Consider the following 60,948-nt stretch of genomic DNA (forward strand, 5'->3'; position numbering starts at 1 on the left):
TGGGACATTTTCAGCTTCCAGGAATTGTATACAGATCCTTGCGACATGGATCATGTTGTCATGATGAAACATGAGGTGATGGCGGCGGATGAATGGCACGACAATGGGCCTCAGGATCTTGTCACGGTATCTCTGTGCATTCAAATTGCCATCGACAAAATGAAATTGTGTTTGTTGTCCGTAGCTTATGTCTACCCATACCATAGCCCCACCGCCACCATGAGGCACTCTGTTCACAACGTTCACATCAGCAAACCACTTGCCCACACGACGCCATACACGTGGTCTGTGGTTGTGAGGCCAGTTGGATATACAGCCAAATTCTCTAAAACAACGTTGGAGGTGGCTTATGGTAGAGAAAGGAACATTCAATTCTCTGGCAACAGCTCTGGTGGACATTCCTGCTGTCAGCATGCCAATTGTACGCTCCCTCAAAACTTGAGACATCTGTGGCATTGTAATGTGCAACAAAACTTCACATTTTACAGTGGCCGTTTTACTGTCCCCAGCACAAGGTCCACCTGTGTAATGATCATGCTGTTTAATGAGCTTCTTGAAATGCCACACCCATCAGGTGGATGGATTATCTTGGTCAAGGAGAAATGCTCATTAACAGGGATGTAAACAAATATGTGCACAACATTTGAGAGAAATAAGCTTTTTGTGCATATGGAAAATTTCTGGGATCTTTTATTTCAGCTCATGAAACATGGGACCAACACTTTACATGTTGCGTTTATATTTTTGTTCAGTGTACATCACTGAAATATAACAAAACCGTTTGACATAGAAACATCAGATTTTCTGAGGTTTAAAAAAAAATTATGTTTATTAATTATACAATCATGAGAATGTTAATAACATTCCACCCATGAGGTCACTAGATGGGGATTTGGTCATTCTGCGACAGGAACTACCCCTCTCTGCCTCTGCTGCTTGAGGGGGATTTGGTCATTCTGCGACAGGAACTACCCCTCTCTGCCTCTGCTGCTTGAGGGCGATTTGGTCATTCTGCGACAGGAACTACCCCTCTCTGCCTCTGCTGCTTGAGGGCGATTTGGTCATTCTGCGACAGGAACTACCCCTCTCTGCCTCTGCTGCTTGAGCACATATCCATATATCCATAAGGCATGTCTATCCTTCTCTACATGAGAGTATGAGAAGAAGAGAACCTTGGGCATTTTTACAGATGATTGATCGAGACAGTCCTAAACTAAACTGCCCAGCCAACCAGTGTTTTCTCTAGCCATCTATGCGGTACATACAATACTTTATCGTCCAAATGCATGGAAATTCAAATGATACCCCCGGTAAGAACAGTGTAGCTAAACCACAAGCACTGAGCACATCTGTGCTATAATCTGGCCGCCACTATGTCATCAGTATGGTGTGTGGTGACAGAGTGACGAGGAGGGTACAGCATTCATCTCCTAGGAATTACATGTGTCTGATTGCCACACCAGTGATTGGAGCCCTACCTTCCTTCAGGCCTCTAGGGAGAAGGGCATCTGTGAGCTGATACTCAATTATGCTGTAGTGCTCTTTCTCTCTCTCTCTCTCTCTCTCCCTCACACACACACACACACACACACACACACACACACACACACACACACACACTACCCCTTTCTCTCTCACACACACACACACACACACACACACACACACACACACACACACACACACACACACACACACACACACACACACACACACACACACACACACACAGACACACAACAACGCTGTGTCCGTCTGTCTGTCTCTCTCGCTCTCTCTAGAACCTACATGTAACCAAAAAGAGTTCTACCTGGAATCAAAAAGTGTTCTCCAATGGGGACAGCCACAGAACCCTTTTGGAATACTTTTTTCTAAGAATGTACCAGTCATCCAATCCAAAGCAGCTGACGCTACTAAAACGTAGAATGAATGTAAAACCTTTAGAACTGTAATAACCATGGACCTACTTAATTCTCTGCATACTATTCTTCAATCGATGTTCAACCATTAGTGGGATGACACAATCAAAGAAACCTTGGCCTCCATCTCTGGGTTATAATGTCTTAATTACAAATCCATTCTAATCAACAGAGATCACATCTTCCTATAGACCTTGGTTGTTCCAATTTTACTTCAAACAGCTGACTGGAGCATGTTACTAACAGCTTCATTTTTCAGAGCCAAACTAAAATCCACTTACCCATGTGGCATCCCCCTAAATCTCAAAGTGGGCACAGGGAGCACATTATATTGTGGAAGCCTCCAAGCCTTACCGCTGTATGGGGTGCCTGGGCTTGCTATCAGGGAACACATTATATTGTGGAAGCCTTGCCACTGTATGGGATGCCTGGGCTTGCTATCAGGGAGCACATTATATTGTGGAAGCCTCCAAGCCTTGCCGCTGTATGGGGTGCCTGGGCTTGCTATCAGGGAGCACATTATATTGTGGAAGCCTTGCCACTGTATGGGATGCCTGGGCTTGCTATCTTGCACAAAAAGCACAACCCAAATGGGATTCATGGTCACAGAGTTAATGTAATTTGTGTCATTCTGTTATCCAGAGCTACAGTAGGCTCTAACTTGTTTGTGTTACAGTATGTTTGGCTGGATAGAGAACAGAGAGGGAGAGAGCCTCAGACTAAATTAAGAAGGGTTGATTCTATTGCATGTGGAAGAGCAGACTCATATTTTATGTTCTCTTATAATGAGCCTACCTGGCAGAAGAACATTGTTTCCTTGTTATAACAACTTACTTTTTGAACAAAATCGTAATCTTTCTCATTTTAACCCAGATAAGGTTTGGTTTAATGTTTGTTGACAACTCAATCAAATATGTATTTGCCTGAAGGGAAGCCATCTACAGTAAACCAGGGATTCCATTTTACCACCAGTACACAGGCGGCAGCCCTGGAAGCTGTATAGGTTGCTTCTGGTTATTTCTGTTTAAAGACAGGACTTGCAAAACCCCATCTGATACATTAACAGAGCCAAGCAACATTTGGTTATGGACAGCTAACCACAAAGAAAGGTAGAGGGGCAAAGGACAGACAGTTATGGATAGCCATTGGCCAAAATGTAACATTTTGCTTCAATTACTTGATTTTCTCCTGGTCATTTAGGTGCAGCATGGAATTCACTATTTTCCCTCCACCCTTGATAAAAGCATTGGATCAATGATGACTTTCCTTTATAGATTACTGGGATGTATTATAGATGGTCCTCCACCATCCCAGGGTTCCTCAGTGTGTGGAGAAAGAGAGAGAGTCCGTCTCCATCTCCATCCCGCTCCCCGACCATTTCCATCTCCAGCTGAGGCTGTATGTGCCGACAGGGCACTCCAGACAGATGAATGAACGCTCTACACCTCGCTGTAAAGCTATTCTATACTCTACTACACTCCATTCAGTTTAGTTGGGCTCTAATCTTGACCCCTGCCTGCTGTATGCTAGCCTGCTCCTCCTGAGTTCTACTTTTGCCCCCCCCCCCCCATAATCTGTACAGATTTCTGGTCATATCTGTTCCAGCTCTGTTCACTCCTGCTCTGCTCAGCTCTCCACTGTTCAGCTCTTCACAGACTCTGGATTGGATTCAATCGATTGCAGATAGAAGGAAAACTGTAGTGTGGGGTCACTCAGAATGTTTTGGTCTATGCTCTCTGTTCCGTTTAGCTCCACATCCTCACACACACTACTCACTTCTTTTTCAACACTCTCTTCAAGACTCTTCCTCTTCAACACTCTCTTCAAGACTCTACCTCTTCAACACTCTCTTCAAGACTACCTCTTCAACACTCTCTTCAAGACTACCTCTTCAACACTCTCTTCAAGACTCTACCTCTTCAACACTCTCTTCAAGACTCTACCTCTTCAACACTCTCTTCAAGACTCTACCTCTTCAACACTCTCTTCAGACTCTACCTCTTCAACACTCTCTTCAAGACTCTACCTCTTCAACACTCTCTTCAAGACTCTACCTCTTCAACACTCTCTTCAAGACTCTACCTCTTCAACACTCTCTTCAAGACTCTCCCTCTTCAACACTCTCTTCAAGACATCCTCTTCAACACTCTCTTCAAGACTACCTCTTCAACACTCTCTTCAAGACTCTACCTCTTCAACACTCTCTTCAAGACTCTACCTTTTCAACACTCTCTTCAAGACTCTACCTCTTCAACACTCTCTTCAAGACTCTACCTCTTCAACACTCTCTTCAATACTCTACCTCTTCAACACTCTCTTCAAGACTCTACCTCTTCAACACTCTCTTCAAACTCTACCTCTTCAACACTCTCTTCAAGACTCTACCGCTCCAACACTCTCTTCAAACTCTACCGCTCCAACACTCTCTTCAAGACTCTACCTCTTCAACACTCTCTTCAAGACTACCTCTTCAACACTCTCTTCAAGACTCTACCTCTTCAACACTCTCTTCAGACTCTACCTTTTCAACACTCTCTTCAAGACTACCTCTTCAACACTCTCTTCAAGACTACCTCTTCAACACTCTCTTCAAGACTCTACCTCTTCAACACTCTCTTCAAGACTCTACCTCTTCAACACTCTCTTCAAGACTCTACCTCTTCAACACTCTCTTCAAGACTCTACCTCTTCAACACTCTCTTCAAGACTCTACCTCTTCAACACTCTCTTCAGACTCTACCTCTTCAACACTCTCTTCAAGACTCTACCTCTTCAACACTCTCTTCAAGACTCTACCTCTTCAACACTCTCTTCAAGACTCTACCTCTTCAACACTCTCTTCAAGACATCCTCTTCAACACTCTCTTCAAGACTACCTCTTCAACACTCTCTTCAAGACTCTACCTCTTCAACACTCTCTTCAAGACTCTACCTTTTCAACACTCTCTTCAAGACTCTACCTCTTCAACACTCTCTTCAAGACTCTACCTCTTCAACACTCTCTTCAAGACTCTACCTCTTCAACACTCTCTTCAATACTCTACCTCTTCAACACTCTCTTCAAGACTCTACCTCTTCAACACTCTCTTCAAACTCTACCTCTTCAACACTCTCTTCAAGACTCTACCGCTCCAACACTCTCTTCAAACTCTACCGCTCCAACACTCTCTTCAAGACTCTACCTCTTCAACACTCTCTTCAAGACTACCTCTTCAACACTCTCTTCAAGACTCTACCTCTTCAACACTCTCTTCAGACTCTACCTTTTCAACACTCTCTTCAAGACTACCTCTTCAACACTCTCTTCAAGACTACCTCTTCAACACTCTCTTCAAGACTCTACCTCTTCAACACTCTCTTCAAGACTCTACCTCTTCAACACTCTCTTCAAGACTCTACCTCTTCAACACTCTCTTCAAGACTCTACCTCTTCAACACTCTCTTCAAGACTCTACCTCTTCAACACTCTCTTCAGACTCTACCTCTTCAACACTCTCTTCAAGACTCTACCTCTTCAACACTCTCTTCAAGACTCTACCTCTTCAACACTCTCTTCAAGACTCTACCTCTTCAACACTCTCTTCAAGACATCCTCTTCAACACTCTCTTCAAGACTACCTCTTCAACACTCTCTTCAAGACTCTACCTCTTCAACACTCTCTTCAAGACTCTACCTTTTCAACACTCTCTTCAAGACTCTACCTCTTCAACACTCTCTTCAAGACTCTACCTCTTCAACACTCTCTTCAAGACTCTACCTCTTCAACACTCTCTTCAAGACTCTACCTCTTCAACACTCTCTTCAAACTCTACCTCTTCAACACTCTCTTCAAGACTCTACCGCTCCAACACTCTCTTCAAACTCTACCGCTCCAACACTCTCTTCAAACTCTACCTCTTCAACACTCTCTTCAAGACTACCTTTTCAACACTCTCTTCAAGACTCTACCTCTTCAACACTCTCTTCAGACTCTACCTCTTCAACACTCTCTTCAAGACTACCTCTTCAACACTCTCTTCAAGACTACCTCTTCAACACTCTCTTCAAGACTCTACCTCTTCAACACTCTCTTCAAGACTTCCTCTTCAACACTCTCTTCAAGACTCTACCTCTTCAACACTCTCTTCAAGACTCTACCTCTTCAACACTCTCTTCAAGACTTCCTCTTCAACACTCTCTTCAAGACTCTACCTCTTCTTTTAACATTCTTCAAAACTCTTAAGTCAATGTCAAGACCATCAGATATTCAGGTCATACTATGCCGTTACATGTTTTCTGGGGGTCTACTGGTATTCAAATGGATTCTATTGTCACTGTAATAGTCAATGGAAATATTCTGTTGGTATTCTCAGACCATGTTATGGTAATGATGACAACCATAATATAATGGTTTCAACTGATTTCCTAGTAGGGCTCCTCTGTAGTTCTCTGGCCTGCAGGCTTTGACTTTTTTCTGCTCAGCCCACACGTCTGGTCTGTCTGTCTGTCTGTCTGTCTGTCTGTCTGTCTGTCTGTCTGTCTGTCTGTCTGTCTGTCTGTCTGTCTGTCTGTCTGTCTGTCTGTCTGTCTGTCTGTCTGTCTGTCTGTCTGTCTGTCTGTCTGTCTCACCCCAAGGACAGCCGACTGGCCGAGCAAACAGCTGCGGGTGTTTGGCCTAGCCCAGCCTAGGCAGTACAGCAGCGCTCAGACCTTATTCAGCACACGCCTGAGAGCATCCTCATTCACATTTGGTTACTCAAAGAGCCCCCAGAGGAGAACTGGTCTGTGGGTTTAACTCAAAGAGCCCCCAGAGGAGAACTGGTCTGCGGGTTAAACTCAAAGAGCCCCCAGTGGAGAACTGGTCTGTGGGTTTAACTCAAAGAGCCCCCAGAGGAGAACTGGTCTGCGGGTTAAACTCAAAGAGCCCCCAGTGGAGAACTGGTCTGCAGGTTTAACTCAAAGAGCCCCCAGAGAAGAACTGGTTCAAGGGTTTAACTCAAAGAGCCCCCAGAGAAGAACTGGTTCAAGGGTTTAACTCAAAGAGCCCCCAGAGGAGAACTGGTTCAAGGGTTTAACTCAAAGAGCCCCCAGAGGAGAACTGGTTCAAGGGTTTAACTCAAAGAGCCCCCAGAGGAGAACTGGTTCAAGGGTTTAACTCAAAGAGCCTCCATGAGATGGGAATGCTTATAGGGCACACCCTGGTTGGCAGAAATGTTCTCCACACAAAGTACTTTAGTTAGCTAAATCAGCGCCTAGCTAAATCGGCATGCACTTGAAGCTTGACTGTGTAAACAGCAGTACGAGTGAACTACGACTTAGCTAGCATGTTGCTGGTTTTGCTAAAATGAACAGATATTATTCATCGTGAATTCGGGGCCAGGACCGAGTTTGGGAAGCCCTGCTGTAGGGCATTTCAAAAGGCTGGTTTAGTACCTTTTTACTGAAGAATGTGTTTGATTTCTATGACTGTGTTTTGCTTTTCGTGTATTGACGTGTATACTGATGTGTATAGTGTATACTGATGTGTATAGTGTATATTGATGTGTATAGTGTATATTGATGTGTATAGTGTATATTGATGTGTATAGTGTATATTGATGTGTATACTGATGTGTATAGTGTATACTGATGTGTATAGTGTATATTGATGTGTATAGTGTATACTAATGTGTATAGTGTATATTGATGTGTATAGTGTATATTGATGTGTATACTGATGTGTATAGTGTATACTGATGTGTATAGTGTATATTGATGTGTATAGTGTATACTAATGTGTATAGTGTATATTGATGTGTATAGTGTATACTAATGTGTATAGTGTATATTGATGTGTATAGTGTATATCGATGTGTATACTGATGTGTATAGTGTATACTGATGTGTATATTGTATGCTGATGTGTATAGTGTATACTGATGTGTATAGTGTATACTGGTGTGTATATTGTATGCTGATGTGTATAGTGTATACTGGTGTGTATAGTGTATACTGGTGTGTATAGTGTATACTGATGTGTATAGTGTATACTGATGTGTATAGTGTATACTGATGTGTATAGTGTATATTGATGTGTATAGTGTATATTGATATGTATAGTGTATACTGATGTGTATAGTGTATACTGATGTGTATAGTGTATACTGATGTGTATAGTGTATACTGATGTGTATAGTGTATATTGATGTGTATATTGATGTGTATAGTGTATACTGATGTGTATAGTGTATACTGATGTGTATAGTGTATACTGATGTGTATAGTGTATATTGATGTGTATAGTGTATATTGATGTAAATGCAGGGCTCATCTGTGAAAGAGACCTTGGTCTCAGTATGACTCCCTGTTAAAATAAAGGTTAAATAAAAGTTAGTACATTACAACCATACTAAATGTCTGGACAGTTGGTACAGATGGATCATTCGGGGGATTGCATTGACACAGCTCTTTACGAGGCTTTCTCAAATCACTTTTAACAACACTAGGGTAACTCACCCCTACTCTTCTCCTACCAATGTATAGCCAAGCACCTACCTGGGTGAACACATGGCAGCTATTCTGCAGTCAAATTCTCAGAACACACCAGCTATGAGGAAAGCAGCGGGTTGCACGTTTGACATCAGCTAAGGACAACTGAACTGTGTTTCTGAGAAGGTTTCCTTGTTCTGGAGTAACAACAGCAACAACACCAGAGAGTGTAGCTGATGAGTCACCCTAGAAAAACTCCCTGCAAGAGGGATTTTAGCAGAAAATAACAATTCCCAAGTACAGTAGTAGTGTTCCAAGAGCGAGGCAGGTCCTGGTGAGGTGCTGTGCCAGGGATCTGCCCCCAGCTCTGCCTCCAACTCTGGCCTCACAGTCTTCATTCACCTTGGCAGTGTTTCAATGCTCTGCTGCTCTACTCATACTGCAGATCTCCCTGAGCACTCGGCAGAGCAGCATGGTGCTTTCACCAACCCGAAAAGCTGCTGTGCAAACATAAAAAGAAAAACCCACAAAGTCGTTTCACACGGATAAAATCTACATCCTTACCCCGAATGCGGAAGAACTACAACATCCATGTTTGATTGATCGTTAAATATTCTATATGCTTTACATCTTATAGAGACGGGTGCAAATCTTAAGTGCGCTTTGCATGTCGTGTCAATGTTTGGATGTTTGGATAGACAGAGCAGAACTGATCTCCAATTATACTCTATTTTCGTTCGCCTCTGGCCTTCAAGCAGCCGTCCAGCTAATACAGTGGATTGTTACTCTTTGTCCAATTACATTAAAACTGATGAAGAAACCCTGTGGTTTCATCATGGTCTTTGGGCTTTGAATGCTCCTACTCAGCCCGGGAGGTCTCGCACTCATTGTTAGTTAATGACATTCATCTTTTGATAGATCCATCTCTAACTTTGCACTTGGAAACACCAGGATCCTGTCACGTCCTGACCAGTAATAGGGGTTATTTGTTATTGTAGTTTGGTCAGGATGTGGCAGAGGGTATTTGTTTTATGTGGTTCGGGGTGGTGGTTTGTTTAGTAGGGTATTTGATTTATGTATTCCGGGGGTTTTTGGGCACTGTTCTATGTTAGTGTATTTCTATGTTCTGTCTAGTCTTTTGTATTTCTATGTTTTGTTAATTGGGGTTGGACTCTCAATTGGAGGCAGGTGTTTTCTAGTTGCCTCTGATTGAGAGTCCTATATATAGGTATGTGTTTGTTGAGTACTTTGTGGGAGATTGTTCTGTGTATAGCCTTACCAGCATGTGAGTAGTTGTTTTGGTTCTCCTGCTTGTCTGAATATAATAAAGAAGATGAGTGCACATTTCCCTGCTGCATTTTGGTCTAAATCTAACTACAACAGTTACAGATCCTGCAATTATAAAACCTTGGCTTTTCAATATTTGAAATATCAATCCAGCAATTATATATATTTTTTATCACGGAGTAGTTTTGGCGAGGTATTCAATCTCCCTTGAAAAGCATTCATCTCCGCCTGTTCTCCAAGGGAATACATCTATGGCAACCTCAGGTGGTTCGAAAGGTTGACCAAAAGGAAAGGCGAGAGAGTGCTTCCTTCTCTAGGGCGAGCTATGGGAGATACCAATCCTGAAGGGAATATCAAGTATATATTCTGTAACTTTTCTTGGGGAAAATATAGCTGAAAATAGTTCATAACATTTACAAACCAGAGGAGCAACTAATAGAGTATGTTCTACCGTTTGGTTTCATGTATGAAGGGGATTAGTTCAGCTAGCTACAGTAGCTACTTTAGTGGTCAATGAAGTCTTCTCCTGAGATCTTTGACTATCATCCTCTGGTAAATGAGACGTTTTAACCCGACTGCACTCTCACCTCACTTAAAGTGCTGAATGTAAGCAATAAGGCACAAGAGGAAGTGCAGTATCGTGAATACAGTCACAGGTAAATGGTGTTGTTCGGTCCGACGCGATAGCGGACGTTTCTCCTGTGTGTGCTAAAGAACTCGAAATTCAAAAGTGAAACATTGTTTCCGAGGTCGGACAGGCAAACAGCGAGGCTTATATTAACCCCTGCTGTACCAAACTAAATACTAGACTGGAAGCAAGGGGAAATAATAGGCAAATTGAGATAAATGCAGGAGATGATTCGGACAGCTTTATGAACATGACATTCTCATGGAGGCGCAGTAATACTTTTCAGATGGAACTGTTAGCAGGCATAGGTGTGTCTGTGACGGCCAATACAGCACGGCTTGGAACGCTGCTCGTCCAATCAGCATCCAGGATCATAACAACCAGTTGTATAAGTATTCTTAATCATCACTTGGATCTCAGAAGTTAAAATGCCAGAGAGAGATTTCAACATGAGATATATTGAACTTTTAGAACAAGGAATGCTTATGTAATGAAGGTGGAGAGGAAAGTAGTGCAGTGATTTAATTTAGTACAATAACCTTATTCTCAATTTCAAAAAATGATCGTAATTAAGATCTAATTACTCACTGCCTCACCACATTTCTAATGTCAGAGTTTCTACATGGATAAATACTGTATCAAGTTATTGCCTGCACTTCTAAACACTGGTTGGTACCTAGTGAAAAAGCTCAGTGATGCATTGTGCCGTAAAAGATGGTTAAAAAAATGAAAATAAACCTCAAGACATGGGCTATCAGCTCCGTCAACAGAAGCCTCTGGGATTGCACTGTAAGTAGCCTACAGTATGACATGGCATATCCTCTCTATGTTGTAGCTGTGATCTTCTGATCTCATATCCTGTTAGCCACATATGGACAACACTGCAGAGTCCCATGGGAAATCAGTCCATTGCAGCATTGCCTCTGCTGAAGGTGAAAGAATAAGGGGGAGATGGCGAGATAGTCAGAGAGAGGACAGGCGACCTTATCAATCCTTTCTTATTGAGTTGTCTTTTTCCTCTCTCTGTGTGCATGGGTCAGTGGGCTCAACATCCAGACCTGCAGCATAACCACTTCATTTCGTGTGTGTGTGTGTGTGTGTGTGTGTGTGTGTGTGTGTGTGTGTGTGTGTGTGTGTGTAACTGATATCCTCTTCAATATGACAGTCATGCAAGCAGCACTGTGTCCCCAAAGTACAAAACAATGTTTGGGATTTTTGGGGGGGAGAGAATACATGTCATAGCTGTTATTTAAGCATAACATAGTTCACAGTAATACTTAAGTCGAATGTGAGGTATAGGTTGAAATGGCAGCCTGCACCTTGAGTTTCATATTGTTCTCAGCTACATTCTACAATGAGTGGGTTTTAATCGCCTCGGGTCCATCGACCACTACTGATACCCATGACAGGTACACTTCACCTTCAAATACGTGCAGAAATAGACTCGAGAGCCACATTAGCCTATAATGTTTGATCCTGCCAGGTGGCACACTATAAAGTCACATTTCTCCACATCGCTGCATGAATCATTTTTATTATATTCTAGAGACAATAAACAAACGCTACCACAGATCTGTCCATAAACAATACGCTCATAACTGAATGGAACGTCTGGATTTATTTGACCAAGTATGTGAATGTTTAAGGTTTTCCAGAACGAATAGAATATGTCAAAATGTTGTAGGCTATTTTGCGTCGTCCGATAATTGAGCCCACATCACAAAACGAGGGTTATACTTACCTGTCGGGCACTGTGGGTGTTACATTGTTCGTTTCCTCAACTTGGGTTATTGCTCTTCAGTTTTACCACGGTTAAAGGCACCCCAAAACATTATTGCATTGCCGAAAATAAAAGAGGGCACTTGATAGGCTACGGATTGCGGCGGACTGTCATCCGATGAGTAGCCTGCACGGTGTGGTGTCTCTGGAAGAACGCAACAGTCTTGGTGATGGATAGTAGGCTCTGTTCAATAGAGGTCAGAGTATAGGAATAACCACTATCATCCGGTGAAAAATAGGTACCGTCACGATAATTTAGTTTACTCACGAAAAATATATGGAAGAAATACCCACACGCGAACTTGTGAAAAGCAAATAATCGATACGCATCAAATTATTGTTTGGAAAGAATGATGGAACTAACAATGTCACGCCCTTAAAGCTAATTTAATTCATGGAAACCTCATATTCTCTGCGCAAAGAAACTCAGTAATCCAGAAGGTGGAAATGCAGATATCCAATCCAACAAGTTAAGAGTGGGTGAGTGAATGGCTAGGTTGGTGAGAGAGATTGCATGCGCAAGGCCACTTCAACGACCCTAGCTAGAGGTGCAAATAACAGGACTCGTAACAAATTGCACGGGGCAAATATGAGGCGCCACTCTGGTGGCCATGAGGTTCTGCTGAAATGATGTCCCTGGAAATAGTACCACATCTGCTAGTATTGGTGCCATTGGAGACAAAATGCAGTTACGCATTGAAAGACAATTGCACTTTAACGCATAAATGCAGTTCTTGCAATGTATTTGAGAAATTCCGGTAATGTTAATTACAAAAAGAGAGAATTATCTTGAATGATTTTCTGTCAATCACCTGCACGAATTAGCCTGATCTACTCAGTCAAAAATAAAGCCACCGCAAACATTGACAGAGCTATCCCCTCTTTACTTGAAACCGGAGAATGTGGTGTGGTTAAGAGACTGCGGGGAAGCTGTCCAAGGTCCTGAACAACCCACCATTGAACGGTGCCTTGGACAGTAATAAGTGAAAGCAACATGCAGCCAAAGCACATAGGCCTCGATACAGTGTCATCGGAAAGTATTCAGATCCCTAGACGTTTTCCAAACTTTGTTAAGTTACAGCCTTATTCTAAAATGTATGACATATTTTTTCCCCCTCAGCAATCTACACACAATACCCCCATCATGACAAAGCAAACAGGTTTTGTAAATTGTTGGACATTTATTCAAAATAAAAATAAATCAAATCAAATGTATTTATATAGCCCTTCTTACATCAGCTGATATCTCAAAGTGCTGTACAGAAACCCACCCTAAAACCCCAAACAGCAAGCAATGCAGGTGAAGAAGCACGGTGGCTAGGAACAACTCCCTAGAAAGGCCGAAACCTAGGAAGAAACCTAGAGAGGAACCAGGCTATGAGGGGTGGCCAGTCCTCTTCTGGCTGTGCCGGGTGGAGATTATAACAGAACATGGCCAAGATGTTCAAATGTTCATAAATGACCAGCATGGTCAAATACAGAAATAACTTATTTACATAAGTATTCAGACCCTTTTATATGAGACTAGAAATTGAGCTCAGGTGCATCCTGTTTCCACTGATCATCCTTGAGATGTTTGTACAACTTGATTAGAGTCAACCTGTGGTAAATTCAATTGATTGGACATGATTTGGAAAGGCACACACCTTTCTATACAAGGTCCCACAGTTGACAGTGTATGTCAGAGCAAAAACCAAGCCATGAGGTCAAAGGAATTATCCATAGAGCTCTGAGATAGGATTGGGTCGAGGCACAGATCTGGGGAAGGGTACCAAAACATTTCTGCAGCATTAAAGGTCCCCAAGGACACAGTGGCCTCCACCATTCTTAAATGGAAGAAGTTTGGAACCACCAAGACTCTTCCTAGAGCTGGCCGTCCGGCCAAACTGAGCAATCCGGGAGAAGGGCCTTGGTCAGGTAGGTGGTCACTCTGACAGAGCTCTAGAGTTCCTCTGTGGAGATGGGAGAACCTTCCATAAGGACAACCATCTCTGTAGCACTACACCAATCAGGCCTTTATGGAGGAGTGGCCAGATGGAAGCCACTCCTCAGTAAAAGTTTGCAAAAAGGTACCTAAAGTTTGCCAAAAGGTACCTAAAGACTCTCAGATCATGAGAAACAAGAGTCTCTGGTCTGATGAATCCAATATTGAACTCTTTGGCCTGAATGCCAAGTGTCACGTCTGGAGGAAACCTGGCACCAACGCTACGGTGAAGCATGGTGGTGGCAGCATCATGCTGTGGGGATGTTTTTCAGTGGCAGGGACTGGGAGACTTGTCAGGATCAAGGGAAAGATGAACAGAGAGATCCTTGATGAAAACCTGCTCCAGAGCGCTCAGGACCTCAGACTGCTGCGAAGGTTCACCTTCCAACAGGACAACGACCCTAAGCACACAGCCAAGACAACACAGGAGTGGGACAAATCTCGGAATGTCCTTGAGTGGCCCAGCCAGAGCCCGGACTAAAACCCGATCGAACATCTCTGGAGAGACCTGAAAAAGCTGTGCAGCAACGCTCCCCATCCAACCTGACAGAGCTTGAGAGGATCTGCAGAGAAGAATGGGAGAAACTCCCCAAATACAGGTGTGCCAAGCTTGTAGAGTCATACCCAATAAGGCTGTAATCACTGCCAAAGGTGCTTCAACAAAGTACTGAGTAAAGAGTCTGAATACTTATGTAAATGTGATAGTATTTTTTTTAAATACACTACCGTTCGAAGGTTTGGAGTCACTTAGAAATGTCCTTGTTTTTGAAAGAAAAGCAATTTTTTTGTCCATGAAAATAACATCAAATTGATCAGAAATACAATGTAGACATTGTTAATGTTGTAAATGATGTTGATGTTGAGACTGGTATTTTGTGGGTGCTATTTAATGAAGCTGCCAGTTGAGGACTTGTGAGGCATCTGTTTCTCAAACTAGACACTCAAATGTACTTGTCCTCTTGCTCAGAACACTATTTCCAGTTCAATGTCTTTTCATTCCCATTATAATAACAACGTCTTACAGACCGCTGAACACGGCCCTAGAGATGGGATAAGGTCCTGATTAGGTTGGGAATGGATCCATCCAGGAGTTTATCACTTAGGCTTACAGGCTACATTCTCCTAATCTAAACCATAATAGGCCAAAAAATGTGCAGTGTAATGCCCATATTGAAAGAGGTCGGTATACATGAAAGACTTTATTTGGAGAGTCCCCTTACAAAGGGTCTATAGGTGTTCAGCAGAGTTGCAGTTAATAGTTTGATAACATCTATAGAGCCTCTTCAAACAGTGTGATCTGATATAGTATCCGATTACTCAAAAATAATGTATCACTTTTTTATTTATTTTGATCAGGTGCGCCGCCTTTTTGGAGGTGAGGGAAGAAAAAGTGACACATGAGAAGAAAGGAGAATGAAAGATTAGGCCATTTTGACAGAAATACCGTGGGAAGGAAGGGACGTTGTGGGGAGGGTATTCTGTTGAACCATTGTGACAGAGTGTTTTGATCAGTGGAGATTCTAGAACCAAGTGTGAAACAAGATCTGTGTTTAAAATGCTGGGTCAGTCCGTCCCACCCAGACATTCTGAGAGGAGTGACCTTTCAGGAACACAGAGTCTGCATCCCAAATGGCACCCTATTCCCTACATAGTACACTACCTTTCCCCTATCAGCCCTGGTCGAAAGTAGTGCATCTGTCTAATGGTTATTAATAGTGGCGATTTTGCCCATTGACAACAATAAGGCCCAACCAACTGTAAAGGCTAATCATTTGTTTCAATCAACCTTGCATAATGACAACCCATTACACTAATAATTACACACTAGTAGGCGGTTAGTGGAAGTTCTATCCAGACTCTCCAGCAGTTAGTGATTCAATGAAATGGAGGGGTAAAAATTGAGGAGGGTAAAATTATCATTCACTAAAGGACAACTCTTGTAACATTGATCTCCACCTAACACAATTGCTTATTGGATATTTGAGGAACCAGTTTAACCTTGTGTTCCTAACCCTATAATAAACAAACTTAGATCTACTACTAACAACTAACAGAATACAGCATCTCCCCTTGCTTTTGGCCTTTTACTGGGGGACAATTATTGCAAATGTCAACAGGCTACAGTAGTTGTTTGTTCCTCATTAATAGCCAATAAGCAAGTCCACCTCGAAGAAACCAATGACAACATGGGCCGGGGGAGCCATCCCGTATCCATGACGACCAGCGGCTTCCTGGTGAGCATGAGGTCTGTGGCTGTCAGATCAGAGCTAATATAATTTCCCGGGCTGCAGGGTGCTCTTACGTGATGCTTATCTGGCCTGCGTGCCCCTCCTGCTACTGTGCTGGGCTGAGCTCTCTCTGTCAAAGGGAGGGGCATAATGCTTCCCTCAGTTTAACAGCATCAATCACTGTGTCATACAGCTCATACAGTAGACCACTGGACAGCTGCTTTTCACTAGGTGAAAGGGTGTCACTTTGTCATTCCTGGCTGGCTGACAAATATCTATCTTTTTGGTGTTTGAAAGAGGGAGAGTAAAAGAGTAAGCTGGAGAGAGAGAGTGAGTGAGTCAGTGAGTGAGTTCATCTTTGCAACAAAATGGCACAAAATCTCCAATACAAATTACAGACCTATCCTGACTGAGGGATATTTAATGAGGGATTGTTGGGGTGTAACTGACAATATGAATAATGCATCATCCATTATTATTCCTCAGTCACTGACTGTACGGAGAGGAAAGGTGCTGCATATTTAACATGCAGACAGTGTTAGAGGACCAAATGACCTCTGGGACAGCGGAGGAGTGCGGGAGATGATTGATCATGACTAAGCATTGTGCCGGCTCTCTCTGTAAGTGTATCCATCCATCATGTGACCCACTAGCTGTGTCCCTAACAGCCCCCTATTTCTCGATGGGCTCTGGTCAAAAGTAGGTGTACTTGTCTCCACTATGCTAGTCCTCAGTCACCGGCACTGCAGCTCCACTATATCAGGCTTTTTTATGGATAACAAAAGAGGCTTAGGTGGTGGGCGTTTCAGGAAGTGTGGCAATGGGCACTGTCTGCCCGTCGGTGCCGCTGAATTTTAGAGACAACAAGCCCCCATCTTGGTGGTATAAAGAGATCTTTGAATGCCTATTTCCTCCAATCTCAACATTTCTCTATGGAGCTGAAAGAAATTGTTTCCGTTTTCAAGCTAATATCCTGCAATTCTGTGCATTTTGCCATGGCTAATGCTGTGTTCTTTTGCTCAAACATAGTAACAAAATCAATACTGGTTAAATAAAATACTGCTTAGTCTATGTTTTTGGAATTTTCAATTTTCCCTGACTGTCCATCTTTTATTTTGGTAATTGTCAGTTCTCAAAAATGATATAATTTAAGAATATATAGGTCCATTATCTTTTCTACATGCACTACATGACCAAAGGTATGTGGACACCTGCTCGTCCTTCATCTCATTCCAAAATCATGGGCATTAATATTGCGTTGTTCCCCTCATTGCTGCTATAACAGCCTCCATTCTTCTGGGAAGGCTTTACACTAGATGTTGGAGTATTGCTGCGGGAAACTGCTTCCATTCAGCCACAAGAGCATTAGTGCGGTCGGGCACAGATGTTGAAGGATTAGGCCTGGCTCGCAGTCGGCGTTCCAATTCATCCCAAAGGTGTTCGATGGGGTTGAGGTCAGGGCTCTGCACAGGCCAGTCAAGTTCTTCCACATCGATCTCGACAAACCATTTCTGTATGGACCTTGCTTTGTGCACGAGGGCATTGTCATGCTGAAACAGGAAAGGGCCTTCCCCAAACTGTTGCCACATAGTTGGAAGCACAGAATTGTCTATAATGTCAATGTATGCTGTATGCTTAAGATTTCCCTTCACTGGAATTAAGGGGCCTAGCCCAAACCATGAAAAACAGCCCCAGACCATTATTCCTCCTCCACCAAACTTTACAGTTGGCTTTATGCATTGGGGAGGTAGCGTTCTCCTGGTATCCACCAAACCCAGATTCGTCCGTCGGTTTGCTAGATGCTGAAGCATGATTCATCACTCCAGAGAACGTGTTTCCACTGCTCCATAGTCCAATGGCGGTGAGCTTTACACCACTCCAGCCAACACTTGGCATTGTGCATGGTGATCTTAGGCTTGTGTGCAGCTGCTTGGCCATGCGCTACGCGCTTCATCACTCTGTGGTCCCGTTCTGTGACTGAGCAGTTGTTGCTCCTAGACGTTTCCACTTCACAATAAAAGCACTTGGCTGTGTGCTCTATTTTATACACCTGTCAGCAATGGGCGTGGCTGAAATAGCCAAATCCACAAATTTAAAGGCGTGTCCACGTACTTTTGTATATATAGTGTACTTTATGTCTGGTTTTAAGTCGCTTAAGTTTACACTGAAAGCATTTTTACACTGTTTGGACCCAAGTATTTCAATGGCATAAAACTCCCTGTACACATACAACAGACAGCTCATGATAAGACAAGCAGTAAGGCATACTGCAGCTGATAGACTACATGGATAGTCAAAGTGTAAATGATCTATTCTAGATCACGAAACATTTGTGTGATGCTGACTAACGGAAGAAACAAATCAGAGTACACGTCTCTCGTTGCAATTAACGTTAGTTTCCACTGCTATTAACAATTCCGCTAAAAGGCCTTTCTATGGAATGACTAGAGTAGGTTAACAAGAATCTGTACACAAGTGTAAAACAGAAGAACTTAAATTCACCCGCCAGTGCGGCACATTTCCTCTCAAGTCCCTGCTTGCTATTACATTCAGCGTGGCAGCTTTGAAGCCCCACACCCCTCACACACTCCCAATCGAGACGATGCTTCTGCAACTGCTGACAGCGCTATGCTGTGGTATCTGCATATCTATTATACTTGGCCCTCATAAATAACCTGTAATGGAACTGTCATCTCACTAGTGCCATCACATATTAACTCTGCCTCAACGCCAACAGACTAGAACAGCACACAGGAGCTGCATTTGACTACAGTAAACTGTTGGACTACTGCAGATTGTGGCTGTCTTATCGAATTAACCGTGGATGCCATCAGTAACCGTGTGGTTAAGAGCCATTGTTGAGAATGTTTTTTTAGGTACTTACTGACTTATTGACAGTAGTACACATTTTTGGAAAAATGTGGATTGGAATTAAACACACACACACTGAATCTAACATCCTCTCAGGGGTTAACCCATAGAGTTGTAACTGATCTCCTCCACTTTGTTTTCAACAGGTAGCCAGCCTCCTGTGAGAAGAGAGGCAGGAAGTTACTAATTCAAATCCCAGAGCCGACAAAGTGTAAAAAAAAATCAGTCGATCTGCCCTTGAGCGAGACACTTAACCCTAAATGCTTCAGGGTCGCTGTCACTAATGGCTGATCCCTAGCCGTGACTCCTCTCTCCGACGGTGTCTCAGGGGGAGTTGGGATAAGCAAAAAACACCTTTCCATTTCACACCTCACACTCGTACATGCCGTGAAACATGACAAATATAATCACCCCCTATTTAACCTTTGATCAGTGCCCTGACCAAAACATTCCCAGCAGCCAATATTACCCAGACAGCCAACTACACTCCATCCATGTGGTCACACTGCTCCATTGAGCCGAGCTGAAGTACTGTGCCCCCAGGGACCCTTCAAGGCCTGCATTCATTCACACAGCCATAGATTCTCCCAGAGAGAGCACTGGACGTGCCTGCCTCACTCGCCGGCCAGCCCCATTCCCATCCTCTGACCAACCAGCCTACATGAATGATCCTCATTAACCACCAAGCCTCCATTGGTCAGTTATTGAGTGAAGCTATATAGGTGGAGTTGCCCGTTCCAGCACTTGTATACAATGGCGTTCCCCCTTTGACATAGTTGTTACCAGCTTGAAAAAGTGTGTGTGAAAGACCTAGCTATCACTGTAATGTCTATGGAACTTGGATTTTCAACCAAATGGTTAACCAGTGTTAGTTGGTCTGCGCACCCAAAGATGCCCGGGGGGGGGGGGGGGACATTATGGAAATGATAAGCTTCTCAATTTGCTTCCACTTAATTTGTTCCTAAAATGTAATATATAGGAGATAAGACTTTCAAAGGAGGATAAAAATAAGAATGCGCCTCATTTTACACACACACACACACTCTGCTCAGAGGCTCCTCTTGAATATGGAGTTTATTATTGGTACTGGCGGTGTTGGACTGAAGCCATCAGAATTCAGCAGCAGAGACAGAAGCAGTGCATAGGAGAAGAGGGGGGAGGGGAGCACAAAGACAGCTAATGACTCACTATGGGTGTGTGTGTGCAATTGCGTAGCGTATGTTTGACTATCGGTCTATATTGCCAAGCTAGGTTTCTTGGAGTAACATTGTGAACAAGAGGGGGTGGCATTGGCGACTAGATCATAGTTCAAAGGTTTGGACTTAGTAACACATACTCTAGATCAGAGACCTCTAACCCTGTTCCTGAAGAACTACCCTCCTGTAGGTTTACATCAGGGCTCTCCAACCCTGTTCCTGAAGAACTACCCTCCTGAAGGTTTACACCAGAGACCTCCAACCCTGTTCCTGAAGAACTACCCTCCTGTAGGTTTACACCAGGGCTCTCCAACCCTGTTCCTGAAGAGCTACCCTCCTGTAGGTTTACACCAGGGCCCTCCAACCCTGTTCCTGAAGAACTACCCTCCTGTAGGTTTACACCAGGGGCCTCCAACCCTGTTCCTGAAGAACTACCCTCCTGTAGGTTTACACCAGAGACCTCTAACCCTGTTCCTGAAGAACTACCCTCCTGTAGGTTTACACCAGGGCCCTCCAACCCTGTTCCTGAAGAACTACCCTCCTGTAGGTTTACACCAGGGCCCTCCAACCCTGTTCCTGAAGAGCTACCCTCATGTAGGTTTACACCAGGGCCCTCCAACCCTGTTCCTCAAGAGCTACCCTCCTGCAGGTTTACACCAGGGCTCTCCAACCCTGTTCCTGGACAGCAACCCTCCTGTAGGTTTTCATTTCAACAGGGTTGGAGTGCCCTGGAGTAAACCTACAGGAGGGTAGCTTTCCAGGAACAGGGTTGGAGAGCCCTGCTTTAGATGGTCTATCCTAAGGTTTCCCAAACCCAGTTCAAATCTACACAGGAGTTGCTTACCAAGAAGACTGTGAATGTTTCTGTGGCCAAGTTAAAGTTGACTTAAAATCTATGGCAAGACTTGAAAATCGTTCTCTACCAATGAAAACCAACCGATTTGACAGAGCTTGAACCATTTTGAAAAGAATAAATGGGAAATGTTGCACAATCCAGGTGTGGAAAGCTCTTGGAGACTTACCCAGAAAGACTAGCAGCTGTAAGTCAGGGTTGTGAACACATACAGTACCAGTCAAAAGTTTGGACACGCCTACTCATTCCAAAGGTTTTTATTTATTTTTACTATTTTCTACATGGTAGAATAATAGTGAAGACATCAAAACTATGAAATTACACATATGGAATCATGTGGTAACCACAAAAGTGTTAAACAAATCAAAATATATTTTATATTTCAGATTCTTCAAAGTAGCCACCCTTTGCCTTGATGACAGCTTTGCACACTCTTGGCGCTCTGTCAGCCAGCTTCATGAGGTAGTCAACTGGACAACATTTCAATTAACAGGTGTGCCTTCTTAAAAGTTAATTTGTGGAATGTATTTCCTTCTTAATGCGTTTGAGCCAATCAGCTGTGTTGTGACAAGTTAGGGGTGGTATACAGAACATAGCCCTACTTGGTAAAAGACCAAGTCCATATTATGGCAAGAACAGCTCAAATAAGCAAAGATAAATGAAAGTCCATCATTACTTTACGACATGAAGGTCAGTCAATACAGAAAATTCAATAACTTTGAAAGTTTCTTCAAGTGCAGTTGCAAAAACCATCAAGCGCTATGATGAAACTGGCTCTCATGAGGACCGCCACAGGAAAGGAAGACCCTGAGTTACCTCCCATTAAAGTTAACAGCCTCAGAAATTGCAGCCCAAATAAATGCTTCACACAATTCAAGTAACAGACACATCTCAACATCAACTGTTCAGAGGAGACTGCGTGAATCAGACCTTCAGTCGAATTGCTGCAAAGAAACCACTACTAAAGGACACCAATAAGAAGGAGACTTGCTTGGGCCAAGAAACACGAGCAATGGAAATTTGACAGGTGGAAATCTGTCCTTTGGTCTGATCAGTCCAAATTTGCGATTTTTTTTATCCAACCGCTGTGTCTTTGTGAGACGTAGAGTAGGTGAACAGATGATCTCCGCATGTGTAGTTCCCACTGTGAAGCATGGAGGAGGTGGTGTGATGGTGCTTTGCTGGTGACACAGTCAGTGATTTATTTAGAATTCAAGACACACTGAACCAGCATGGCTACCACAGCATTCTGCAGCGATACGCCATCCCATCTGGTTTGTGCTTAGTGGGACTATCATTTGTTTTTCAACAGGACAATGACCCAACACACCTCCAGGCTGTGTAAGGGCTATTTGACCAAGAAGGAGAATGATGGAGTGCTGCATCAGATTACCTGGCCTCCACAATCACCTGACCTCAACCCAATTGAGATGGTTTGGGATGAGTTGGACCGCAGAGTGAAGGAAAAGCAGCCATTATCTAAAATATATTTTGATTTGTTTAACACTTTTTTGGTCACTACATTATTCCATGTGTTATTTCATAGTTTTGATGTCTTCACTATAATTCTACAAACATAGAAAATATTCAAAATAAAGTAAAACTCTTGAATGAGTAGGTGTCCAAACATTTGACTGGTACTGTTTGTAAATTAGATATTTCTGTATATCATTTTCAAACATTTGCAAAAATGTATACAAATATTTTTTCACTTTGTCATAATGGAGCATTGTGTATATTATGGATCCCCATTAGCCTCTTCCTGGGGTAAAGCAAAATTAAGGCAGTTGTACAATTTTAACATTACAATAAATTCATAACAGATTTCACAACACACTAAGTGTGTGCCCTCAGGCCCCTACTCCACTACCACATATCTACAACACAAAATCGATGTGTTTAGTGCGCATGTCATCTTGTGTGTGTGTGTGCATGTGTCTATGTTTGTGTTGCTTCACAGTCCCTGCTGTTCCATAAGGTGTTTTATCTTTTCATTTTTTTTTTTTACAAATTTAAATTTTACTGCTTGCATCAAGTTACTTGATGTGGAAAATAGTTCCATGTAGTCATGGGTGAGAGAAATTATATATTTAATAAATTTTGAATTCAGGCTGTAACAAAATGTGGAGTAAGTCAAGGGGTGTGAATACTTTCTGAAGGTACTGTATATTCTAGGTTCTTTTTAATCAACCTGTGAAGTCAGATTGCGAATCTGAGTATAAAGCAGATATTAAATGGTTTCTTAACCAGCAAGATATGGCCCTCCCTCCTTGGAGGAAGACTTGCATTGAAGTTAACACTTAAGAACTGACTAAATTGGTGTCAGCTCACCATCTCAGGCCAGGGACTGGTACTGGTCCACAGAGGTTTAAGCCACTGCTATACAGTACCATAACTTATGCTTTCCGTTGCTAATTCTAGTTTCTGTGCTGCCCGCCCCCCTTTGAGCTGCAATGAGGCATTACCCTGAAGGCAGCATACATTCTCCCTGTTATGGCCTTCTAGATGTCCAGGCCTCCTCCAATACTGCTGGGGCAGGGCTCATTAAGGAACCATTTAATAGGCTAATTGACAGAGTTCAGTGCACAGGGGCCAGTGAGGATCCAAGGACACAACACAGGCACGTTCAGGCGCATCCGGACCCCTGGCTCGCCATGTCACCTGGATCCAAAATGAAGGACGGAGGTCTTGTCGTGTCACTGACAGCACCTCAATAGAAGACAACGTCCTGTGTCCTCTGACAGTGATCGTTTTGACAGGGGGAACATTTTTAGATACAGCAGTACACAGGGGTGAGTGGGTGGTGTTTCCTGATGAGGCAGAGAGTAGTTTAGTCATTGGGAAACATGCCGTCAACTCAGATCACTCATGGCCTGATGCAGACGAGTTATTTTATTTATTGTTTTTCCATCATCATGTCCCATGATTATTGGTCCTCTCTCTGAGTACACCTCAACACGCTGTAGGCCTGATGTAACGTCTTATTTGAAGTGACGTGCTGCAGAAAAAGCAGAGAGCATGAATAAAAAGACAGGAGCAAATGAGTAAAGGGATGAATCAGTGGATTGGTGGTTGGGGTGGGAGGGTTAGGTTCCGTCAGATGTGATGGATGCACAGGGAGGTGATGGGTGGGGGCTGCCTTGGCCGGCCGGAGGGCAGGAGAGCGAGGGGTGCGGGGCAGCCCTGGCAGCCCGAGGGCAGGAGAGCGAGGGGTGCGGGGCAGCCTTGGCCGGCCAGAGGGCAGGAGAGCGAGGGGTGCGTGGCAGCCCTGGCAGGCCGGAGGGCAGGAGAGCGAGGGGTGCGTGGCAGCCCTGGCAGGCCGGAGGGCAGGAGAGCGAGGGGTGCGGGGCAGCCCTGGCCGGCCAGAGGGCAGGAGAGCGAGGGGTGCGGGGCTGCCTTGGCCGGCCAGAGGGCAGGAGAGCGAGGGGTGCGGGGCAGCCCTGGCCGGCCGGAGGGCAGGAGAGCGAGGGTTGCGGAGCGATGGAGGATGACAGGCTGCTTTCTCCTCTTTTCTTAGATGCTGACCACCTCTTCACACTCATAACTACCTGTGGTCACCATTCATTTGGCACAAACAAATGAACAAGTTTTAAAATGGTAAACAAAAAAGACCGATCTTTTGCAACAGGTTTGTGTAGTGCTGTCCACAGTACCTCCTCCATTTCAAAAGCTTTTCTGTCATTTGTGTGCCACTTGACCCCGATGTGTGGGCGTATCTGATGGGACAAGATTTTAAGCATTTGCATTATCATTCTTACCTTTATTTGACCTTTTTGTTCTACTTTGGCCATTGTCACTGTACTGTTCCTATTCTGTGTGAACATGAAATCAAATTCAAGATCTCCACGGGTACACAAGTTTTCAATTTGGTTTATTTTCAAAAAATAAAATGACATTATTTCTGTTTCATAACAGTGTCATTTGAAAAGTCCCCTGTCCTCTAAGAAAACGAACCTGCTGAGCAGTTAAACAGGCAACAGGTAGAAAAGGAGGAAACTAACCTGGTCATTACAATATGAAATGCATAAAACGTATCAAAGCGTACCGAAAGGCAGAAAATAAAACTTAACCGGTAAAAACCCAACTCAAAGTTCTACAAAACAAGCTTTCCGATTATTTTCTATTTCGAAGAAGGAGCGATCGACTCTGCACACATTCCTTGTAGTGTTAGAGAAAACATGGGAGAAGTTTACATGACATCAATATCAAACCAAAAAAAGAGGACTGACTGTAGGTAGCTAACAGTCTAACAGGTAAGGATCATGGACTGACTGTAGGTAGCTAACATTCTAACAGGTAAGGGTCATGGACTGACTGTAGGTAGGTAGCTAACATTCTAACAGGTAAGGATCATGGACTGACTGTAGGTAGCTAACAGTCTAACAGGTAAGGATCATGGACTGACTGTAGGTAGCTAACAGGTAAGGATCATGGACTGACTGTAGGTAGCTAACAGTCTAACAGGTAAGGATCATGGACTGACTGTAGGTAGCTAACAGTCTAACAGGTAAGGATCATGGACTGACTGTAGGTAGCTAACAGTCTAACAGGTAAGGATCATGTCTGCACAAAGTAGGATCATGCTGGTTTGACCAGCTGTGCATTGAGGAAGTGTATGTGTGTGTGTGCGTGTGCGTGTGTGTTCAGGCCATTTTGTGAGGGTACCAGTTGAGGAGGTGGGAACCCGTGCCGGTAGCCAGACGGGCGGCCGGGCCCAGGGCAAAGGGCGAGGTGACACGCAGCATGTCCCCTGTCCCAAATAGAGGGAACATGGATGTACCTAGACAACACAGGAAATACCTCATTAATGTAGACATCTTCCATGGCAGTAGAGTCAGAATCCTAACTTAAGATAAAAACAGCATCTTTGCATTAGTCTCCAACAGACACCCTGTATATAGCCTCCACATTGCCTCTGTACCGTAACACCCTGTATATAGCCTCCACATTGCCTCTGTACCGTAACACCCTGTATATAGCCTCCACATTGCCTCTGTACCGTAACACCCTGTATATAGCCTCCACATTGCCTCTGTACCGTAACACCCTGTATATAGCCTCCACATTGCCTCTGTACCGGTACCCCCTGTATATCGCCTCCACATTGACTCTGTACCGTAACACCCTGTATATCGCCTCCACATTGACTCTGTACCGTAACACCCTGTATATAGCCTCCACATTGACTCTGTACCGTAACACCCTGTATATCGCCTCCACATTGACTCTGTACCGTAACACCCTGTATATCGCCTCCACATTGACTCTGTACCGTAACACCCTGTATATAGCCTCCACATTGACCCTGTACCGTAACACCCTGTATATAGCCTCCACATTGACTCTGTACCGTAACACCCTGTATATCGCCTCCACATTGACTCTGTACCGTAACACCCTGTATATCGCCTCCACATTGACTCTGTACCGTAACACCCTGTATATAGCCTCCACATTGACTCTGTACCGTAACACCCTGTATATAGCCTCCACATTGTTATTTTACTGCTGCTCTTTAATTATTTGTTACTCTTATCTTTTTTTTGTGGTATTTTTATTAAAACTGTATTGTTGGTTAAGGGCTTGTTAGTAAGTATTTCACTGTAAGGTTGCTGTTGTATTTGGCGCATGTGACAAATACAATTTGATTTGATTCATTTAGCTGCAACACTGCTGCCGAACAACATTAGATGAAGTGTAAAGCTCAGCCTGCTTGCTGTATTTCCATGGCCTGTTTGGGTCTTTTGTTCACAGCTTAACCAAAACCACTGCACTGTAACAGTGTATCAATATCAAGGCTTATGCAATTAGGTAACACAATTTGGTCAAATAGCTATGGTAACAGGTCTAATAGGATCAGTGTCAGTTTCTCTGTACAGGGCCATTCACTAGTGGGGAATTTCATTGTTTCTCTAGCATCATTAGTGCTCAGGCTAACCCCTGTGTGTGTAATGGTTTGTTTACCGTGTGTGTGTATTTGTTTACCGTACCGTATGGGGCACTCTGGGTCTGCGTCAATCCGGGGGTATGGAGGCTCAGGGTTTTCAGAGTGGAGGGCTGGGGGGGCACCACGGGTATGAGGGACACCGGGGGCACCGCGGGTATGAGGGACACCGGGGGCACAGCAGGTATGAGGGACACCGGGGGCACCGCGGGTATGAGGGACACCGGGGGCACCGCCCCTGCATTTACATAGCATGGTTGCTTCAGCTCACCGGCACTAGGCGAAGGAGGGGGGGGCTGAAACACCTGGGGGACAGAAAGGGTAGGGAAGATCATGCATTGACTGGGACTTTGGAAAGCACCAAATCATAAAAACCCAACCAGCTAAAACCAATGCATATTTAGGGCACCAGCAATGTATTCACACAGCATTCAGCATTAATAACACGTCATTTCGAAGAATGTGAAAACAAAACCCATTCAATGGAAATAAAACCCATCTCAAAGTAGAGCTGGGGGATACAGGCCAGAGCCGGGGGGGGAAATACAGGCTAGAGCCGTGTGATACAGGCTAGAGCCGGGGGGGGGGGGATACAGGCCAGAGCCCGGGGGGGATACAGGCCAGAGCCAGGGGGGGAATACAGGCCAGAGGCAGGGGGGGAATACAGGCCAGAGGCAGGGGGGGAATACAGGCCAGAGCCAGGGGGGGAATACAGGCCAGAGGCAGGGGGGGAATACAGGCCAGAGGCAGGGGGGGAATACAGGCCAGAGCCGGGGGGTGGGATACAGGCTAAAAGTAATATCACTTTTCTTCAAAGGTTTGGATGATATACATCTCCATTTCCTGTTTCTCTCTAAACAAATTAAAAAAGGCCAAGACACAATTCTTAACTGAATTTTCTTTATTTAAAAAAATACGAGGCCTCATTGCCTATTCCTGCAAAACAAATGAACACACCCACACGTCTATTCTATTGTTTAGGAATGTTTGACCACTAGCTATTTCAATATGTCATATATATAACCATTTTGATTGAAAATGTATGAATTTAGTTCATTTGTTGTTATAATTAAAACAGCCTGTGGTTATTTGCTATTGGATTGGCAGAATGACAACTACTAACACATTAACCTACAGCTGGCCTGAACATCACTTTTTTGAATGCACTTTAATTATCCAACATCACACTTACCGATGGCGAGGTGAAGCCTGTGCCCAAAGCACTGCAGGCGGGTCCAGTTGTTCAAGCACAAAGCTTTTATCATGTTGCTCCTGCTGTCAGTTGTCATGCACACCTGTCAGTCTTCACTCATTTTCCACCATGCCAGAGAGTCTCTGAGACCCTGGGCTATTACTTCACCCGTATGATCATCTTCCACCATGCCAGAGAGTCTCTGAGACCCTGGGCTATTACTTCACCTGTATGATCATCTTCCACCATGCCAGAGAGTCTGAGACCCTGGGCTATTACTTCACCTGTATGATCATCTTCCACCATGCCAGAGAGTCTGAGACCCTGGGCTATTACTTCACCTGTATGATCATCTTCCACCATGCCAGAGAGTCTGAGACCCTGGGCTATTACTTCACCTGTATGATCATCTTCCACCATGCCAGAGAGTCTCTGAGACCCTGGGCTATTACTTCACCTGTATGATCATCTTCCACCATGCCAGAGAGTCTTTGAGACCCTGGGCTATTACTTCACCTGTATGATCATCTTCCACCATGCCAGAGAGTCTCTGAGACCCTGGGCTATTACTTCACCTGTATGATCATCTTCCACCATGCCAGAGAGTCTGAGACCCTGGGCTATTACTTCACCTGTATGATCATCAGGGAAGTACGACGTCTGGAGGCAGACATTTTGCAATTTCCAATCTTGATTTATGTAGTGGACTGTCAAACTTAGGTATGGCTCTAACGTTCTGCTCGACCATAGATCGGCTGCGGTGGAAAAATAAGACACACTAGCCAGCTTCTCTGCCACTCTTTCGCAGTTAGCAGTGTATAATCACGGCAGGGCCTCTTCCGTAAAATACTTGCGGCTTAGCAGCTGATATTTGTGGTCAACTGTACCCAGCAGCTTTTAAAAGCCTGGCTTTTCTACTGTAAAGATTGGGACCATATCCTTCACTATGTAATAGGTCACTGCATCCATTATCAACTTCCACCTCAAACTTTTCTTGTCATAAGGGGTTACGTTTGAAAAGGATGCGGGTATGGTAGTTTGTCTTTTAGCTGACGTTTTGGGAATTGGGCGACTGGAATCGGCATTGTGTAGTCTCACGCTTTCCTCCCATTCCATCTCGTGTTTCAGTTACAGGTGATGGAGGTTGGTTGTGCTGCTGCTTTTCAGAGCAATTGTCTTTCCACACATTTTACACAGGACATTCGTTTGCTGAACATCAGACCTCTTAAACCTGAACCACTTCCATATTACTGAAAAACATTGTTACCCTTTTTGGGCATGATTTCATCCTCACGAGAGGCTGCGCTGGCTTCCTCACTCTCCATGTTGGTGGAACTCTTACCGCTGCTACACTTCTCCGGCGTGATTACAATTTGTGAAAGGCTGTCTAGGGTTGTGATTGGTGGATAACCTCTGTGCACGTGTTGGGCTGACAGAAGAGACAGTGAGATGCTGCATTTGTAAAAAGTTACAACATAACAGAACCTCCATTCTTGCGATACAGGCATTTTCCACATCGCGCTGAAACAAACTTGAATATATAAAAAAAACTCGATATCGCCTGGCCCTATCTCAAAGTTCTTAATTTGTGTTTTATTTTGTTCCTCATGCAGGAATTTGGCACAAACAGGCTTTTTATTTTGGTTAATGAATTCAGAAATGAGAACATCGGGGAGAGGAATTGTTCTCATTTTCTTCCAATTAACAAATAATAAAGCAGCAGTGCGTCCGGGGAGGATGTGCAGGGGCAGAGGTCTAATGCCTAACAAACACCACAACAGGAGGTCAGACTGCAGACTGCAATTGCTTTCCAATTAAATTAGTTCTTACCAGCTGCTTAGTGGTGTTAGGCAGGTTGCCAGATAACGACGCAAACAACTGGACCTCAGGTAGAATATAATACAGTCTGGTTGGGACTGCTCTTTTCAGTCTGACAACCCCAAAAAAAGTATGCAGTATTTTCTGAGGCCAAATGTCTGACCTCTGTCCTTACCTTAGCTTTGTCTCCATGGTTACCCAGGTCTGCCTTGGGCTGTACCACCTCTGGGGTGGGGGCAGGGGCGTTGGGTGTCCAGCCCTGGTCCCAGTCACTACAGCACAGCAGCAGCGGGTCCTTAGTCTGCAGAGCTGCAAACGGGTTGGCATTCAGGCCCCCCTGGAGAAACAAACACACAACTTTAGATCATTCCTTTTGTAATCCCAGTTCCATTGTACATTAGCCTCGTTCCAGGTCTGTTTGAGCGGTCTCATCACGATTGACCATAGGAGTTGGAGAGACAGCACACATATAGGACCAGTCCAATTACACACATTATAACAAGGTCTTACAACGTCACCATGTTCTAGAACCAAAGATAGTTCACTCAGGCCATTTCCATTGAGAAAGAAATGGTCAGTTCTGGTCTACTTAACTGAGTGGGTCTCCAATAGTCATCAATGAGATAGCAGCTGGGTCTGGTCTACTTAACTGAGTGGGTCTCCAATAGTCATCAATGAGATAGCAGCTGGGTCTGGTCTACTTAACTGAGTGGGTCTCCAATAGTCATCAATGAGATAGCAGCTGGGTCTGGTCTACTTAACTGAGTGGGTCTCCAATAGTCATCAATGAGATAGCAGCTGGGTCTGGTCTACTTAGTTCATTGAACCAGGAAAAAACAGAAGGAAAAAAACAGCGAGTGGGGTGTCTCGCTTCCTCTTTCGGCTATGCTAGAATTATGTTCTGATAATTGTGGGGTCAAAGGTCATACCTGGGCTGTGGAGTTGACCTCTGTGACCTCGATGAACTCCAGTGCCGGGAGGTCAGGCAGAACTTCCTCTTTGTTGGTTTTGTTCCCGCCCACAAGGTTAGGGGTCTAAAACACACATCCATTACTTAACAATGCATCCTTCTTCCCTCCTATCCTTGAAGAAGTCACTAATACAACACGATGGGATATATAACACAAAGAGATAACACAATGGGATATATACAGAGAGAGATATAACACGATGGGATATATACAGAGAGAGATATAACACGATGGGATATATACAGAGAGAGATAACACAATGGGATATATACAGAGAGAGATATAACACGATGGGATATATACAGAGAGAGATATAACACGATGGGATATATACAGAGAGAGATATAACACGATGGGATATATACAGAGAGAGATATAACACGATGGGATATATACAGAGAGAGATATAACACAGTGGGATATATACACAGAGAGATATAACACGATGGGATATATACAGAGAGAGATATAACACGATGGGATATATACAGAGAGAGATATAACACGATGGGATATATACAGAGAGATATAACACAGTGGGATATATACAGAGAGAGATATAACACAGTGTGATATATACAGAGAGAGATATAACACAGTGTGATATATACAGAGAGAGATATAACACAGTGTGATATAACACAGTGGGATATATACAGAGAGAGATATAACATTGGGATATATACAGAGAGAGATATAACATTGGGATATATACAGAGAGATAACACAGTGGGATATATACAGAGAGAGATATAACATTGGGATATATACAGAGAGAGATATAACACGATGGGATATATATAGAGAGAGATATAACACAGTGGGATATATACAGAGAGAGATATAACACAGTGGGATATATACAGAGAGAGATGTAACACAGTGGGATATAACACAATGGGATATATACAGAGAGAGAACACAGTGGGATATATACAGAGAGAGAACACAATGGGATATATACAGAGAGAGATATAACACAGTGGGATATATACAGAGAGAGATATAACACAGTGGGATATATACAGAGAGAGATATAACACAGTGGGATATATACAGAGAGAGATATAACACAGTGGGATATATACAGAGAGAGATAACACAATGGGATATATACAGAGAGAGAACACAGTGGGATATATACAGAGAGAGAACACAATGGGATATATACAGAGAGAGATATAACACAGTGGGATATATACAGAGAGAGATATAACACAGTGGGATATATACAGAGAGAGATATAACACGATGGGATATATATAGAGAGAGATATAACACAGTGGGATATATACAGAGAGAGATGTAACACAGTGGGATATAACACAATGGGATATATACAGAGAGAGATATAACACAGTGGGATATATACAGAGAGAGATATAACACAGTGGGATATATACAGAGAGAGATATAACACAGTGGGATATATACAGAGAGAGATATAACATTGGGATATATACAGAGAGAGATATAACATTGGGATATATACAGAGAGAGATATAACATTGGGATATATACAGAGAGATATAACATTGGGATATATACAGAGAGAGATATAACATTGGGATATATACAGAGAGAGATATAACATTGGGATATATACAGAGAGAGAGAACACAGTGGGATATATACAGAGAGAGATATAACATTGGGATATATACAGAGAGAGATATAACATTGGGATATATACAGAGAGAGATATAACATTGGGATATATACAGAGAGAGATATAACACAGTGGGATATAACACAGTGGGATATATACAGAGAGAGATAACACAGTGGGATATATACAGAGAGAGATAACACAGTGGGATATATACAGAGAGAGATATAACATTGGGATATATACAGAGAGAGATATAACACAGTGGGATATATACAGAGAGAGATATAACACAGTGGGATATATACAGAGAGAGATATAACATTGGGATATATACAGAGAGAGATATAACATTGGGATATATACAGAGAGAGATATAACATTGGGATATATACAGAGAGAGAGAACACAGTGGGATATATACAGAGAGAGATATAACACAGTGTGATATATACAGAGAGAGATATAACACAGTGTGATATAACACAGTGGGATATATACAGAGAGAGATAACATTGGGATATATACAGAGAGAGATATAACACAGTGGGATATAACACAGTGGGATATATACAGAGAGAGATAACACAGTGGGATATATACAGAGAGAGATAACACAGTGGGATATATACAGAGAGAGATATAACACAGTGGGATATATACAGAGAGAGATATAACACGATGGGATATATACAGAGAGAGATATAACACGATGGGATATATACAGAGAGAGATAACACAGTGGGATATATACAGAGAGAGATATAACACAGTGGGATATATACAGAGAGAGATATAACACGATGGGATATATACAGAGAGAGATATAACACGATGGGATATATACAGAGAGAGATATAACACAATGGGATATATACAGAGAGAGATATAACACAATGGGATATATACAGAGAGAGATATAACATTGGGATATATACAGAGAGAGATATAACACGATGGGATATATACAGAGAGAGATATAACACAGTGGGATATATACAGAGAGAGATATAACACAGTGGGATATATACAGAGAGAGATAACACAGTGGGATATATACAGAGAGAGATGTAACACAGTGGGATATATACAGAGAGAGAACACAGTGGGATATATACAGAGAGAGAACACAATGGGATATATACAGAGAGAGATATAACACAGTGGGATATAACACAGTGGGATATATACAGAGAGAGAACACAGTGGGATATATACAGAGAGAGATATAACACAGTGTGATATAACACAGTGGGATATAACACAGTGTGATATAACACAGTGGGATATATACAGAGAGAGAGATAACACAGTGGGATATATACAGAGAGAGATATAACACAGTGGGATATATACAGAGAGAGATATAACACAGTGGGATATATACAGAGAGAGATATAACACAGTGGGATATATACAGAGAGAGATATAACACAGTGGGATATATACAGAGAGAGATATAACACAGTGGGATATATACAGAGAGAGATATAACACAGTGGGATATATACAGAGAGAGATATAACACAGTGGGATATATACAGAGAGAGATATAACACAGTGGGATATATACAGAGAGCGATATAACACAGTGGGATATATACAGAGAGAGATATAACACAGTGGGATATATACAGAGAGAGATATAACACAGTGGGATATATACAGAGAGAGATATAACATTGGGATATATACAGAGAGAGATATAACATTGGGATATATACAGAGAGAGATAACACAGTGGGATATAACGCAGTGGGATATATACAGAGAGAGATAATACAGTGGGATATATACAGAGAGAGAACACAATGGGATATATACAGAGAGATATAACGCAGTGGGATATATACAGAGAGAGATATAACACAATGAGATATAACGCAGTGGAATATAGAGAGAGAGATATAACATTGGGATATATACAGAGAGATAACACGATGGGATATAGAGAGAGACACAGTGCACAAAACATTAAGAATACCTGCTCTTTCAACGACAGACTGACCAGGTGAATCCAGGTGAAAGCTATGATCCCTTATTGATATCACTTGTTAAATCCACTTCAATCAGTGTAGATGAAGGGGAGGAGACAGGTTAAAGAAGGATTTCTAAGCCTCGAGACAATTGAGAATGTGTGCCATAAAGCTGGTGAATGTGCAAGACAAAATATTTAAGTGCCTTTGAACTGAGTACGGTAGTAGGTGCCAGGTGCACCGGTTTGTGTCAAGAACTGCAACGCTGCTGGGTTTTTCACACTCAACAGTTTCCCGTGTGCATCAAGAATGGTCCATCATCCAAAGGTCATCAAGCCAACTTGACACAACTGTGGGAATCATTGTAGTCCACAAGGAACAGCATCCCTGTGGAATGCTTTTGACACCTTGTAGAGTCCATGCCCTGACGAACTGAGGCTGTTCTGAGGGCAAAAGGGGGGTGTGTAACTCAATAATAGGAAGGTATTCCTAATGTTTGGTATACTGAGTGTAAACAAGGATTCTATTAAAAGGCTTTTTCTGAACCCTGTTGTGTCAGATCAGTGATCTGTTCAAGGAAAGGAGGAAGGATGCATTCATTATATAGTATTTAAAAAGGGTTGCTTACTTCTACCACATCATTGTTCAATCATTCTCTCCTTGCATGTCGTGAGGCTGTGGACTCAACACTATCAACTCTTCTAAATGTACCAGGACAAGACGATCTCCATCAATGTGAAAAATCTAACAGGTCTGAAGCTGAAAACGCCTCCCTATGACTTGAATGGAAAACAGTAATGTGTGACAAAATCCATGGCTGTCTACCAGACTCCAGCCAGACCTCCACACAGTGCATGGGTGTTAACCAGCCAGGTCTCAGACCTCCACACAGTGCATGGGTGTTAACCAGCCAGGTCTCAGACCTCCACACAGTGCATGGGTGTTAACCAGCCAGGTCTCAGACCTCCACACAGTGCATGGGTGTTAACCAGCCAGGTCTCAGACCTCCACACAGTGCATGGGTGTTAACCAGCCAGGTCTCAGACCTCCACACAGCACATGGGTGTTAACCAGCCAGGCCTCAGACCTCCACACAGTGCATGGGTGTTAACCAGCCAGGTCTCAGACCTCCACACAGTGCATGGGTGTTAACCAGCCAGGTCTCAGACCTCCACACAGTGCATGGGTGTTAACCAGCCAGGTCTCAGACCTCCACACAGTGCATGGGTGTTAACCAGCCAGGTCTCAGACCTCCACACAGTGCATGGGTGTTAACCAGCCAGGTCTCAGACCTCCACACAGTGCATGGGTGTTAACCAGCCAGGTCTCAGACCTCCACACAGTGCATGGGTGTTAACCAGCCAGGTCTCAGACCTCCACACAGTGCATGGGTGTTAACCAGCCAGGTCTCAGACCTCCACACAGTGCATGGGTGTTAACCAGTCAGGTCTCAGACCTCCACACAGTGCATGGGTGTTAACCAGCCAGGTCTCAGACCTCCACACAGTGCATGGGTGTTAACCAGCCAGGTCTCAGACCTCCACACAGTGCATGGGTGTTAACCAGCCAGGTTTCAGACCTCCACACAGTACATGGGTGTTAACCAGCCAGGCCTCAGACCTCCACACAGTGCATGGGTGTTAACCAGCCAGGTTTCAGACCTCCACACAGTGCATGGGTGTTAACCAGCCAGGTCTCAGACCTCCACACAGTGCATGGGTGTTAACCAGCCAGGTCTCAGACCTCCACACAGTGCATGGGTGTTAACCAGCCAGGTCTCAGACCTCCACACAGTGCATGGGTGTTAACCAGCCAGGTCTCAGACCTCCACACAGTGCATGGGTGTTAACCAGCCAGGTCTCAGACCTCCACACAGTGCATGGGTGTTAACCAGCCAGGTCTCAGACCTCCACACAGTGCATGGGTGTTAACCAGCCAGGTTTCAGACCTCCACACAGTACATGGGTGTTAACCAGCCAGGCCTCAGACCTCCACACAGTGCATGGGTGTTAACCAGCCAGGTTTCAGACCTCCACAGTAGTGTCCATAACGGGTGGATGATACTCTCGCTCCCTCTTGCATCCCCACATAACACAGTCCTGACGGAACACTGTAATTAATCTCTTTCCCGTTTCAGCAGAACAACTTTAACTGCTTCTTCCCCTCGCTCCCTGCCCCACCCTCTCTCTCTCTCTCTCTCTCTCTCTCCCTCCTTCCCTGCCCCCCTCCCTCCCTCTCCCTGGTTCCCCCTCTCAATTCAATTCAAGGGGCTTTATTGGCATGGGAAACATATGTCAACATTGCCAAAGCAAGTGAAGTAGATAATAAACAGAAGTGAAATAAACAAAAATTAACAGTAAACATTACACTCACAGAAGTTCCAAAAGAATAAAGACATTTGAAAAGTCATGTGTATATATACAGTGTTGTAACGATGTGCAAATGGTTAAAGTACAAAAAGGAAAATAAATAAACAAATATGGGTTGTATTTACAATGGTGTTTGTTCTTCACTGGTTGACCTTTTCTTGTGGCAACAGGTCACAGATCTTGCTGCTGTGATGGCTCACTGTGGTATTTCACCCAGTAGATATGGGAGTTTATCAAAATTGGATTTGTTTTCTAATTCTTTGTGGGTCTGTGTAATCTGAGGGAAATGTGTCTCTAATATGGTCATACATTTGGCAGGAGGTTAGGAAGTGCAGCTCAGTTTCCATCTCATTTTGTGGCCAGTGTGTACACAGCCTGTCTTCTCAGAGCCATGTCTGCCTACGGTGGCCTTTCTCAATAGCAAGGCTATGCTCACTGAGTCTGTACATAGTCAAAGCTTTCTTTATGTTTGGGCCAGTCACAGTGGACAGGTATTCTGCCACTGTGTACTCTCTGTTTAGGGCCAAATAGCATTCTAGTTTGCTCTGTTTTTTGGTTAATTCTTTCCCATGTGTAAAGCAATTATCTTTTTGTACTCTCATGATTTGGTTGGGTCTAATTGTGTTGCTGTCCTGGGGCTCTGTGGGGTCTGTTTGTGTTTGTGAACAGAGCCCCAGGACCAGCTTGCTTAGGGGACTCTTCTCCAGTTTCATCTCTCTGTAGGTGATGGCTTTCTTATGGAAGGTTTGGGAATCGCTTCCTTTTAGGTGATTGTAGAATTTAACGGCTCTTTTCTGGATTTTGATAATTAGCGGGTATCGGCCTAATTCTGCTCTGCATGCATTATTTGGTGTTTTATGTTGTACACTGAGAATATTTTTGCAGAATCTCAATTTGGTGTTTGTCCCATTTTGTGAATTCTTGGTTGGTGACAACCATAAAGGGCAATGGGTTCTACAACTGATTCAAGGGCCTCCTTGGTTCTCTCTCTCTCTCCCCTAACGCTGGGGCCGCCGCTACTAACGCTGGGGCCGCCGCTACTAACGCTGGGGCCGCCGCTACTAACGCTGGGGCCGCCGCTACTAACGCTGGGGCCGCCGCTACTAACGCAGGGGCCGCCGCTACTAACTACTAACGCTGGGGCCGCCGCTACTAACTACTAACGCTGGGGCCGCCGCTACTAACTACTAACGCTGGGGCCGCCGCTACTAACTACTAAGGCTGGGGCCGCCGCTACTAACTACTAAGGCTGGGGCCGCCGCTACTAACTACTAAGGCTGGGGCCGCCGCTACTAACTACTAAGGCTGGGGCCGCCGCTACTAACTACTAAGGCTGGGGCCGCCGCTACTAACTACTAAGGCTGGGGCCGCCGCTACTAACTACTAAGGCTGGGGCCGCCGCTACTAACTACTAAGGCTGGGGCCGCCGCTACTAACTACTAACGCTGGGGCCGCCGCTACTAACTACTAACGCTGGGGCCGCCGCTACTAACTACTAACGCTGGGGCCGCCGCTACTAACTACTAACGCTGGGGCCGCCGCTACTAACTACTAACGCTGGGGCCGCCGCTACTAACTACTAACGCTGGGGCCGCCGCTACTAACTACTAAGGCTGGGGCCGCCGCTACTAACTACTAAGGCTGGGGCCGCCGCTACTAACTACTAAGGCTGGGGCCGCCGCTACTAACTACTAAGGCTGGGGCCGCCGCTACTAACTACTAACGCTGGGGCCGCCGCCGCTAACGCTGGGGCCGCCGCCGCTAACGCTGGGGCCGCCGCCGCTAACGCTGGGGCCGCCGCCGCTAACGCTGGGGCCGCCGCCGCTAACGCTGGGGCCGCCGCTACTAACTACTAACGCTGGGGCCGCCGCTACTAACTACTAAGGCTGGGGCCGCAACTACTAACTACTACTAGTACTAACGCTGGGGCCGCCGCTACTAACGATGGGGCCGCCACTACTAACGCTGGGGCCGCCGCTACTAACTACTAACGCTGGGGCCGCTCCTACTAAAGCTGGGGCCGCCACTACTAACGCTGGGGCCGCCGCTACTAACTACTAACGCTGGGGCCGCCGCTACTAACGCTGGGGCCGCCGCTACTAACGCTGGGGCCGCCGCTACTAACGCTGGGGCCGCCGCTACTAACGCTGGGGCCGCCGCTACTAACGCTGGGGCCGCCGCTACTAACGCTGGGGCCGCCGCTACTAACGCTGGGGCCGCCGCTACTAACTACTAACGCTGGGGCCGCCGCTACTAACTACTAACGCTGGGGCCGCCGCTACTAACTACTAACGCTGGGGCCGCCGCTACTAACTACTAACGCTGGGGCCGCCGCTACTAACTACTAACGCTGGGGCCGCCGCTACTAACTACTAAGGCTGGGGCCGCCGCTACTAACTACTAAGGCTGGGGCCGCCGCTACTAACTACTAAGGCTGGGGCCGCCGCTACTAACTACTAAGGCTGGGGCCGCCGCTACTAACTACTAACGCTGGGGCCGCCGCCGCTAACGCTGGGGCCGCCGCCGCCGCTAACGCTGGGGCCGCCGCTACTAACTACTAACGCTGGGGCCGCCGCTACTAACTACTAAGGCTGGGGCCGCAACTACTAACTACTACTAGTACTAACGCTGGGGCCGCCGCTACTAACGCTGGGGCCGCCGCTACTAACGCTGGGGCCGCCGCTACTAACGCTGGGGCCGCCGCTACTAACTACTAACGCTGGGGCCGCCGCTACTAATGTTGGGGCCGCCGCTACTAACGCTGGGGCCGCCGCTACTAACGCTGGGGCCGCCGCTACTAACGCTGGGGCCGCCGCTACTAACGCTGGGGCCGCCGCTACTAACGCTGGGGCCGCCGCTACTAACGCTGGGGCCGCCGCTACTAACGCTGGGGCCGCCGCTACTAACGCTGGGGCCGCCCCTACTAACGCTGGGGCCGCCCCTACTAACGCTGGGGCCGCCGCTACTAACTACTAAGGCTGGGGCCGCCGCTACTAACTACTAAGGCTGGGGCCGCAACTACTAACTACTACTAGTACTAACGCTGGGGCCGCCGCTACTAACACTGGGGCCGCCGCTACTAACTACTAACGCTGGGGCCGCTCCTAACTACTAACGCTGGGGCCGCTCCTAACTACTAACGCTGGGGCCGCTCCTACTAACTACTACTAGTACTAACGCTGGGGCCGCCGCTACTAATTGCTAACGCTGGGGACGCTACTAACTACTACTACTACTACTAACGCTGGGGCCATCCGCTACTAACTACTAGCGCTGGGGCCGCTCCTACTGGCGCTGGGGCCGCTCCTACTAACTACTGGCGCTGGGGCCGCTACTACTGGCGCTGGGGCCGCTACTACTGGCGCTGGGGCCGCTACTACTGGCGCTGGGGCCGCTACTACTGGCGCTGGGGCCGCTACTACTGACGCTGGGGCCGCTACTACTGGCGCTGGGGCCGCTACTACTGCTGGGGCTGCTACTACTGCTGCTACTAACGCTGGGGCTGCTACTACGGCTGCTACTAACGCTGGGGCTGCTACTACGGCTGCTTCTACTAACGCTGGGGCTGCTACTACTGCTGCTACTACTAACGCTGGGGCTGCTACTACTGCTGCTACTACTAACGCTGGGGCTGCTACTACTAACGCTGGGGCTGCTACTACTGCTGGGGCTGCTACTAACGCTGGGGCTGCTACTAACGCTGGGGCTGCTACTAACGCTGGGGCTGCTACTAACGCTGGGGCTGCTACTAACGCTGGGGCTGCTACTAACGCTGGGGCTGCTACTAACGCTGGGGCTGCTACTAACGCTGGGGCTGCTACTAACGCTGGGGCTGCTACTAACGCTGGGGCTGCTACTAACGCTGGGGCTGCTACTAACACTGGGGCTGCTACTAACACTGGGGCTGCTACTAACGCTGGGGCTGCTACTACTGCTACTAACACTGGGGCTGCTACTACTGCTGCTGCTAACACTGAGGCTGCTACTAACACTGGGGCTGCTACTACTGCTACTAACACTGGGGCTGCTACTAACGCTGGGGCTGCTACTACTGCTGCAGCTAACACTGAGGCTGCTACTAACACTGGGGCTGCTACTACTGCTACTAACGCTGGGGCTGCTACTAACGCTGCTACTAACGCTGGGGCTGCTACTACTACTGCTGCTACTAACGCTGGGGCTGCTACTAACACTGGGGCTGCTACTAACACTGGGGCTGCTACTACTGCTGCTGCTAACACTGAGGCTGCTACTACTGCTACTAACGCTGGGGCTGCTACTAACGCTGGGGCTGCTACTACTGCTACTAACGCTGGGGCTGCTACTAACGCTGGGGCTGCTACTAACACTGGGGCTGCTACTACTGCTACTAACGCTGGGGCCGCTACTACCGCTGCTACTAACGCTGGGGCCGCTACTACCGCTGCTACTAACGCTGGGGCCGCTACTACCGCTGCTACTAACGCTGGGGCCGCTACTACCGCTGCTACTAACGCTGGGGCCGCTACTACCGCTGCTACTAACGCTGGGGCCGCTACTACCGCTGCTACTAACGCTGGGGCCGCTACTACCGCTGCTACTAACGCTGGGGCCGCTACTACCGCTGCTACTAACGCTGGGGCCGCTACTACCGCTGCTACTAACGCTGGGGCCGCTACTACCGCTGCTACTAACGCTGGGGCCGCTACTACCGCTGCTACTAACGCTGGGGCCGCTCCTACCGCTGCTACTAACGCTGGGGCCGCTCCTACTGACTGCTGACGCCGCTCCTACTGACTGCTGACGCCGCTCCTACTGACTGCTGACGCCGCTCCTGCTGACTGCTTACGCCGCTACTGCTGACGCCGCTACTGCTGACTGCTGACGCCGCTACTGCTGCTACTGACTGCTGACGCCGGGGCTGCTGCTACTGACTGCTGACGCCGGGGCTGCTGCTACTGACTGCTGACGCCGGGGCCGCTGCTACTGACTGCTGACGCCGGGGCCGCTGCTACTGACTGCTGACGCCGGGGCCGCTGCTACTGACTGCTGACGCCGGGGCCGCTGCTACTGACTGCTGACGCCGGGGCCGCTGCTGCTGACTGCTGACGCCGGGGCCGCTGCTGCTGACTGCTGACGCCGGGGCCGCTGCTGCTGACTGCTGACGCCGGGGCCGCTGCTGCTGACTGCTGACGCCGGGGCCGCTGCTGCTGACTGCTGACGCCGGGGCCGCTGCTGCTGACGCCGGGGCCGCTGCTGCTGACGCCGGGGCCGCTGCTGCTGACGCCGGGGCCGCTGCTGCTGACGCCGGGGCCGCTGCTGCTGACGCCGGGGCCGCTGCTGCTGACGCCGGGGCCGCTGCTACTGACTGCTGACGCCGGGGCCGCTGCTACTGACTGCTGACGCCGGGGCCGTTGCTACTGACTGCTGACGCCGGGGCCGCTGCTACTGACTGCTGACGCCGGGGCCGCTGCTACTGACTGCTGACGCCGGGGCCGCTGCTGCTGACTGCTGACGCCGGGGCCGCTGCTGCTGACTGCTGACGCCGGGGCCGCTGCTGCTGACGCCGGGGCCGCTGCTGCTGACTGCTGACGCCGGGGCCGCTGCTGCTGACGCCGGGGCCGCTGCTGCTGACGCCGGGGCCGCTGCTGCTGACGCCGGGGCCGCTACTACTACTGCTGCTACTAACGCCGGGGCCGCTACTACTACTGCTGCTACTAACGCCGGGGCCGCTACTACTACTGCTGCTACTAACGCCGGGGCCGCTACTACTACTGCTGCTACTAACGCCGGGGCCGCTACTACTACTGCTGCTACTAACGCCGGGGCCGCTACTACTACTGCTGCTACTAACGCCGGGGCCGCTACTACTACTGCTGCTACTAACGCCGGGGCCGCTACTACTACTGCTGCTACTAACGCCGGGGCCGCTACTACTACTGCTGCTACTAACGCCGGGGCCGCTACTACTACTGCTGCTACTAACGCCGGGGCCGCTACTACTACTGCTGCTACTAACGCCGGGGCCGCTACTACTACTGCTGCTACTAACGCCGGGGCCGCTACTACTACTGCTGCTACTAACGCCGGGGCCGCTACTACTGCTGCTACTAACGCCGGGGCTGCTACTACTGCTGCTGCTACTAACGCCGGGGCTGCTACTACTGCTGCTACTAACGCCGGGGCTGCTACTACTGCTGCTACTAACGCCGGGGCTGCTACTACTGCTGCTACTAACGCCGGGGCTGCTACTACTGCTGCTACTAACGCCGGGGCTGCTACTACTGCTGCTACTAACGCCGGGGCTGCTACTACTGCTGCTACTAACGCCGGGGCTGCTACTACTGCTGCTACTAACGCCGGGGCTGCTACTACTGCTGCTACTAACGCCGGGGCTGCTACTACTGCTGCTACTAACGCCGGGGCTGCTACTACTGCTGCTACTAACGCCGGGGCTGCTACTACTGCTGCTACTAACGCCGGGGCTGCTACTACTGCTGCTACTAACGCCGGGGCTGCTACTACTGCTGCTACTAACGCCGGGGCTGCTACTACTGCTGCTACTAACGCCGGGGCTGCTACTACTGCTGCTACTAACGCCGGGGCTGCTACTACTGCTGCTACTAACGCCGGGGCTGCTACTACTGCTGCTACTAACGCCGGGGCTGCTACTACTGCTGCTACTAACGCCGGGGCTGCTACTACTGCTGCTACTAACGCCGGGGCTGCTACTACTGCTGCTACTAACGCCGGGGCTGCTACTACTGCTGCTACTAACGCCGGGGCTGCTACTACTGCTGCTACTAACGCCGGGGCTGCTACTACTGCTGCTACTAACGCCGGGGCTGCTACTACTGCTGCTACTAACGCCGGGGCTGCTACTACTGCTGCTACTAACGCCGGGGCTGCTACTACTGCTGCTACTAACGCCGGGGCTGCTACTACTGCTGCTACTAACGCCGGGGCTGCTACTACTGCTGCTACTAACGCCGGGGCTGCTACTACTGCTGCTACTAACGCCGGGGCTGCTACTACTGCTGCTACTAACGCCGGGGCTGCTACTACTGCTGCTACTAACGCCGGGGCTGCTACTACTGCTGCTACTAACGCCGGGGCTGCTACTACTGCTGCTACTAACGCCGGGGCTGCTACTACTGCTGCTACTAACGCCGGGGCTGCTACTACTGCTGCTACTAACGCCGGGGCTGCTACTACTGCTGCTACTAACGCTGGGGCTGCTACTAACGCTGGGGCTGCTACTACTGCTGCTACTAACACTGGGGCTGCTACTAACGCTGGGGCTGCTACTAACGCTACTAACACTGGGGCTGCTACTACTGCTGCTGCTAACACTGAGGCTGCTACTAACACTGGGGCTGCTACTACTGCTACTAACACTGGGGCTGCTACTACTGCTGCTACTAACGCTGGGGCTGCTACTACTGCTGCTGCTAACACTGAGGCTGCTACTAACACTGGGGCTGCTACTACTGCTACTAACGCTGGGGCTGCTACTAACGCTGCTACTAACGCTGGGGCTGCTACTACTACTGCTGCTACTAACGCTGGGGCTGCTACTACTGCTGCTACTAACACTGAGGCTGCTACTACTGCTGCTACTAACACTGAGGCTGCTACTACTGCTACTAACACTGGGGCTGCTACTACTGCTGCTGCTAACACTGAGGCTGCTACTACTGCTACTAACGCTGGGGCTGCTACTAACACTGGGGCTGCTACTAACACTGGGGCTGCTACTAACACTGGGGCTGCTACTAACACTGGGGCTGCTGCTAACACTGGGGCTGCTGCTACTGCTACTAACACTGGGGCTGCTACTACTGCTACTAACGCTGGGGCTGCTACTACTGCTGCTACTAACGCTGGGGCTGCTACTACTGCTACTAACGCTGGGGCTGCTACTACTGCTACTAACGCTGGGGCTGCTACTACTGCTACTAACGCTGGGGCCGCTACTAACGCCGGGGCCGCTACTGACTGCTGACGCCGGGGCTGCTACTGACTGCTGACGCCGGGGCTGCTACTGACGCCGGGGCTGCTGCTGACGCCGGGGCTGCTGCTGACGCCGGGGCTGCTGCTACTGACTGCTGACGCCGGGGCTGCTGCTACTGACTGCTGACGCCGGGGCTGCTGCTACTGACTGCTGACGCCGGGGCTGCTGCTACTGACTGCTGACGGCTGCTGCTACTGACTGCTGACGCCGGGGCCGCTGCTGCTGACGCCGGGGCCGCTGCTGCTGACTGCTGACGCCGGGGCCGCTGCTGCTGACGCCGGGGCCGCTGACGCCGGGGCCGCTGCTGCTGACGCCGGGGCCGCTACTACTACTGCTGCTACTAACGCCGGGGCCGCTACTACTACTGCTGCCGGGGCCGCTACTACTACTGCTGCTACTAACGCCGGGGCCGCTACTACTACTGCTGCTACTAACGCCGGGGCCGCTACTACTACTGCTGCTACTAACGCCGGGGCCGCTACTACTACTGCTGCTACTAACGCCGGGGCCGCTACTACTACTGCTGCTACTAACGCCGGGGCCGCTACTACTACTGCTGCTACTAACGCCGGGGCCGCTACTACTACTGCTGCTACTAACGCCGGGGCCGCTACTACTACTGCTGCTACTAACGCCGGGGCCGCTACTACTACTGCTGCTACTAACGCCGGGGCCGCTACTACTACTGCTGCTACTAACGCCGGGGCCGCTACTACTACTGCTGCTACTAACGCCGGGGCCGCTACTACTACTGCTGCTACTAACGCCGGGGCCGCTACTACTACTGCTGCTACTAACGCCGGGGCCGCTACTACTACTGCTGCTACTAACGCCGGGGCCGCTACTACTACTGCTGCTACTAACGCCGGGGCCGCTACTACTACTGCTGCTACTAACGCCGGGGCTGCTACTACTGCTGCTACTAACGCCGGGGCTGCTACTACTGCTGCTACTAACGCCGGGGCTGCTACTACTGCTGCTACTAACGCCGGGGCTGCTACTACTGCTGCTACTAACGCCGGGGCTGCTACTACTGCTGCTACTAACGCCGGGGCTGCTACTACTGCTGCTACTAACGCCGGGGCTGCTACTACTGCTGCTACTAACGCCGGGGCTGCTACTACTGCTGCTACTAACGCCGGGGCTGCTACTACTGCTGCTACTAACGCCGGGGCTGCTACTACTGCTGCTACTAACGCCGGGGCTGCTACTACTGCTGCTACTAACGCCGGGGCTGCTACTACTGCTGCTACTAACGCCGGGGCTGCTACTACTGCTGCTACTAACGCCGGGGCTGCTACTACTGCTGCTACTAACGCCGGGGCTGCTACTACTGCTGCTACTAACGCCGGGGCTGCTACTACTGCTGCTACTAACGCCGGGGCTGCTACTACTGCTGCTACTAACGCCGGGGCTGCTACTACTGCTGCTACTAACGCCGGGGCTGCTACTACTGCTGCTACTAACGCCGGGGCTGCTACTACTGCTGCTACTAACGCCGGGGCTGCTACTACTGCTGCTACTAACGCCGGGGCTGCTACTACTGCTGCTACTAACGCCGGGGCTGCTACTACTGCTGCTACTAACGCTGGGGCTGCTACTAACGCTGGGGCTGCTACTACTGCTGCTACTAACACTGGGGCTGCTACTAACGCTGGGGCTGCTACTAACGCTACTAACACTGGGGCTGCTACTACTGCTGCTGCTAACACTGAGGCTGCTACTAACACTGGGGCTGCTACTACTGCTACTAACACTGGGGCTGCTACTACTGCTGCTACTAACGCTGGGGCTGCTACTACTGCTGCTGCTAACACTGAGGCTGCTACTAACACTGGGGCTGCTACTACTGCTACTAACGCTGGGGCTGCTACTAACGCTGCTACTAACGCTGGGGCTGCTACTACTACTGCTGCTACTAACGCTGGGGCTGCTACTACTGCTGCTACTAACACTGAGGCTGCTACTACTGCTACTAACACTGGGGCTGCTACTACTGCTGCTGCTAACACTGAGGCTGCTACTACTGCTACTAACGCTGGGGCTGCTACTAACACTGGGGCTGCTACTAACACTGGGGCTGCTACTAACACTGGGGCTGCTACTAACACTGGGGCTGCTACTAACACTGGGGCTGCTACTAACACTGGGGCTGCTGCTACTGCTACTAACACTGGGGCTGCTACTACTGCTACTAACGCTGGGGCTGCTACTACTGCTGCTACTAACGCTGGGGCTGCTACTACTGCTACTAACGCTGGGGCTGCTACTACTGCTACTAACGCTGGGGCCGCTACTAACGCCGGGGCCGCTACTGACTGCTGACGCCGGGGCTGCTACTGACTGCTGACGCCGGGGCTGCTACTGACGCCGGGGCTGCTGCTGACGCCGGGGCTGCTGCTGACGCCGGGGCTGCTGCTACTGACTGCTGACGCCGGGGCTGCTGCTACTGACTGCTGACGCCGGGGCTGCTGCTACTGACTGCTGACGGCTGCTGCTACTGACTGCTGACGCCGGGGCTGCTGCTACTGACTGCTGACGCCGGGGCTGCTGCTACTGACGCTGGGGCTGCTACTAACGCTGGGGCTGCTACAAACAATGGGGCTGCTACAAACAATGGGGCTGCTACAAACAATGGGGCTGCTACAAACAATGGGGCTGCTACAAACAATGGGGCTGCTACAAACACTGGGGCTGCTACTACTGCTGCTACTAACACTGGGGCTGCTACTAACACTGGGGCTGCTACTAACACTGGGGCTGCTACTAACACTGGGGCTGCTACTAACACTGGGGCTGCTACTAACAATGGGGCTGCTACTAACAATGGGGCTGCTACTAACAATGGGGCTGCTACTAACAATGGGGCTGCTACTAACACTGGGGCTGCTACTAACACTGGGGCTGCTACAAACACTGGGGCTGCTACAAACACTGGGGCTGCTACAAACGCTGGGGCTGCTACAAACGCTGGGGCTGCTACAAACGCTGGGGCTGCTACAAACGCTGGGGCTGCTACAAACGCTGGGGCTGCTACAAACGCTGGGGCTGCTACAAACGCTGGGGCTGCTACAAACGCTGGGGCTGCTACAAACGCTGGGGCTGCTACAAACGCTGGGGCTGCTACAAACGCTGGGGCTGCTACAAACGCTGGGGCTAACACTGGGGCTGCTACTAACGCTGGGGCTAACACTGGGGCTGCTACTAACGCTGGGGCTAACACTGGGGCTGCTACTAACGCTGGGGCTAACACTGGGGCTGCTACTACTGCTGCTACTCACGCTGGGGCTGCTACTACTCACGCTGGGGCTGCTACTACTCACGCTGGGGCTGCTACTACTCACGCTGGGGCTGCTACTACTCACGCTGGGGCTGCTACTACTCACGCTGGGGCTGCTACTACTCACGCTGGGGCTGCTACTACTCACGCTGGGGCTGCTACTACTCACGCTGGGGCTGCTACTACTCACGCTGGGGCTGCTACTACTCACGCTGGGGCTGCTACTACTCACGCTGGGGCTGCTACTACTCACGCTGGGGCTGCTACTACTCACGCTGGGGCTGCTACTACTCACGCTGGGGCTGCTACTACTCACGCTGGGGCTGCTACTACTCACGCTGGGACTGCTACTACTCACGCTGGGACTGCTACTACTCACGCTGGGACTGCTACTACTCACGCTGGGACTGCTACTACTCACGCTGGGACTGCTACTACTCACGCTGGGACTGCTACTACTCACGCTGGGACTGCTACTACTCACGCTGGGACTGCTACTACTCACGCTGGGACTGCTACTACTCACGCTGGGACTGCTACTACTCACGCTGGGACTGCTACTACTCACGCTGGGACTGCTACTACTCACGCTGGGACTGCTACTACTCACGCTGGGACTGCTACTACTCACGCTGGGACTGCTCTGCCAGGCCTTCTATACTCTGATAAGGGCTGTTATGTGGACAGTGTTAGTGGAGGAGAGAATGCTATAGTGAGAGAGAGACAGGGTGTCGTCTCTGTGTGTGTGTGAGTGAATATGCGTGCATGTGAGAGGATATTCTGTACCGTGTGAGTGGGGCAAGGGGAGCTCTTGGGCAGGGGTTGGGTGATGTTGTGCTGGGAAGTGATGGTGGTGGCTTCGTGGCAAGGCTCCAGGGTGGGGTCCTCGTCCTCCATTTCCATTCCCACGCCAAACACGCCTTCGCCCAGATAGAGGCTCACTGGGTTGAACTGGTTACACAACTGAGAGGACAGATGGGAGGAGGAGAAGGTTATGGGAGATTGCATTGGATCATTGAATAACTAAATGGGAAATGCCTTGACATTTGATAGGTTTGTATGTTCAGCACGTGACTGACCGCTGCGCTGACGGCGGGGGCGCAGCAGAGCCCATGGCCCTGGGCCTGCAGGGCGCTGTGGATGTACACGTCCTCCTCGGTGTGCGTGTCGCACAGAAAGAGCTGCAGGAAGTCGGCGTGGTAGCCATGCAGGGCTGCCACCAGGGTACGGTCACAACATAGCTTCTGGAAGGAGGTCTTGGCGTTGGCACTCCAGCTGCCCTGGGAGGAGAAAAACACAGTGGGTTTCAGTTCAGACCAGAGACTATGTATTAAGAGGGCAGGTTTCAGTTCTTCTCAGACCAGAGACTGTATGTATTAAGAGGGCAGGTTTCAGTTCTTCTCAGACCAGAGACTGTATGTATTAAGAGGGCGGGTTTCAGTTCTTCTCAGACCAGAGACTGTATGTATTGAGAGGGCGGGTTTCAGTTCTTCTCAGACCAGAGACTGTATGTATTGAGAGGGCAGGTTTCAGTTCTTCTCAGACCAGAGACTGTATGTATTAAGAGGGCAGGTTTCAGTTCTTCTCAGACCAGAGACTGTATGTATTGAGAGGGCGGGTTTCAGTTCTTCTCAGACCAGAGACTGTATGTATTGAGAGGGCAGGTTTCAGTTCTTCTCAGACCAGAGACTGTATGTATTGAGAGGGCGGGTTTCAGTTCTTCTCAGACCAGAGACTGTATGTATTGAGAGGGCAGGTTTCAGTTCTTCTCAGACCAGAGACTGTATGTATTGAGAGGGCAGGTTTCAGTTCTTCTCAGACCAGAGAATGTATGTATTGAGAGGGCAGGTTTCAGTTCTTCTCAGACCAGAGACTGTATGTATTGAGAGGGCAGGTTTCAGTTCTTCTCAGACCAGAGACTGTATGTATTGAGAGGGCAGGTTTCAGTTCTTCTCAGACCAGAGACTATGTATTGAGAGGGCAGGTTTCAGTTCTTCTCAGACCAGAGACTGTATGTATTGAGAGGGCAGGTTTCAGTTCTTCTCAGACCAGAGACTGTATGTATTGAGAGGGCAGGTTTCAGTTCTTCTCAGACCAGAGACTGTATGTATTGAGAGGGCAGGTTTCAGTTCTTCTCAGACCAGAGACTGTATGTATTGAGAGGGCAGGTTTCAGTTCTTCTCAGACCAGAGACTATGTATTGAGAGGGCAGGTTTCAGTTCTTCTCAGACCAGAGAATGTATGTATTGAGAGGGCAGGTTTCAGTTCTTCTCAGACCAGAGACTATGTATTGAGAGGGCAGGTTTCAGTTCTTCTCAGACCAGAGACTGTATGTATTGAGAGGGCAGGTTTCAGTTCTTCTCAGACCAGAGACTATGTATTGAGAGGGCAGGTTTCAGTTCTTCTCAGACCAGAGAATGTATGTATTGAGAGGGCAGGTTTCAGTTCTTCTCAGACCAGAGACTATGTATTGAGAGGGCAGGTTTCAGTTCTTCTCAGACCAGAGACTGTATGTATTAAGAGGGCGGGTTTCAGTTCTTCTCAGACCAGAGACTATGTATTAATAGGGCAGGTTTCAGTACTTCTCAGACCAGAGACTATATGTATTAAGCGTCTCAGAGAAGTAGTACTGATATAGGATTTGTTTGATATTATATGGACAGCGGGGTGGGGGATCTGATCCTAGATCAGTAATCATACTCAAGACACTTTATTAATTCATGAATCTGGGTCCACGGAAGGTAGATTGTGTAAACAGTAGCGTAGAAGGTCTTACACCGAAAGGCTTGATTCCAGCCAGCGATGACGGGACTGCTTGTGCTGGGAGCTCTGAGTAACAAGACCTGAGGGGGATAGACAAAACTCTTTCTGTTACCACCTTGCACAGAGCAACTCATCCATCAACACATCGATCAACACATGGTGACATCAGATACTAGGGATACAAACAGTCACTTCCAATACCTTTCCTTCTCAATTCTACAGCTAATGATTAGTTGGCAAAAGAAAGGAAAACATTGTCTTCATCCCAAATGACACCCTATTCCCTTTTCAGTGCACTACCTATCCAGTCCTCTCAGATCTAGACAAGTGCCTAGGGAGTAGAGGTCTAGGGTTCTGGACATGACCACAGGCAACGTCCCAAATTACACACTATTCCCTTTTAAGTACACTACCTATCCAGTCCTTTCAGATCTATGCCACGGGCAAGGGGAAAAGGGTTGGTTGTGGACAGGGGATTCGTCCCAAATGGCTGGTCAATAGTAGTGCACGATATACAGGGTCCATCCACATTTTGACAGATGGAATTCCATGACTTATCACCAAATTTCCATGACCAACAATTGGCGCCGCTTCTTTGTCCACCACCATTCAAATGTTTGGGGTCACTTAGAAATGTCCTTGTTTTTGAAAGAAAAGCACGTTGTGTCCATTAAAATAACATAAAATTGATCAGAAACACAGTGTAGACATTGTTAATGTTGTAAATGACTATTGTAGCTGGAAACGGCTGATTTAGTTTTTAATGGAATATCTACATAGGCGTACAGAGGCCCATTATCAGCAACCATCACTCCTGTGTCCAATGGCACGTTGTGTTAGCTAATCCAAGTTTATCATTTTAAAAGGCTAATTGATCATTAGAAAACCCTTTTACAATTATGTTAGCACAGCTGAAAACTGTTCTGCTGATTAAAGAAGCTTCAGATAAAGGAGCATCAGTATTTGTGGGTTCGATTACAGGCTCAAAATGGCTAGAAACAAAGACCTTCTGAAACTCGTCAGTCTATTCTTGTTCTGAGAAATTAAGGCTATTCCATGCGAGAAATTGCCAAGAAACTGAAGATCTTGTACAACGCTGGGTACTACTCCCTTCACAGAACAGCACAAACTGGCTCTAACCAGAATAGAAATAGTGGGAGGCCCCAGTGCACAACCTGAGCAAGAGGACAAGTACATTAGAGTGTATAGTTTGAGAAACAGACGCCTCACAAGTCCTCAACTGGCAGCTTCATTAAATAGTACCTGCAAAACATCAGTCTCAACATCAACAGTGAAGAGGCGACTCCGGGATGCTGGCCTTCTAGGCAGGTATTTGTTTCTGACCATTTTGAGCCTATAATTGAACCCACAAATGCTGACGCTCCAGATACTCAGCCATTTGAACACAGTAGTGACGGTTGCTGATAATGGGCCTCTGTAATTTGATGTTATTTTAATGGACAAAAAAAATAATAAAAAAAAAAATAAAAAAAATACTTGCTTTTCTAAGTGACCCCAAACTTTTCAACGGTAGTGTATATATAGAAAAATGAAGTGTAATGTCGTCTCAACACTGGGAGGCTGCTCTCTGATCCCATGTACCATCTTCTGTTGTTGTGCAAGGCCCTTAACCCCCCCCCCCCAAGTAGAATACCTGTCTGAATAACTGTATGAAACATGTGGTCAACCCTCAGTCTGGAGAGATACTGGGTGTGCAGGCTTTTGATCAAGCCCTGCTCAAACACAGTTTATCAAGGTCCAGTTGAGCTACTAATTTTATAAAAATGTGGTTTGTTAGAGGGTGACTGGAATAAAAGCCTGGACACCATTAGCTCTCCTGGAGGATGGTTGACCACTCTTCATGTATAACATTGCAACATTGCAATGAAATACGTATTATGCCTTTTGAAATAATTCGCAGATTCAATATATCAAAGATCAAATGGCTATGGTAGGCTACAAATCTTTATACTCAACCAGACCAAAAATGGACGACAGGAAATGTAACTTCGCTATGCATCTTAGCTACCTCAGAAATGTTTACTTTGCAGGCTGACAAGCATCTATTGAGTTGCAATGTCCCCTACATTGGATGTCCAAATCAACTGGAAGTATCTACAAAACTAGTTTTGAAGCCACATAATTCAAAAGAAAGGCTACAAATGTTTTCATAAAATTACTGTTTGCGATTCACAAATTATTATTTTGATTCACATGATTCGATTCACCGCAATTGAACCGAATCCGAACTAATACAACGGCGTGAATTGTTTGTTTCGTCAAAAATAATCATTTAAATCATTAGAAAAGGTTAATTAACTTTCTATGTCCTTATTCGCAATTATCGTTGGATTTTCTTTTGGGACATGACAAAAAAATGAATACACGCTAATAATAGGTTAACAGTTACCTAGCGGGTACAAGATATGTTTTGAATTGGCTACCTAGTTATAAGTCTGTTCTCCATCAGATTTTAAAGGCCTACCTGCTACTGCAATGTCCGACTGTCTCTCTAACACAAACGCACTAAAGATCCTGGCTGATATGATAACGTGCCTAAATAAATTACATTAACATACATTTTGAAATTAATTACCATTACTTTTCAAAATCGTTTCAGATTTGATCAATTCCCAAAACTTTTCCAGGCCTGGAAAACATCATTTTAAAATTGTATGACTTTTCCAGGATTTTCATGACCTTACAAACCCTGTATATAGGAAATATGGTGTCATTTGGTCACAGTCGGGGTCCTACTTGAGGAAGTTGAGGCTGCTCCTCTGGACAGTGGTAAGGTCTCCAAAGTCCACGTAGTAGACCTCTGCATGGGTGTCGTTGAGTACACGGTGAACCACCACGCGGTAGAACCAGATGCCCTGGGGCGCCACGCAGCACACCTGGCCCGTACGCACGTAGCGCCCCGGCAGACGGTAACGCTCCGACACCTCGGGACAGGTGTAGCAGCTCCTGGAGGGAGGGAGGAAGAGAGAGCACCAAAACATAGCATTCAGTTGCATCCACCCCTAGTCTCTTCTCCTTCATGTGCATTGACCTAAAAACACACTACATAGTTGAGGGTAACGGGGTGGACGACTACTAGATATGAAGAGTTACTGCACATTCATACCAAATAAGCCAATTGGACTACATGTCAAATCCCAGCCACTGAGGCAGGGAAGCCTCTCGTCCCCCTATCCCTCCAGCAGAGGGCTGTTGTTCACCTCATCTCAATCATCATGTTCTCCAGGGCGCGGGCCTCCTGGCTCTCATCAAAGCGGATGTAGAAGTTCGAGGGTGACTCCACATGCTCCACCAGCACGGCCACCAGCTCCCGAGGGCCCCTGCACGTGGGGGCCCTCAGCCTCTGGCCCCGCATGGCGTCCGGGGGAATCACCGCCCCATGCCGACAACGCACCGGCAACGAGCCGTACATATCCACCATCTGAGGGAAGCAGCCATAAACAGAATATGTGTGTACACTCTTGTTATGCATGTGAACAAGTATACATAAACACATTCTACACAGATATGGACCATAGTGACACAGATTTTCCTGTCTGCAAAACTGCAGCAATGGGTGCAGGATTTCATTTGTGCCCAGCACTTACACACTTCATGTATTTGATCAGGACTTTGAGCGTTGTGTCCCTCCAGGAGCGGAGCTGGCTGCCCTTTGTCTCAAGCCAAAGGCAGATGCCTTTCCCCAGGCTCCAGCTCACCTGGTAGAAGGTCTTGGTGGTGATGCGGAGCTCCATGTCTTCCTCCAAGTTGGGCTTGGTCTCGCCTCCCTCTCCCTCCCAGGGAGACTCCCCACAGCTGAAGTAGTAGCCCGTACCTGACGGGTTCAGAGCCTTGACACCCTCATCGGGGCCGTCGGGCTCCGCCGTTCCTACCACAGCACAAATAATACCAAAGTGACATATTGAATGAGATCAGTCATGACACACTTAGACCCAAAATACCTGTTTTGTTGAATCTTAAATGGGCAACAAAAGTTATACTTTTTGGTTCTAACAATGAGTTAGTAATCAATCAAAATCTGATTGTCCCGAACTAACATATGGCTAGAAATAAAGTAGATAGGTGTTGTGTGTGTGCCAGAGATTGCTCCCTAACCACTGATCTAAGGTCAGATATTTGTTTACCCCCCTGATGGTTCATTTGAGGATTGGTAGTGGTGTAATCTGATCCTAGGTTAAAGCCAGAGGAGCGTAGCAGACCTGGTTGTTGAAGCGTTGTGTGTCCAGGGGCATTCTGGATGTCCATGACCACCCAGTGGTTGCCCTCGTCGCCCGCCACGGGCCGCAGGTAGAGCGTGTCGCTCAGGGCGCCCACCATCTCCGTGGTACTCAGGAAGCCACTCTGGACCACCGGCAGCTCCTCCCCAAACACCCTCTGGGGTCAACCGTGGGTCATAAGGGCAACAAAGGTCAGCGCAACATACAAGACACTAACAAGAAAAAATACTTTGGGATTTAAAAAACTCCAAATGATTAGGCTTCATTAGGCATCGGTTAGTATGTAGGCATTCCAAAGGGAATGTATTTGATTTGTCAGTATAAATTATAAATTACCTTGAATTCTGCAGGGAGATCGTGGACGGATAGTCCCTCACTGTTTTGGGCTACAACCTGGAAGGTTCGTCGTGTTATAATCTCTACTGTCATTAGATGGATTTGGTATTTGGGTAGAGACAGGATGTGTCCCAAATGACACCCTATTCCTTATATAGTGCCCTGGTCAATAGTAGTGTACTATATGAGCCCTGGTAAAAATGGGCCCTGGTCAATAGTAGTGAACTATATGTGCCCTGGTCAAATGTAGTGTACTATAAAGGGAATAGGGTGCTCATTGGGATGCAGTCAGTGGACTGACCTGGCGAAGCTTGGCCTTTAGTTCTGGACTGACTGTGCCCGCATGCCCGTTCTCCAGAATACGCTGCCTAAGCTCCTCCTCCAGCTGCAGATGCCAATCAACACAAGCAAAACATGACAAGGGGGAGGGGCTACAAGGCATTTGTTCTACTTTTCACTACTGCTATTCAGAAGCACATTCGATTCCCTTCTCTAAAAATCAAGACTTTCGCCCTCTAAAGCTTCACAAGCACAGACCCAAGATACAGCACAGTAACTTGGTTGTAAGCCTGATGTTGGCAGATCTGAATGTTACGTTGGCAGGCTTTGCACCCAATCAAAAACAAGATCATGGGGGAAACTATTTTTACGTGGCTGAACACACACCACAGAGGTAAAGACAGCAGGAAAGACAGCAGGAAAGACAGCAGGATACACACCTTGATGACACACTTCTGAAACAGTTGTCCATCCTGCGTGGGTTCTGGTTCTGGCTGTGGTGTTGTGTAATCCATTGGCAGAGAGCCCTGGTCCGCCTCTGGGCTGTTAAGGACTGCAGCCTCAGGGAGTGGCGCTGGTACTACAAGATTCTGGGTACTGGACACTGGATTCGGAGTACTGGACTCTGTAGTGTGTCTTTCTACTGGGACTGGATATATAAAACTGAAATATATATATTTTTTCAATGTGTGCAATGTGTACTGTACATGAGCAGCAATCAATTATATTCAACATTATCTGCTTGAAATGGAGTTATATCTTTCACTGTGGGACCAACCAACCTGAGTTTGTCTGGGTCATCTGCCTTACGATAGGAACAGTTTGGATGGTCTGCTTCAATGGGAATAACGGCTTTATGGGTCCAGTCCTCATCCGCGATGCCACCACTGCCCCCCTGAGGGACAGCTGGGAGCCCATCCTGCTTTGTGTGACTGCCACCAGGTCGGCGGCCGCTGCCAGCATCTCGGCGATGGAATAGAAGCCGTAGTTGTTGACACGTAAAGGGAAGCCAAAGCGGCGGGCGAAGGCTGTCTCCAGCTCCGATAGACCCACGGCCCCATGGGAGAGCAGCTGGTGGAGCTGGGCCCGGAGCTGAGCCGGCAGGGCCGGGGGTGCGTGGCCACGCCGCGGCAGGACCATGGGGTTGTGATGCTGGTAGCGTGGGGAGAAGAAGCCCACACCACCACGCTGAGCAGGGGCCTTCTTGGCACTGCGCTGCTTAGCCACCAACTCCACGATGCCTCTGGTGGCGTCATCAGCCACCGCTGCAGAATGGGGAAAGAAAGATGCATTGGAGTACGACACCCACCCGCAAGGCAGGAGGGCCCACAGGCTCTGGGGACCCCCCCCAAAAAATGTGAATAATGTTGGGTTGGGGGCCCACTGGAGGTCACCCCCCCTTCCCAGACAGCATATGAACAGGTCATAAGCCATGGCAAAAATGTTTAGAATTACAGAACATTTGCTGTAAAATATTTTCGCTCAGCCTCATTGCAAAAAGGCCTTGCTCAGACCTTGCGGAGCTCCGTGAAACTGCGGTATGCCACTGGAGAGATGGGTTTGGTATGCTGGAGTTGAATTGATATCTGTGTTATGGTATATTCTTCCTCTCATGATACTGTGCATACTATACTCAAGCACGAGGCAAAATGTAACTCGTCAACAAATATGAAAATGATAGCATGTTCTGCCTATAATGTCACATGTTAACGACAAAACAAACTTGCTTTGACACAACAGTCAGCAAATCAACAGTGGGACTAGTACTCAGTACTTACCCTTCAACACTATGCTGCCATCTCCCAGATAGAGAACATACACCACATCGGGCATCTCGCGGATCATGTCCAGTACATTGCGGAAGCCAAGGATCCTCAGGGGCATGGGGTGGCCCAGCATGTTGATGTAGTCTCTCTTCAGCTGATCTGGGGTCAGGCCCTGCTTGGCTGAGATGAGCAGGGAGCGCACATCCTTCTTCAGGCTCGAGAGCAACTGCTCCTGGGTCATTCTGTGAGACTTGACAGAGGCTACAGTTTAGCTAACTAATGCATTTTCTGAACAATAAACACTGAAATGTGCAAAGAATCCACCCCCATTGGACCAACTAGCTAATTAGGCTAACGACGGTTACAAGCTGTCACAATGTGAAAAGTATTTCATCAAAGTACTAACGTTAGCTACTGTAGGTCGCTCACAAAAAAAAGATTTCAACAAGCATTCAGTTTCCATATTTGAGCTAACTTACACTAGCAACTCGTGAAGACCAACCTTTCCTACAGGAGGTCAATCAGTCTGTCAATTTATTCCACGGTACTCGTCTGAAGTCTGCAGGTGCAGATAAATGAATGGATTCAATTCGTTAGCAGCATGTAGCCAACACTGTCCAAATAGCATCAATTAGCACAGCTGAAACAGGTGGTTAGCGGTGTCCCATTCCACTTAGCTCTGGTGCAGGGCGTTAGTAACGTGCTGGACCAGAGATACATTCCACTTAGCTCTGGTGCAGGGCGTTAGTAACGTGCTGGACCAGAGATACATTCCACTTAGCTCTGGTGCAGGGCGTTAGTAACGTGCTGGACCAGAGATACATTCCACTTAGCTCTGGTGCAGGGGCGTTAGTAACGTGCTGGACCAGAGATACATTCCACTTAGCTCTGGTGCAGGGCGTTAGTATCGTGCTGGACCAAAGATACATTCCACTTAGCTCTGGTGCAGGGCGTTAGTAACGTGCTGGACCAGAAATACATTCCACTTAGCTCTGGTGCAGGGCGTTAGTAACGTGCTGGACCAGAGAAACATTCCACTTAGCTCTGGTGCAGGGCGTTAGTAACGTGCTGGACCAGAGATACATTCCACTTAGCTCTGGTGCAGGGCGTTAGTAACGTGCTGGACCAGAAATACATTCCACTTAGCTCTGGTGCAGGGCGTTAGTAACGTGCTGGACCAGAGAAACATTCCACTTAGCTCTGGTGCAGGGCGTTAGTAACGTGCTGGACCAGAGATACATTCCACCACACTAGCGAGACAAAATCAGTGCACGTCACGAGCCATACAGTTACAAGATAACTACTTAAAGATTTATTTAGCCCAAAAAATGCATTTGGTTTATTCACATCTAGTAGTCTCAGAACACATGTTTTCTTCCAAAGCTGTGCAATATATAGGACAATTGAATGGTTTACTCACTTAAGACACATTTTCTGGAATCAGGCAGCGAAAATCAGGCGTGCAAGTATGGCGAGCAAATACAGACAAAATCGCTTCCAAAATCATGATTAACCTTGTTATTGCCATGGCAAGTTGCTTAACGTTATCAAAAGTTATTACATACATCTACAAAAGTTACTACAATTATGAATGCAATACAATTATTATATTAAAACTTAATTATTTCAAAAGGTGAAACAATGGAGCCATAATTAATAGCCTAATATTAATGAACAATAATAAGACATATGAATGACAGACTATTCAATAATTTGTTAATCAAATCTAATCATTTCTAATAAACTAAAATACTTAATTTCTTGGCCTAGGTGAGGGCCTTGATGAGAATTCATTATAGCAGAGGAAATGTAGGTCAAATACTTAATTTACAGTTTAACTAAATTGTGTCTGGGAGGATGTGTGTCTTTCCTGTACTAAACACCAACACCTTTTTGGAAAAGACAAACATCTGAGTTTGCACATTCCAAGACAGTGACTCCCCGACCCAAGCACAAAGATCTGCAAAGTAGCCCTTTTTTCCAATGATATTCCTCACATGACTGGGTATGATCATGTAAACAAAACAAAAATGACAACTTATATTTCAAACTAGCAGCCCTTGACAAAGGCCTCCTCCCTGTCCTATAGGTGATCGCAACTGAGGAAGCGAGGGCCGTTGAAACCAAGACAGCCACTCAAACAGCAAACCAACTAGCAACAAGCATTGGGTTGCACGCTTCTCACCAGCCACAAACATGCCAAGAGGGATGGCGAAGCACCTGGAGTCAGCTTCCCCTCGCCGCGAGCATGGAAGATGGTGAAGAGAGAACATTCTGGGTCCCCGACTTTCAGGGGCCGCCGTCACAGGGGCAGCAAAACAGTGAGGCTCCCTGAGGAACATGAGGAAAGTAGTGCCAAAGAGGGATTACCCAGGAGACCAAGGGAGAGGAAGAGATAGAAGACAGGCCAGTCAAGTCCACCTCAACTGTTGTGGACGTGCATTGTGTGAGAGAGAACGTGAGCGGAGAGGAGAACAAAAAGTTTATGGCCTTAATAGAGAGTGAATGGCAGGAGGAGGAAGGTCAGACATATTATCAATATCTTAAATGTCATTATAAACTGGTTGGTTCAAGTGCTGAATGCTGATTGGCTGACAGCCATGGTATATCAGACCGTATACCACAGGTATGACAAAACATGTATTTATACTGCTCTAATTATGTTGATAACCAGTTTATAATAACAATTAGGCACCTCGGGTGTTTGTGGTGTATCCAGGCACTCCGCGTTGCGTCGTACAAAGGAACAGCCATTAGCCGTGGTATATTGGCCATAAACCACACCCATTCAGGCCTTATTGCTTAAATATACTGGGCCCTTATTCACAAAGTGTGCCAGAGTGGGAGTGCTGACTAGGATCAGTTTAGAAATCATAATGAATAAGAGGGAGGAGCTGATCCTAAATGAGCACTCCTACTCTGAGACACTTTGTGAATACGGGCCGTATTTTTTTCGTTTCAATTATAATTTATTTGAAAGGACCTTAGTTTACTGTTACTGTACAGTACGTCTGAATGCAGAGTACTGTAAGTCAATGTACTGTGCAGTAAATCTGAATGTACTGTGCAGTAAATCTGAATGTACTGTGCAGTATGTCTGAATATACTGTGCATTAAGTCAATGTACTGTAACTTTGAATGTTGTTATTTGTCTCCACCAGGCTTGAAGTAGTGGAGTCTTGGAGTGTGTGAGTTGCTACTCATGATGTCATCTGCAACTG

At 47.2% G+C, this 60,948-nt stretch overlaps 2 protein-coding genes across 3 annotated transcripts in view; both read right to left on the reverse strand.

The window, feature by feature from the left end:
* Window positions 1-12,597, reverse strand: part of LOC106574053 (protein FAM163A) — a 33,410-nt gene extending 20,813 nt beyond the window's left edge. Inside the window, exon 1 of the mRNA XM_014149582.3 lies at window positions 12,024-12,597. The gene's annotated coding sequence lies outside the window, so the exon portion shown is untranslated. The remainder of the gene's footprint in view (window positions 1-12,023) is intronic.
* A 12,471-nt stretch (window positions 12,598-25,068) lies between these two features.
* tdrd5 (tudor domain containing 5) lies at window positions 25,069-59,251 on the reverse strand. Of its 2 annotated transcripts, none has more exons than XM_014149580.3 (18): window positions 59,148-59,251; window positions 58,230-58,286; window positions 57,740-57,977; window positions 56,744-57,226; window positions 56,402-56,610; window positions 55,984-56,067; window positions 55,683-55,739; window positions 55,329-55,503; window positions 54,828-54,997; window positions 54,330-54,550; window positions 53,866-54,075; window positions 51,122-51,188; window positions 49,425-49,625; window positions 49,132-49,308; window positions 31,077-31,181; window positions 30,323-30,484; window positions 27,184-27,442; window positions 25,069-25,973 (listed from the first exon to the last, which is right to left on the reverse strand). In XM_014149580.3, exons 3-18 carry the CDS (start codon window positions 57,966-57,968, stop codon window positions 25,837-25,839), a joined length of 2,946 nt encoding a protein of 981 aa, XP_014005055.1. In that variant the 5' UTR covers window positions 57,969-57,977; window positions 58,230-58,286; window positions 59,148-59,251; the 3' UTR covers window positions 25,069-25,836. The 2 variants fall into 2 exon arrangements, with proteins under 2 accessions (XP_014005055.1, XP_014005054.1); XM_014149579.3 differs by having other exon boundaries at window positions 58,207-58,286.
* Window positions 59,252-60,948: the final 1,697 nt, after the last annotated feature.

The sequence above is a fragment of the Salmo salar genome, chromosome 16 (genome assembly GCF_965601325.2).
Source record: "Salmo salar chromosome 16, fSalSal1, whole genome shotgun sequence".
Classification (NCBI taxonomy): Eukaryota; Metazoa; Chordata; class Actinopteri; order Salmoniformes; family Salmonidae; genus Salmo; species Salmo salar.

What these genes read in the sequence shown, in the direction of transcription:
- tdrd5 (XM_014149580.3), bottom strand. Translation starts at nt 57,968, where the DNA reads ATGACCCAGGAGCAGTTGCTCTCGAGCCTGAAGAAGGATGTGCGCTCC. An exon ending in TGGCAGCATAGTGTTGAAGG is followed by an intron (nt 57,227 to 57,739) that starts GTAAGTACTGAG and finishes CCCATTCTGCAG; the next exon opens with CGGTGGCTGATGACGCCACC. An exon ending in CACAACGCTTCAACAACCAG is followed by an intron (nt 54,998 to 55,328) that starts GTCTGCTACGCT and finishes GTGCTGTGGTAG; the next exon opens with GAACGGCGGAGCCCGACGGC.